The sequence below is a fragment of the Leopardus geoffroyi genome, chromosome E3 (genome assembly GCF_018350155.1).
Source record: "Leopardus geoffroyi isolate Oge1 chromosome E3, O.geoffroyi_Oge1_pat1.0, whole genome shotgun sequence".
NCBI lineage: Eukaryota > Metazoa > Chordata > Mammalia > Carnivora > Felidae > Leopardus > Leopardus geoffroyi.
Window position 1 is genome coordinate 5,739,744 of NC_059340.1, and position 71,334 is coordinate 5,811,077.

The following is a 71,334-nucleotide window of genomic DNA, read 5'->3' on the forward strand; positions in this document are numbered from 1 at the left end:
AAAATATGTACATGAATTTTCATGAATCTGTACACATAAAAACTTGTACACATAGTTCATATATTTATTCATACTAGCTAAATAGTGGAAATAATCCATATGTCCACCAACTGATGAATGGATAAACAAAATATGGTATGTCTATACAGTGGAATATTATTTGGCAATAAAAAAGGGTAAAGTAATGAATACATGCTACAACATGGATTAACTTTGAAGACACAAATGAGAGAAGCCAGTGACAAATGACCACATATTGTGTGAATCCACTCACATGAGATGTTCAGAGTAGAAAAATCTACAAAGATAGAGAATAGACCAGCCTGGGGCCGAGGATGGGGTCAGAAGGGAAGAATGACTGCTGATGGGGACAGGGTTTCTTTCTAGGGTGATAAAGATACTCTAAAATTAGATGTGGTCATGGCTGCACAACTCTGTGAGTATACTAAAACCACTTAACTGTATACTTTATTTTAAGTATATATATAATATATAGAAGTATAATATATATATAACATATTATATATACATTTATTTATTTATTTTGAGGCAGGGAGGAACAGAGAGACAGGAAGAGAGAGAATCCGTGAAATCCAAGCAAGATCCATGCAGAGCTCAACTTGGAGCTCGATCCCACAAACCGCAAGATCATGACCTGAGCTGAAATCAAGAGTTGGCTGCTTAACCGACTAAGCCACCCAGGTGTCCCTCAACTATATACTTTAAATGGATGAATTGTACAGTATATGAATTCTGTCTCCATGAAACTACTGAAAAAATCATTACAGAAACACAAAAAATATTAGATTTATAAAAAGGGAGAACTTTTCTTCCCCCTATTATTTATTTATATCAATGTGGATTCATGGATTCAATAGGTTATAATCCTTTGCCATTACCATTTATTCTGATGCTCAACTTGCCCCCTGTTTTGCCACCAGGAACACCTTCAAGCTGGCTACTGTGTCCTTTTGACGTATATTGATAATTCCTGGAGCATTTATTTACTATTGTTTTCTTTCCTTCTTGGCACACGATAGCCCAGGCTTATCTTACATTTTTCCTTTCCAGACTGGGGCCAGACATTGTTCCAAAGAGCCCTGGTTTCTTGGTGGAGAATAGTACTTAGAAACCAAGATCTGGGCACGAGGTGTGTTCATTGTTGGTGGGGTGTTAGTGCTTCTCTCAGCAAACAGAACTGAGATTTACAGAAATCTGAATCATCATATGTATGTACATACATGCATGCATACACATACATGCCCTCACAATCTATATCCATTTCTATATTTAACTGGACTAAAACCTACAAGTTTACACCAATACCTCCCATTTCAACATAATGCTAGAGGGTCCATTCTATGATTCTCTCTTTCCATATTTGTAACTCCTTTTTCTGATGGTAATAAACCTGATATCCATTATCCACAATAAATGTACTTATTAGCTCAATCCTAGAATATTCAGAAAGTAATTTCAGAATTGCTAGCTCATGCCTCTGAGAAAATGAAGCCTACTAATTAGAGTTCAATATTTATTTAGTGGGTTTTGTTTTTGTTTTTGTTTTTAGCCCAAGAGTATTGAGTCCAAATACTGTGTTCAATAGTTAATTGGGTTAGTTCTTTTTCCTCCATTTCAGTGTGGTCACGTTATTCATTTGAATTATGGTTCAGTTTGTTTTTGTTTGTATTCAGTTTTGAAATTCCTCCCCCATCCTTGTGGATTTTCTTCCTTCCTTCCTTGCTTTCTTCCTTTTTAAATTCTTTCTGTGTGAAATATTAAGGTGGTTCCAAAGCTAGGGATTGAACAAAAAGTTATATTTGAAAAAGTGTCATTCTCCCTCTCATTCCCTCTACCCTTTTCTCTCCATTTCCAATCATATCCTGTAGGTAACCAATCTCGTTAGTTTCTAGTTTATAGTATTTCTCTTTGGTCAAATGAGTAGATAGAAAGATACATATTTCCTAATTTCCTCTCTTCTTTTCACAAAAGACAGCATACTGTAGATGATTTTACATGCTTTACTTTTTTTTCACTTAACCTACATCCTAGAAATCATGCTCAATCAATGATTAGAGATCTTCTTCATTTTTTACAGTTGCATAGTACTCCATTGTGTGACTGTACCAGTTTATTCCATCACTCTGCTGCGTGTGTATAACTAGGTTGTTTCTAGTATTTTCTATCGTTGGAGTGTATCTCCAGAGAAAATCCTCAGAAGTGGAATTGCTGGGTCAAAAGGTAAAAGCATATGTGGTTTTGTTAGCTAGACAAATTCCCTTTATGAGGGTTGTAACGATTTGCACTCACATCAGTAATCTGTAAGAGAGCCTATTTCCCTGCAGTCACACCAACACTGTGTGTTGTAATGCTTCCTAATTTCTGTCAATCCAATGATGAGAAATGGTATCTCTATGTAGTTTTCATTTGCATTTCTCTCATCATGAATAAGGCTGAACATATCTTTATACACATAAGGACCATTTTTGTATCTTTTTCTGTGAATTGTTGATTCATGCTTTTGCCCATTTTTATTTCATGGTTTTTAAATATTCCCCCATTTAAAAATAGTTGTTTATATAATACATATATTAACTCATTACCTGTGATGTATGTTGAAATGATTTTCCAAGGTTGTTAGCTGCCTTTTAACTTTATATATATGAGGAAGTCTTCTTTAAAAATTTTTTTTTCAACGTTTATTTATTTTTTTTGGGACAGAGAGAGACAGAGCATGAACGGGGGAAGGGCAGAGAGAGAGGGAGACACAGAATCGGAAACAGGCTCCAGGCTCTGAGCCATCAGCCCAGAGCCCGACACGGGGCTCGAACTCACGGACCGCGAGATCGTGACCTGGCCGAAGTCGGACGCTTAACCGACTGCGCCACCCAGGCGCCCCAAGGAAGTCTTCTTTAATGTAATTTAATTTATTAATTTTTCTTTTATCGCATTGAGGTTCTGAGTCACAGTTAAAAGCCTTTCCCTACATCCGGGTTCAAGAGGAGTCCATCCATGTTTTTTTTTTAATTTTAATTTTTATAATTTAATACATGTTTATTTATATAATTACTAATTTGCTGGATACTTATGCATGTTTTATTTTAGTCCTTGTAGGATTTTATTTACATAAATTTAGATTTATATAGCTTTTTAATTTTTTTAAAAAATTGAATTTTAATTACAATACAGTTAGCTAACATACAGTGTTGTTAGTTTCAGGTGTACAATATAGTGATTCAGCACTTCTATACATTAGTCAGTGCTCATCATAATAAGTGTACCTTAATCTCCTTCACTCACTCCCCGCCCCCCCCCCCACTTCCCTCTAGTAAACCAGCAGTTTGTTCTTTACAGTCTCTTTCTTGGCTTGTCTCTTTTTTTCTTTGTTCATTCATTTCGTTTCTTAAATTCCACATATGAATGAAATCATATGGTACTTATCTTTCTCTGACTAACTTATTTCACTTAGCATTATATTCTCTAGCTCCATCCATGTTGTTGCAAATGGCAAGATTTCATTCTTTTTTATGGTCAAGTAATATTCCATTATATATATATATCATATAATATAATCATATCATATAATACACATACACACACACACCGCATCTTCTTTACCCATTTGTCAATTGATGGACATTTGGGCTGCTTCCATGATTTGGTTACTGTAAATAATGCTTCAATTCACATAGGGGTGCTTTCAAATTAGTGCTTTTGTAATTTGGGGGGTAAATACCCAGGAGTGGAATTATTGGATCCTATGGTAGTTCTATTTTTAATTTTTTGAGGAATCTCCATACTGTTTTCCACAGTGGCTGCACTGTTTGCATTCCTACCAACAGTGCACAAGGGTTCCTTTTTCTTTCTCTAAATCCTTTCCAACATTTGTTGTTTCTTGAGGTGTAGATAGCTTTTTAGATAGTCAATCCAGTGGGAGTTTATTCTTGCATATGATACGAAGTAGGAGGGATCTACTTTTATTTTTATCTTTAAAAACATTTATTTTTAATATTTTTAAAACATTTATTAATGTTTATCTTGAGAGAGTGAGAGAGAGTGCGCATGGACGCAAGTCTGAGATAGGAAGAGAGAGAGGGAGAGAATCCTAAGCAGGCTCCACGCTATAAGCACAGAGCTCCACTCAGGGCTCGGTCTCACCAACCATGAGATCATGACCTGAGCTGAAATCAAGAGGTGAGATCATGACCTGAGCTGAAATCAAGAGGTGGACGCTCAACTGACTGAGCCACCCAGGCACGCCATCTATTTTTTTAAAACAGGCATGTGAACTGTATCCTTGAGGACACCCGTAACTTGCTTACTCGGGTGCATCCTGCATTTAAGTCCAATGTCAAAGTCCATGCCGGGGGTGGTAGCTGCTCCCTTGCTTCATTAAAGATTCTGTCTCCTCTCCCTCATGTTTTGTTATTCTTGTTTTTTGTGGGTTTTAAGTAAAAAGGGTAGGGTAAAACTTATCTTGTCTCTGCTATCTTTAACTGGAAGTCTGCTAAAATATATTTTTTATTTTTATTTATTAAAAAAATTTTTTTTAATGTTTATTTATTTTTGAGACAGAGAGAGACAGAGCATGAACAGGGGAGGGGCAGAGAGAGAGGGAGACACAGAATCTGAAGCAGGCTTCAGGTTCCAAGCTGTCAGCACAAAGCCCAACGCGGGGCTTGAACTCACGGACCGTGAGATCATGACCTGAGCCAAAGTCGGAGGCTTAACCGACTAAGCCACCCAGGTGCCCCTATTTTTTAAAGATTTTACTTTTTAAAGTAATCTCTATACCCAATGTGGGGCTCGAACCTACAACCGTGAGATCAAGAGTCACATGATCCAACAACTGAGCCAGCCAGGCGCCCCTGTTAAAATGTATTTTTAACTATGACATTTTAGCTTTACTAAAAATAATTAAAAGTACAGTTTGAATTTTTATAAAAAGTAGTTCAGTTGACTGGGAGTGGGAAAGATGCCTCCTGGATTAACAGGGAGAGTGTTAAGTATAAATGAAAGCATTAGGGTTGGGTAAGGCAGCTAAATTTATAGTAAAAACAGGTTTCAGGGAGTTCAAAACCTATGAAAGTATGGAAAATTGTAGGTTTCCTCCTACAATCCTCCAACTGGCTGAGTTAGATTGTGCCATTCTTCTCAGATTTGCAATATAACCAGACGGTGGGGACAGCAAATCGTCACTGAGCAAAGTATGTGCATTTTCTCAAATTACGCTCCGAATTATAGATCATCCTTCCAAAGGCAAACCATACAATTATTACCAAGATTCCTATTATCTAATTGACTCTTTTAATAAAGCCTTTTGTTTTAACAGAAGTAACATAATTAAGTGGCAAAGCATCCTAAACTTTTGCTCGTTATTTGTATACTTCTTATTCAGAAAGTCTGGCCACTGGGACCATCTCTCTAGTTTAAGTGCCATTATTAACCTGCTGCGAGTTACTCAAATTTCAGCTAGGAAACCTAGAAAGAAAGAAATAGCTTCTATGTGTAAATTCTGTCAACCCTAACCCATAGCATGGCCAGTATCAGTCACTAAATCTTAATCTCTAAGACTTTACTGAGGATTATTTTGTCAGATCAGATGTGCGGTGAGGCAGCCAGGTAACTTGGCAGTGGTTGGCACGTGTGGGCTAGGAAGAAGTCACACTGAAAACAAGCAAATCCTTCTTTATAATTTTGCTCAGTGCAGGCCTTCTCCCAATATCCAAAGGGACTGCAATTTGTAACCAAAGAACTGGCCATGCATCTTCTTCAAGAAGGGGTTGCCATGAACATCGGGTCAAGAGTGCAGGTGAACTTGGCTTGTCATCCTGCCTTTACTCTTCAGCTAAAGAAGGAAGTAGGTCAGGGAAGAGCATGTGGAAAAAAAGATCAAGTGTTCTCATTTTTATTTTCAAGTTCAAGCTGTTTTAGGGTCATCATCCAACCTTGGCAGAGTCTTCCCCTAAAGTAGAGAGGCCCTAAATTAGCTGAGCAACTGCAGTTTCCAGATAGAGGAGAGGTCATCACCTGGTAACTGGTCCCATCTCCCAGCCCACTGCATGACCTCATGGACCAGGGGTCCCCTGAGTTGACTCTTTACCACTCACTTGGCAAATGCCTATTGTCTACTCCGTGTACTTTGCAATGTATTAAGTGCCACGAGCCTGTGAAAACAGTTGAGGGGATTTTTGCAGTGTTTCTGTATTAGTCTGCTCTAGCTACCATAACGAAACAGTACAAACTAAGTGGCTTAAATGACAGAAAATTGTTTTCTGACAGTTCCAGAAGCTGAGTCTAAGATCAAGGTGCTTAGTTTCTGGTTAGAGCTAGTTAGAGTTAGCTTAGAGCTAGTTTCTGGTTGAGGCCTTTCCTTCCTTGCTTGTAGACTGTCACCTTCTTCCTGTGTCCCCACATGCCCTATTTTCTGTGCCCATGTGGAAAGAGAAAGATCTATGGTGTCTCTTCCTCTTCTTATAAAGATATCAGTCCCATCAAATGAAGGTCCTACCCTTATGACCTCATTTAACTTTAATTACCTCCCTCAAGGCCCGATCTCCAAATGGTCACATTTGGGGGTTAGGGCTTCAGCAAATGAATTTGGGGGGACACAATTCAATCCCTAACAGTTTATTTCTGGAATTTTTAGATTTTTTTTTTTTTAAGTTTGAATCACAGATACTTTTGGTCTATGGGAGATTTTACCTAACGTATTATATACATTCACCCTTACCTAAAGTATGGGGGTTGACTGGGAAAACTGGATCAAGGACTCTTACTCCCAAATACCTGGGTGTTAACAATGAGATGGAACCACACAGTAATCACATCTACAGGGCCGCTCATAAACTTGTAGGGTGGAGAGTCATCTCAACAGTCCTGCCAGAGATCACCCATATGCTCCTAGCATGGCGCCTTGCACACAGTGGTCACTCCATCCAAACAGGCTGAGTGAATAAATGAACAAATGAGTGAGTGACCCATGATGACTTCCACCGAATCTTGGAAATGCCAAATATATGGGATTTTAATAAAAGGAGGCCTGCTCTTTCCCTTCTGTCTGTCATTCACACCGTTCTGAGTTTGAACCTTGAACATCTTATCTTTAGCTCTGGGTTTACTTCATGTGCTTTAGGAAGGGTAGGGCTCCCTCCAAGTCTTTGTGAAGTGAGCCTTGGATAAACGGTAGAGGTGTGAAAAGCACCTGTCTAAGAAGATCTGTAAGACGTCTCCTGTGGGTCTTTAATCTGTTTCTTCCAGGGAGTGTGGCACTGGCAGTTCACGGAGGTTCAATCAAATGCAGACAGGTGGGAATGGATTTCCTTCTCCACACAGCTGGCTAGATGGTGAGTCTCTTTCTTTTCTTTCCCTTTCCTTTCCTTCCCTTTTCTTTTCCTTTCCTTTCCTTTCTCTTTCCTTTCCTTTTCTCTTTTTCTTTCCTTTCCTTTTCTCTTTTCTTTCCTTTCCTTTTCTTTCCTTTTCTTTTTTCTTTTCTTTTCCTTTTGCTTTGCAGTGCTCACAAACTTATTTTGAGCTCTAAGATGACTGGGACTCCAAAGGATAAGACTAATGCTGTTTGATAATCAAGGGGAAGACTATTTTAAAAATCTTTTTAAGGATTCTGCCAGCTTAACTTTAAACTACGTATGAGCTGCACTGCATAGGGAAAATGTTCAGCCTAGGTCTACTTCACAATGATTATGTTAACGATAAAGTATTTCATAATTTTTTATCTATTTGGGATAAATTAAGCAAATTAAGTCTACCTTGCAAAACCTGAATTGGAATAAAGCTATTAGAGTAGGATTCCTACTCTAGCAAAACTATATAATTAAATGCAGAAGACTTAATAAATATTTGATAAACTCAATTCGACTTAACATCCACTGAGTGCCTACTATATATGTATGAGGCATAATGCTCAATGCTATAAGGTTTGCAAGAAAAAAATAATTTCTCAAGTAGCCTTGGCTTCCTAAGTATTTTATGTCACAATAATGTGACAACATATAGTGTCTTTTTACAAATCAGCTTATGCATTGCATCTTTAAACACTCAGCTTCCCCTATTACACAATTTTAATCCTACTTTACCTCAGAGGAGTTCTGTGAAAATGAACAATTATAAAAAGTTCTGACCTTAAGAATCCCTTGTAAAACGCTACAGCTTAAATAATCCTGTTAAAAACATTAATTTAAACAGAGTATTCTCGCTGAGAGCCAAAACAAAGGAAAGAAATTCATTTACGGACTTCTCTGCCAGGGGTACACAGACACACTGTCATTTGCTGATCTAATTCTCTCTTCGGCTTGCAATGTTTTCCCTAAGCTCACACGAAGAAATCTACCAAGAGAGAAGAGAGTTCTCTCACCTACAAAACTCAATCTGGATTCAAGAGCGACGGATAACACTAGTTCCTCTCAAAAAGGCTCTTATTACTGAATGGATTTTTTTCCCCACCCCCTTCCTGCACTCACCAGAAGGCTCCATAGAAAGTCTCCATAATTTGCTCCTTTGTGTTTCTCATTAGGGCCTGAGAGGAACCCTATTGAGCTTCCCTGACATTATCTCGGTCCACCTGATGCCTGGGTGTTTTGAAATGTCATATTGTTTGAGGGATAATACCAGCCCTGATTGTGTCACTCACAGAGCTGGGCATGGAATAAGTAAGTGAAGGGGGACCACAAGGAAGAAAGTCAAGGTCATTCACACATGTCGAAGGAACTGGGCCCTCCTTACTCTCTGGGACATTTGGGAGCCAAACTGGCACTGGCCGCGCAATCCCAGGGTGAACTCCATGTATGCACCTGGCAGCTGGCTTGTTGGTCCCAGTAAGAAGTAAGTTTGAGCCCCTTCATCACAAAGAGGGGGAATCAGGGGCAGTGAAGCCTTGTAACTATGACAACCACAGACAGCGAAAGAGACCAGTGAGCTGGATCTGTCAAGGTAGACGCTTAGCACAGTCAAGGCTGATCTGCTCCCAGGGGAATAGGTTTGCAGCCACAGGCAAGTCCCACTTGCCCCAGTGTGGGTAACTGCAATGGTAGACCCTGCCAAAAAGTACAGGTCCTTGTTTCTGCTGGCTGCTGATGTTTCCCTCCCCTCACGGGCGTGCCGACCATCCCTCCCAGTCTGTGAATGCAAGCGGAACATGGCACCAGCTTCCTCCTTCCCTGCGAAAACGCATCAGTGCTGCACCCTCCTTGGCTCTGTGGGGTGGGCAGTAGTGGGCAAGGCCAGCCAAGTGTCTATGATCCCAGGGCACTAAGAACACGCAGGGCCAGCAAACCACTCTGGTTGCCTCTCTTACTCTGCCCTCCTAGGCTCTCGAATCTCCTTAGGGAGTTCCTGGGGGGAAATAAACACAATTGGCATGGGCCTCAGAGATAATTTCATCCCAGATCTGCAATCTCAACAGCCTGCTGAGATATGTGCCAGGTGAGTGTGTAAACATGTAAATCAGGCTTAAGACAATAAGGAGTTGTGGGGCCAGTGTCTCAACTGGCCATCTTAAAGGAATGCAAATTTAACACAATGTAAAACCAAATCGAAACGAAACAGAACATGCAGCCTAAATAAAACACATCTGTGGGCTTCAAGGGTCCCACAGGCCACTAATGTGCAATTCCTGATCTGGTCTATGCCCTCTTTTTATGGATGCAGAGACCGACCGAGTCCCAGGGGGGAAAAGTTACTTGTTCCTGGGCAGGGCTAGAACCCAAGTTACCTAAATTTCCACCTATGGCTGGTGACCTCATAGAGCCTGCCTTATTATGTGTTGGGGGCTCAGCAATGGAAATTGCTAGACTTCTAAGTCCCAAAGCTTTGGATGTATGGACACCAAGCCCCACCTGACCAGGACTGCCTGGGGAAGGCTGAGCCGCCCATTGTGGACAGGGTTCCCAGACAGACCTCATGGCCTCTGTGGCTCAGTTTCTATATCTAGAACCTGGAGACGAGCTTCCCAATTTGTCCACCTTTTATCACGAGAGGTTCCTTAACCATTGAGCTTCCTTGTCTGGGGAATGGTGGTTCTACAGAAAAGGCTGCTGTGAGGAAGTAATGAGCTGCTCATGGAAAGCCCTGAGAAGAGCGCCTGATGCAGAGCAATTGCTCTTTAAGCATCTGTTAACATTGTGGGGTTGTTGTATAGGGGTTATTACTGTTTGATGTAGCCTACAACACCGTTGGCAGATGAGTGAATGAAGATGTGGTGTCTCTCTCTCTACACACACACACACACACACACACGCACGCACGCACGCATGCATGCAATGGAATATTATTCAGCCATAAAAAGGAATGAAATCTTGCCATTTGCAACACATGGATGGATCTAGAGAGTACGATGCTGGGTGAAATAAATCAGAGAAAGACAAATACCCTATGATTTTGCTCATATGTGGAATTTAACAAACAAAATAAATGAGCAAAGGAAAAGAGAGAGAGAGAGACCAACCAAGAAATAGACTCTTAACTCTGGAGGACAAACTGGTGGTTACCAGAGGGGAGGTGGGTGAGTGAAATACGTGACGGGGATTAAGTGTATAAGAGGACACTTATCACGATGAGCACTGAGGAATATATAGAATTGTTAAATTGCTATATTGTACACCTGAAACTAATATGACACTGTACGTTAACTATGGTGGAGTTAACATTGAAAAATTTAAAAAAAAATAAAATGCCATTGGTAAAATTAAATGTTACCCAAAAGCCTAACTAATAGGAAATGACTCAACAGAAGTTTAGTATGTGATTCACACAGCACACCAAGGAAAATTACAAGGAGAGAAATTACACAGCCCAGCCAGGAAAATAGAATAATGAAAACCAAGCAGCGATGCTATCCAGGGTAAACCTTTTCACCAGCCAGGAAGATAAGAATTAAGCAAATTTGTTCTCAAGAAAGATATGGCAGAGAGCTTTCTCTGAAAAAGAAAAATGGAACAATCTGCTTACTAAGTTCTCTCAGGAAAGAAAATTTCCTAAGTAAATACTTCGTATTCAGAATGATCATGAGCCACAAAAGGCATTTTCCTCAAGCGAACTGAGATAGAGTTTCTTGTAAATTAAAAACTTTCCAAAAAAAAAAAACAAAAAAAGGGGAGAGTGGAGGCCAATTCATCAGGAGCTATTCAAATGAGCACACCTTCCCAGCCACTTGAAGCTGTTGGCCTTCAGCAGAATTTCTGCGTGCGGGAAGCAAACTGAGGAGTGTCCCCTTCGGAGCCTTTCCTCCTCACCCACCTCAGCCCCGCAGACATTTCTGCCTCACTTGATGTGCAACACTGCTTTCTCCAAGCTTCTGAGATCAACCCTCACGGCACGTTGTCGCCTTTCCCAGGGGTCAATGCAGTGTATGGATATAGAAGCCCTTCCACATCAACAAACTCTCTCATGTGCAACCTTGGGCCCCTCTCCCTGGGTGGTCCAGGGCCCCGGAATCCAGTCCCTATGTACCTTCTCCTGAGGACAGTCACCTTCAGTCATCAGCAGGCCTTGCTCTTCCCCAGCTGGACAGTGTTAAGACTCGACCCCTGGTTTTGGTCTGGTGTAGGGAGGGGAGGCAGGGGCACATCCCGAGAGGGATACACATTCATTGCCTCGAGAGGCAACAACACCTGCATGGTCTTCCAGTCCTCTTCTAACTGGGGGAGGGAGGGCACCACGGCAGGGTCCAGAGGTTTCAAGAGATCTGGGGCTTCAAGGTTCTCAACTGCATCTCCCAGAATGACCCCATCTCCATCCTCAGGGTGCCTCCTTCCCAACGCAGGTCCTGAGTGGGCCCGGCAGACTTGCTGGGGTTGAGAATGCAATGCTTTCTGGGGGACTGGAGGCTTCATGCCCTGCGTGGGGCTCAAACTCATGGCCCTGGGATCAAGACCCGAGCCGAGATCAAGAGTTGGACACTCAACTGACTGAGCCACCCAGGCGCCCCACCCCCCACCACTCTGCTTTTCATAGTCTTTTGCCAAGGTGTCAATGGAACTCATTAAAAAGCATTGGGAACATTCATTTCATTATAATATTAGTTTAGGCCCTTAACCTCTCAAGGGCTGGAGACATTGGCTTTGCCGGGACTCCCCCCCCAATCCCAGCCCCACTCTCCTTCGTGACAGTCTTCCAGTTTTAGCACTCTGTGTGGAGGGATGCAGGAGGAAGGAGCTGAGCCGCAATGTGGTTGAAACAGAGGCCTTGGCATGTTCCACAGGAGCTCTGGAGCCGGACCGCCCTGCCTGAAGACAACAAGGCCTGAACCCTGAAACTGTCCCATTGCCCAATCATTGGATGTGGCTGCCCTGGTGAGCAGTGGGCCATGGACAGTTCCCAGGGAGGGACTCAGCTGAGAACAGGGATGGTCGCCTGCCCAAGCAGCTGAGGGACAAGTGCCCTGGCCCAAGGGGGGCCGAGAGGTGCATACATTGGAGGTACACACGTGGCACACCCTTCTTTTGTTCATGCAGATGACGTTGCCTCATCACCTCCTTCCTCCCTGGGCCCCTCCACCTGCAGCCAGGGATCTCTCCAAAACGCAAATCCAATCACACGATGGCTGACCTGCCTAAAACCCTATTGTGGTCTCCCGATGCCCTGAGAATAACATTCAGTTGCCTTAACATGGCTCATAAAATTTTGCATGGTCTGACCTCTGCTTATCTTTGTGGTCTCATTTTTCAACACTTCTCTTGAATGTCTTGCTTCTGACCACAGGAAGACCATTTAATTTCATTGCCGTGCCAGGCCTGTGCATGTGTGCGTGCATGCCCGGGGTGGGGCAAGTGAGGGGTGTCTGGAAGGTACTCTTTCTGCGCTCGCCTCCTCCCTTCCCGTGACCACTCCCTCAAGCACCTCCGACTTGCTCATTCCTCCTTATCCTTCACTCCTTACCACTCAGCTCCTCTGAGAAGCCTTCCCTGATCCCCCAGTGTAAGGAAGGTGTTTCTCCTCTGTGTTTCTCATACTTCCTGTACTTCTCCTGCAACCATGCTGTTCGTCCTATGTTTTAATTGTTTGCTATTCAGTCTCCCTGAAACAACAATGACCGTGGCTATCTTATTCACTGTTGTATTTCTAGCTCCTTGCAGGGTGCCTGGTGCACGGTCTCCTAAACGAATGAATAAATATATGGTGGCTGGAGAGGGGAGCAGAAAGAGGCGTAGTCTGACCATTCAACAGAAAGAAAAGACGGAAATTAACCACTGAAGGTAATTATTACCACTTTTGGTCAAACAGGCTCAGAAAGAGAACGGAACTAGTTCTTAGTGCAGATTCTCTCTGAGCACAAAAGCCAGTGGGATCTATCAAGCAGGTGAGGAAGGTGAACTCACCCAGTGAAAACGGGATTCAACACTGACCTTTACAGAAGAGCTTGGTGCCATTCTGGATGCAGGAACCCGGGGCGGGAGCGGGAAGGCCAGAGATCTGGAGGGAATCTCAAAGAAAGCCAACTAAGCAGTCAGGGAGTCAAAGTGATTCCTGCAGAAAGACAGAGGCACCGGACAGGTTAGGACCCTGGCTTAGAAGGTTTAGGCCAAACGGCACAGGCTGAAGTCTCCAAAATAATACAGGATATGAACACAGACTAATGTGTGGAGGCTGAAACACTGGAATCAGAGGCATCCTGGTACATGACATCAACATAAGGAATGTAAAAATACTTTCTGTGGCAGGAAGCAGATATACAGACTCCACTTCCAAGAAGTAACAGAGGCAAAAATGGGCATATCCCTCACTTGGAGAAGGCCTGGATAGAGACATCACTGCCTCACTTCTCCAACAAAGTGGGAGGCATGGGCCCGAAGGATCGCCCTTCTCTCACTGGATCTGTTCCTCATGATGCCCCACACAGTCAGGGTTGCATCCACAGTAGGCATCTCACTGGTGGTTGTTAACAAGTCCTTCAGTTATGAAAAAGACATAAATAATTTGGCAAAGCACCTTGGCTTTTAGTAGAAAAAAAAAAAAAAGAAACTCAAAGTACAGTCCTTTAGAGCATAGAACCTCTCCTGAATGTAACACAGCCTCTCTAGACAGCCATTTATCGTTTTGTGCCCCAGTTTCCTTCTCTGTAAAGCTGGATTGTTACAAGGATTAAATAACTGAATATATGTAATAATGCAATCTTGGCTGGCCATTTACCTCTCTGGCTTCTTCATTGGTAAGAAAGAAAATGTAACACCCCACACAGGGTTGTTATGGATATCAGATGACAAAGCACCTAAGAAATCTCTGCATGTGTTCAAAAAAATTTTTTAACGTTCATTTATTTTTGGGGGGTGGGGAGCATGAGTGGGGGAGGGGTAGAGACAGAGGGAGACACAGAATCCGAAGCAGGCTCCAGCCTCTGAGCTGTCAGCACAGAGCCCAGTAAGGGGCTGAAACCCACAAGCCATGAAATTATGACCTGAGCCGAAGTCAGACACTTACCAGACTGAGCCACCCAGGTGTCCCTCTCTGCATATGTTTTAAAGTGCTGCCTGTGAGTTAGAAGGTCAGTGTGTGCGTGTGTGTGTGTGTGTGTGTGTGTGTGTGTGTGTGTGTGCTCCTTTAAGCAGTTTCTGTTGTATGTGTCTTTTAAGAATAATCTCTTATCGCTTCTTGGCCTTTTGGCTAAGATCAAGTGTAGAATAATCTCTTGATGCTGGGAGTGTGCCCGGTATGTTTCCTGAGAGGCCATGAATGGATGGTGGACAAGCCCATGCAAGACCCCAGGGGAAAGCATTTCGCCCCCTCTGTGGAGCAAAGGTACAGAAATCTATCCAAAGGGAGGGATATCACCACTCCTGTCTGTGGCCATTCCCAGCCTCTCAGGCCCTCACTGATCCCCATCCAAGGACAACAGCTACGCCCTGCCACAGCCATCTCAGAATGTGCCTCTGCTCTGGCTGACCTGGAATCCTCTCTTCTTACACCAGGGTGCCAGATGCTAAGCAAACAGAAAACCACATGCTTAGATGCGCTCACTCTTTTTTGGGGTGTTTTTGTTACCTCTTGACGACAGACGTTTGTATCTGAATCGCTTCCACAACATTAACCTGGTATTTTGCCTGAGAGGTTTTCAGTGTTGCGATGCAGTAAAGGACAAACCCCAAAGCCATGAATTGCTATGACTGTATACGGTCATCTCCTAACTCACGCTCCCTCTCTGATCCTCTCTTAATATATATGCCTGCTATCGACAAATCACACCTTGTATAAACTGTGTGCTTGAATCTTTTCCAGACGCCGGAAGTATGATGTTAACAATGAGAAAAAGGGAAGGGAAGGCTTTCAAACCTTGAAGCTGTGTTTCAGAAATAGTTACAGATAGAGATACAAGCTATTAGGCCTTTTCCCAGAAGAACACGAGTAGAATGAAAAATCTATCTCAGTATGGGCGAAAAACACATACAGTTTGTTTTTGTTTTTGTTTGAAAGAGTATCGGTATAATAAGGGGCAAACCGAACTCTGAGCATGTACAGGTCTTTGGCACTTATGTGCTATCAAATCCAAACTGTTCAATTACATCACGTTATTAGACCTGCTCTTTTTATTGCTATCACTACCAATACTAGTCTTACTATTACTACTACTACTAATTAACGAGTATCGCTCTGTACCAGGCACAATGCCCTCTACTTGACAAACAGCATTTCCCCAAAGCCTCACAACAATCCCATAAGCAGATAGCATCAGTCCTATTTTACAGGAGAGGAAATGAAATCTCAGTGGTTAATTAGGTAACTGGCCCCAAGTCACAAGAAGGTAGTGATGCCAACAGGATTTGAACCCAGGCTATTTAATCTAAAGCCGGGTTCTTAAACTCTATGCCACCGCTGGCTGTGGGCTTTCTTTTTTCAGGATCGTGTTCACAATTTAACCCCAGCTATTTTTCACATTACGAGAGGCCCTGGATTCATGGAGATGGAAAACAACAGACCCTCCCTGAGAAGTGGAGGTGGGCCACTGGCTGGTCTCTCCAGCTAGCAGACCAGCAGCGTCTGCACGTCAGCTTCAACGGGAGCATGAGTCACGCTTTTGCCTTAACAAAATGAGATGTATAGCATTATGGACTTTCAGAATAAAGTTTGCGTGTCCTCATTCATTTGGGCATTAGCCAATGGATTTCAACCATTCTTTATCCTTACGCTAGGTCGAGTTCCAAGCTGGTGATGATGTTTTTCTCAGAAATCTGAAGGCGATGCTGTACTGCCTTGTAGAGTTAAGTGTCGCTACTGAGAAATAGGATGCCATTCTAATTCCTGATCCTTTCTTTGTGAATTGTTTCCTCGGGAGCTTTGCTTTTAGGGATTTCTCTTCGTCTCCGGTATTTTGAAAGTACACGATTACGTGCCTTAGTGTGGGTCTATTTTTGCAGTGGGCTCTTGGTTGTCCCCTCAATCTGAGCACTGGGATTTCTGGGGGACATTCAGAAAAACAGCTTTATTGACATATAATCTACATTCCATAAAATTTGCCCACTTAAAGAAAGGAGTCAATTCAATAGTTTTTAGTATATTTACAGAGTTGTGCAGCTATCACCGTAACCTAATTTTGGGACATTTCCATCACCTCCAAGACAAACCTTGTACCCACTCGTCATCATCCCCTATTTGCTCCCACCAACTCTAACTCATCACCCATCTACTTTGGGGGCCATTCTTTTGAATTATTACTTTAATAATCCTCCTCAATTTTCTTGGTTCTCTCTTTCTGGAATGTCTTTTATTCAGGTATTGGGTCCCTCAGACTAATGTTTTAGTTTTCTTACCCTTCCTATTTCCATCTCCCTTTTTCTGTTCTGTGTAAGGGATATTTCCCCCACCAAAGCTCCACACCTCTTATTGAAAGTTGTATTTCCAGCAGAATATTTTTAATTTGCAAGAGGCCCTTTTTCCCCCCTCTGAATATTCTTTTTGTAACATTCTGTTCTTTTTTTCATGAATGTAATGTCTTCTTTTATCTCTGAAGATATCACTTATAGTTTTTTTTGGAGTTTTCTTCTGCTTTTTGCATTACTTATTTCTTCTGAGTTTTTTTTTTTTCTTCTTCTTCTGTTGTTTTGGTCTCTGAGTTTCATAGTAGACCTTCCTCAAACATTTGGTGACTGCCGATTCATACTTAAGAGTGAAGCACTCAAAAGTATTTCTGTGTGTGTAGTTATAAGTTTATTGCGTGGTGATCACCCCTGCTCCTGTGTTTTCATCACATAGGGGCCTTTAAAACCAATACAAATGCCAAAGCCCACCCCTGGAGTATCTGATTTAATTGGTTGGAATCTTGTCATTCATATTAAAAAAAATTTTTTTTAATGTTTATTTATTTTTGAGAGAGAGACAGAGACAGAGCATGAGCGGGGGAGGGGCAGAGAGAAAGGGAGATACAGAATCTGAAGCAGGCTCCAGGCTCTGAGCTGTCAGCACAAAGCCCAACACAGGACTGGAACTCGTGAGATGTGAGATCACGACCTCACTTAACTGACTGAGCCACCCAGGCACCCCCCGCCTTGTCATTCGTATTTTTTAAAACTCCCCAGATGATTCTGTTGTACAGGGGAAGGAATCCCTGTGGGGGCCCGAGGCGGGGGGGTCCTCAACTACCAATATAGGATATATTTTCTCCCCCAGAGTAATCAGATCCCTCAGAAAAGAAACTTTCCATCTCTTACCTTGGCATCTGACTGCTGACATCCTGAGACCCTCCTGGAAGAAGGGGCTGAGGGTCTCCCAGTCAGCACATAGGTACTCACACAACCTGGTGTTCTGCAGAGTGGTTGCACCCTTGACTTTGCCCTGTGTGCGCAGGTCTGGAATCAGAGAGGAAGTCTCTGGTCCAGTGGTTCTCATTGCTTAGTGTCCAGCATCAGCAACACCTAGATTTGTTAGAAGTGCCAATTCCCAGGCCCCATCCTGACTTGCTGCATCAGAAACTCTGGTGGGGGGGGGGGTGGCATCTGGGTGGCTCAGTCAGTTGAGCGTCTGACTTCAGCTCAGGTCATGATCTCACGGTTCAAGGGCTCAAGCCCTGTGTCAGGCTCTGTGCTGACAGCCCAGACCCTAGAGCCTGCCTCTGATTCCCTGTCCTTCTCTCTGCCCCTCTCCCACTCGTGTTCTCGCTCTCTCTCTCTCTCTCTCTCTCAAAAAGAAACCAAAAACAAAACAAAAAAACCTCTGGGAGTGGGGGCCCAGCAACCTCCAGGGAATTCTGATGCCTGCTCACGCTTGGGGACTAGTCCTCTGGGCTTCTGTCGGGGATCAGGGACTGCGTGGGTGTTCAGAGTGTGGGAGGGGACCTGAGGATCCAGGAGCTCTAGAGCAGGACTTCCTCCGGTCTCCAGCATCTCCAGAAGTCCCTGGGCCCCTCTCTCCACAGCCTGAGATTTTGTACTGGAAAGCAGTAATTTGGGGTCTTTCTTCCATCTCGTTTTCGCTCCTCTGGTTTCCTAAGACAGCTTTAGCTCCTCCATTTGCTTTCCAGTCCCTGGATTTTATTGTTCTCTCCTCCTTTGCGGTGCTGTTTCTCCTTGCAGCGCATGTCCTTTTTAGTCCCTTGGCTGCCATTTTAAGTGAGGTTGCAGGAGGGTATTTAATCCACCAGGCTTAACTGAAGTCTCATGATATAGATTAAGTGAATAAAGCACATTGCAGGGTGAAAAAAAAAAAAACAACCCCAAAACTAGATTCTATATTAACAAAGAAAGAAATAAAAAGCACAAAACCACGATATATGATTTCTATATTTGTATGTGCCTGTACGTGTATTTTAATACATGGTATGGATGGATATACTCTCAACTCCTAATGTTACCTCATGGTAATTGTCTTAGGGAGGTGGGGACGGGGGGAGAGGGAGGAACACTATTACTTTTTAAATTTATTTACTCCTGAATTATTTGAATTACTACAAAGAACAAGTATTACTTGTAAAAAATTTTTTAATGTTGAAAATCTATTTGCTTTGCACGAACTGACCTTATTTATTTAACTCATTTAAGTTTATTTATGTATTCTGAGAGAGAGCAACTGGGGTAGGGGCAGAGAGAGAGAGGGGAGAGTGCAAATCCCAAGCAGGTTCCCCACCATCAACGCAAAGCCCCATGTGGGGCTCAAACTCATGAATTGTGAGGTCATGACTTGACCCGAAACCAGGAGCTGGGCGCCCAACCAACCAAGCCACCCGGGCACCCCTATTTATTTATTTTTTAAACATGTTTATTTACTTTTGAGAGACAGAGAAAGAGAGTGCAAGCAGGGGAGGGGCAGAGAGAAAAGGAGACAGAGGGTCTGAAGCAGGCTCTGTGCTGACAGCAGATAGCCTGATGTGGGGCTCAAACTCACCAACCGAAAGATTGTGACCTGAGCCGAAAGTGGGCGCTCAAATGACTGAGCCACCCAGGCCACCCTGAACTGACCTTTTTAAATTTACACAGTGGCCTGTGTGACCCATCCAGGGGTGGGAGGGTCTGGGGTTTCAGGGAAGAAATAGCCCTAAGTCCCAGATGTTGTCTCAGATTTAGGCTGGGCCCAAACAAAGTCAGAAAGATCCAAATATTCAAGTACCCAAAGTACCTGCTTCTAGCCATATATTTGGTATAGAATAAAAGAAGTGTTCTCAGGGCGCCTGGGTGGCTCAGTCGGTTGAGCGTCCGACTTCAGCTCAGGTCATGATCTCGCAGTTCGTGAGTTCAGGCCCCACGTCAGGCTTTGTGCTGACAGCTCAGAGCCTGGAGCCTGCTTTGGATTCTGTGTCTCCCTCTCTCTGTCCCTTCCCTGCTCGTGGTCTGTCTCTCTCTGTCTCTCAAAGATGAATGAACGTTAAAAAAAAAAAAAAAAAAAAAGAAGTGTTCTCATCCCTAGCTGGAGATTAGACTTGCCCTGGAGTACAGAAGAATGTGAACAGCCACAGAAACAACAAAACACCTCACTGCCCCACCCATGGACTAATTAAATCCCAGGCAATTTTAATGTGCAGCAAAGGTTGACACTCATTTATGCAGATGTTATTTTAATCCCTTTAAAAAAATTTTTTTAACATTTATTTGTTTTTTGAGAGACAGAGACAAAGCATGAGCAGGGGAGGGGCAGAGAGAGAAGGAGTCACAGAATCCAAAGCAGGCTCCAGGCTCTGAGCTGTCAGCACAGAGCCCGCCGTGAGCCTTAAACTCATGAAGTGTGAGATCATGACCTGAGCCAAAGTCGGACACTTAACTGACTGAGCCCTTAACTGATTTAATCTCTTTTTAAAATCAGAAAGATCAGTTCTCTGATGTCACTCGGATCTTAAAAACAGATCGCTTTGCTAGATTTTTAAATTCTTCAACTTTCTGACATCACATAGCACAATACTGGGGAAGTTTTTAGTCTGTCTTAAAATACTACCTAGATTTGGCTTTGCAAGAACCACAGTGATCAACTGTGCACTATATCTCATAGCATTTGCAAGCTGAATGCTCTCTCATGGGCCTCAGAGATAATGCGATTCTTCATTTTACAGATGAGGAAATGTCGCCCAGAGGTATTCTCTCACAGATTTACTACACTGTGGGGGGGGGGGGGGGGGGGGGAGAAAGAGTGTGTGTGTATGTGTGTATGTGTGTGTGTGTGTGTGTGTGTGTGTGTGTGTGTGTGTGAGAGAGAGAGAGAGAGAGAGAGAATGAGAGGAAGAGAGAGAGAGAAAGTGAATATTGTAAAAGACTTCTATTACTTTTACAAGTGTATGTAACTGGTTTATTCTATATTATGACAGAAACATTCTCTAAAGATCAGTTTTACTTAACCTTGAAAAAAAAATCAGTCAAGGTCCAAATGAATTGAGAATTGCTCATCTATTCTTCCTTGTGGATTTGTACTAACTCAAGTCCTGGCCTTGGCCTCTTGCAGAAAACAAAGAATAATTTTCTTTAAAAAAAAATTCTGTATCTTTATCCAATGTGCTTCTCTAAGCTTCTTCTTTGCAGCTTTACTGAAAGTATTTTGTTTCAGAGAGAAATCCTCTCGGCTTAACCTGCAATGTCCCAGAACAAATGGTGTGCTGTGTGAGCCAGGCACTAGATTGCCAGCTTCTGTGTCTGAGAGCCACGGACGGCTTGAGGTCAACGTGTTTTCCTTACTGAGGTCAAAGTGAGTAACAAGAGAAGGTAGTTCACAGCAGGAAACAGGTCACTCATGTAATGAGCTAGGACTCTTAAGTTCAGGAGGGAGGAAGGAAATTAATGCTCATTGGGTGAAAATTTATTCTTGGGTTTTCCTCTATTAAAATCACATTACATTTCTAATCTACGCCATTACAAACAACATAACATGTGCTATGTTATCTCAAATGTACATTTATGGCTTCTTAGGCATATCTGTTAACCTACATGTATATTTACATCCCATGCCTGCATTATTTAGATGTACGTATTCCCATATGTACAAAAGTATGTCCTCATGTACATGGTCTCATGTGTACTTTTGTGTTGCATCACGTGTATACTCGATCATTGGCATATTTTTTCCTATTTTTATTAAGATATATTGAGGTAGGGGCGCCTGGGTGGCGCAGTCGGTTAAGCGTCCGACTTCAGCCAGGTCACAATCTCGCGGTCTGCGGGTTCGAGCCCCGCATCAGGCTCTGGGCTGATGGCTCAGAGCCTGGAGCCTGTTTCCGATTCTGTGTCTCCCTCTCTCTCTGCCCCTCCCCCGTTCATGCTCTGTCTCTCTCTGTCCCAAAAATAAATAAACGTTGAAAAAAAAAATTAAAAAAAAAAAAAGATATATTGAGGTATAATTTACATGAAATAAACACATATTTGAACTGTACAATTTATAAGTTTTTATATATGTATACACCCATGAAACCATTACCACAATCAAGATAATGAATACATCCACCTTCCCAAGTTTCTTTTTGGCCATCTGTAATCCTTCTCAGTCCCTCTCCACTCTCCTATTCCCCCTGCTGATCTGTTTTAATTTTGCATTTTGTAGAATTTTATACAAATGGAGTCATGAGTATTACTCTTCTTTCTCTGGCCCCTTTCAGTCAGCATAATTATTTTCAGATTCGTCCATATTGTTACATATATTGGTGGCTCGTTCTATCTTGTTGCTGAGTATTTACCACAATTTATTTATTCATCCACTTATTGATGAACATTTGGATTATTTCCACTTTCTGGCTATTATGAATAAAGCTGCAATAAACATTCATGTACAAGTCTTTGTATGAACACAGCTTCCTTTCTCTTTGGTAAATACCTTGGAAGTAGAGGGGATGGTTCATAAGTTAGGCGTATGTTTAACTTTTTAAGAAACTGTCAAACTTTCCCATAGTAGTTGTACCATTTTCTACTCCTACAGTAGTATATGAGAGATCACCCTGGCCAACACTTGGTGTGGTCAGACTTTTTATTTTAGACATGTTAGTGGGTGTGTAGAGACATCCTGTGGTTTAAATTTGCATTTATTCAATGACTAATGATGTTGTATATCTTTTCATATGCTCATTACCCATCTGTATACCATCTTTGGTGAAGCATCTGTTCAAATCCTTTGCCACTTATTTATTAGGTTGTCTCTTTTCTTATGATTAAGTTTTAAGACTTTTTATGAATTCTGGATACAAGGACTTGGTCAGCCCTGTAATTTGAAAATATTTTCTCCAATTCTATGGCATTTAAAAAAATTTAACAGTGTCTTTCAAAGAGCACAAGTTCCTAATTTTTGTGAAATTCAATGTATTACTCTTAGAAATGGATTGTTCTGTTGGCTAAGAAATCTTTGCCTATTCCGAGGTCACAAAGATTCTCCCCTGTTTCTTTTTTTAATTTTTTAATTTTTTAATGTTTATTCATTTTTCAAGAGACAGAGCGTGAGCAGGGGAGGGGCAGAGAGAGAGGGAGACACAGAATCCAAAGCAGGCTCCAGGCTCTGAGCTGTCAGCACAAAGCCCAACATAGGACTCAAACCCACCAACCGTGAGGTCATGACCCGAGCCGAAGTCGGATGCCTCCCTGACTGAGCCACCCAGGCGTCCCGTCTCCTTTGTTTCTTCTAGAAGTTTTATAGCTTTAGGCTTTATATTTAGATCTATGATCCATTTTGGATTACTTTTTAATATCACGTGAGATATAAGTCAAACTTCATTTGTTTTTGGCATAGATACAAAATATTTTTTACAAGACGTTCCTTGGGGCACCTGGGTGGCTCAGTCGGTAAGCGTCCGACTTCGGCTCAGGTCATTATCTCCTGGTATGTGAGCTCAAGCTCCGCATTGGGCTCTGTGCTGACAGCTCAGAGCCTAGAGCCTGCTTTAGATTCTGCGTTTCCCTCTCTCTGCCTCTCCCCTGCTCACACTGTGTCTCTCTCTCATAACTAAATAAACATTAAAAAAAATTTTTTTTTAATTCTAAAAGATGTTCCTTTCTCCACTGTACTTTTACACCTTTGTCAAAAATCAATTGACGATATATGTGGGGTCTATTTCTGGACTCTCTAATCTGTTCCATTGATCTATTTGCTTATTATTCCTCCAAAACCACATTATCCTCATAATTGCAGCTTTAAAACAAGACTTAAAATCACATAATGTAAATCCTCCAAATTTGTTCTTTTTTTTCAAAAGTGTTTTGGCCATTCTAAGTCCTTTGAATTTCCATATGAAATTTAGAAGTAGACTATCAATTTCTATTAAAATAGCATGGTAGAGTTTTTATTAGGATTGCACCAAATCTATAGGTCAATTTTGGAAGAAGTGACAATGGTGAGTCTTCTAATCCACAAACGCGGCATATCTCTCCATTTATTTACATTTTAATTTTTCTCAGCAGTATTTTGTATTTTTAATGTACTAGTCTTGCACATCTTTTGACATTTATTTCTTTTTTTAAGTTTATTTATTTTTGAGAGAGAAAGAGAGCAAGTGGGGGAAAGGCAGAGAGAGAGGGAGAGAGAGAAAATCCGAAGCAGGCTCCACACTGTCAGCATGGAGCCTGATGCAGGGCTCAAACTCACGAACCTTGAGATTATGACCTGAGCCAAACTTAACCAACTGAGCCACCCAGGTGCCACAATATATATATTTCTAGGCATTTCATAGTTTTGTTGCTATCATATATTTTTAAATTTCAATTTCTAATTGCTGCTAGTATATAAAAATGCCACAGATTTGTGTCTGTTGATCTTGAATCCTGAAATCTTCTTAAACTCACTTATTAGTTCTAGTAGCTTTTTTTTTGCAGATTCCATAGGATTTTCAGGTAGATAATCATAGAGTCTCCATAGTTATTATTTCTGGTGTTTATTAATCCTTCACAGACTTGGACATATTACTACCACTTGGTATAGTTTTTCTTATGCTTGAAAATTACCTTCAATATTTCTCACACCATGGATGTTCTGGTGACAATTTTTCTTTCTTTTCTTTTCTTTTCTTTTCTTTTCTTTTCTTTTCCCCTTTCTTTCTTTCTTTCTTTCTTTCTTTCTTTCTTTCTTTCTTTCTCTTTCCTGTATGTCTGAAATGTCATATTTTGCTTTTGTTTTTGAAAGATATTTTCATTGGGTTATGGAATTCTACATTCACAGATTTTCTTTCAGTAATTTAAAGATGTTCTGACTGCTTGTAAGATTTTTCTCTTTATCAGTGGTTTTAAGAAATTTAATTATGATGTGCCTTAGTGTAGTTTCATTTATGTTTATTGTGCTTGGGGTTCACTGAGCTTCCTAAATCTATGAGTTTACAGTTTTCATCAATTTTGGAAAATTTTAGAACATTATTTCTGCAAGAATTTTTTCTGTTCTCTTTCTCTATCTTCTCCTTCAAACTCCAATGACCTCATTGGCTTATTTTAGATTACCTAAAAAATAAATAGCTGTAGCCCATAGATGGATGGGACACAGAGAAGGTAATACAACTGGTCTTTGATTTATCATAGCAAATGAGATGGAGAAAGAGATAATCAAGGCGAGATGGGTAATGTGCTGGGTGAGAAGTCAGAAGTTCCTTGTTTGAACTGCACCAAAGTTAACTATGCAACTTGACATTTGCCCCTTTATCTTTTTGGATCTCAATATTCTCAACTGTGAGATCTGGGAGTTGTTCTAGGTGACACTTGAAGTTCTCATCAACTTACATAGTTTTTGATGCTGGGTGAATTTTGTTGAGAGGAAAGGGGAAAGAAAGGACTGCATTCATTCTCATATCTTCACATGTGTCTAGTATCCATTCATCTTCTCCCTTCTTAGCGTAACGAATTTGAGCAATCTGAGCTCAACAGAGTTAGGGAACTTGGTTATTTGGACCGATCCTCTCTTTGAAAACAACTAAAAGCTGAATTTTTAAAAATTCCTTAAAAACACCAAAGAGCCTGACAAGGTTGTGTAAAATTACTAGGCAAATCAGGAACTGAGAGAAATAAGCAGAATACTGAAGCCACGCTTGCCTGTCCAGGGAATTGATTTATTATTGGCCTAGATCCCTAAAGATAAGGATGTTCCCAGTGACTGAGAATTTGATGACATAATTTATCTTCATCCAATGGATGGGACAGTGACCTTAAGAACACGGTCCATCTCTACAGTGAATTCCTTATTTAATATTAGTTGTGTTCAAGGATTGGATGTTCTGTCTGGAACAAAAACTGTCATTATGTAAGAGAGCTCAAGCTGAGCTTTTAGATCATTAAACTACTTGACATGACTCTAAGTTCTTATTTCACAGCCAGAAATTCTTAAACCATATTCCTAGGCCTTCCATAGGTTCTGGAAAAGATGTGCAATTTCGCTGGGCAGGACCTCCCCCTCATTCTGCCACTTACTTTCCCAGTTGCTTTCATTTCTCCCAACTGTCAGGCATGTTGTGAAATTGAGTTTCAGTATCATTCTATTCCAATCCATCAGCTCAGATACTAATCATGAAACAGGTCAATGTGTTAGCTCCCAACAAAGCATTTCTGTTTTAGATTTGCCAAAATAGACTTCCAAAGGCATGTGCTTATAAGGATGATTGATGAGTCAACAAAACTTCAGTGGGGTCACTTTTAATTTGGACCTGGGAAAACTAACAAGCCCTTTGTATCTCCCAGTTGTCAACAGTGGCCCACATGAGTAGGAGGCATCACAGAAATAACTCCTGTTCAATCCAGGCCAACTCAAAGATTCCCCAGGTGTCGTGCTTATAGCTTGAGAATTATGGCAACCAGGATATAAGCAGTGCTGGAGGTAAATGTTCTCATTCTTTTGCTTTGTATTTCCAAAGTTCCCTTCACAACGTCCGTTACACGTGTGTCTGTGTGGCTTGGATGGTGACTGAGGCTCCATAAGGAGTGTTAATTGCAATGATGTAGAGAGAATAGTTGAGGCTTATGTATCCTAGTGGAAAAGCCTTTTCAGGCCTGTTCTCTGTTTTCTGCTCCTTCTCCTCAAAGGATTCCCTTTTAAGGTTTTTATTCTCTGGAGTGAGGCTGTTATTCCATTCTCTAATTCCCCAAGAGGCAGTCAAAATTAGGAGGGCTTCTGTCTCTATTGCTTTTCCTGGACTTACACATCTCCAATGTATAATTACAACTGCAACATAGTAGTAGTCTTTCCTGTAGTTTTCAGAAGCAAATTAAGCTATCAATAAACCTTCTAGATCAAGACGTTAGGAATGCATCTTTTACCCTAAATCAGTATACCTCCTATTCATGGGAATGATGTTTTGGGAAGCATACAGCCCCTCTATCACAACACACCTTTCACAACGAATATTGAGCTTTTACAACGTGCCAGGCACTATTCGAAGCCAGAGACACAGAAGTTAATAAAAACAAAGTATTTATCCCTTATCATTATCCAGCTGAGATAATACTCCCTGGCCAGTTTACTCTGTGAGCATGATCTTCGGCAAGACTCAAAGCACTGTGAATTACATTTATGTAGTAATTGGAGGATTTACATTGATTTCAACTGCAAAGGAAATGGCAATGTCCCTACCTTACTACCCACCCGCCATGACACCTAGCAAACACATACATTCTTTATACTACGTGGCTTAGGTGCTTTTCAAACCAGGACTCATGATACTGCTTATTTGTTTAAAAATAAACACTAAACATCAAAACATTAGCCGCAGTTTCAAGTAGCATACTCAATGCATATTTATTTTGTTACAGCGTTTGGAAAGTGAGAGAATTCTTTTTTGTGCCAAAATAGCAAAGAAAAATATGAAACACAATAAAGAGACTGGAGTCTAAGCTTTGACCTAAAGTGCTACACATTGACTCTGATTCTTTTTGCTTTCATATGCCACGAGAGGTTCTTTTTTTTTTTTTTTTTCTTTTCCTTTTGGCATTAAATTGACCTTATCTGTCAAACCCAAAGACTCAAGGCTGCAATACAGCATTATGCCTTTGTTCTCATAACCCTTTTACTATCTTATGTAGTTTTCAGGAAGCTAGACTTAAAAAACCAATCATAACACAGTGTCTCTTTCCACCAAAGATTTTTTCCTTCATTTTAAGAGTTTTTAAATATTTTGTAATGAATTCCAGCTGGGATGCACGTGGGTTGGGCAGTGGAACAAGGATCATTTAACTGGCTCTTGCTGAAGAGGAAGGAAAATCTTAATAGGAGAACGTATTTATTTAGGTTGCTTGCATTTAAGAGAAATGTCCTTTCCCCCCTTCCACTCAGATGGGCTGTTCATTAGCTAGGCTGAATCACAAAGCAGAAGCAGAAAGAGTCTGCTTGGAAGCTGCCACCTCTTCAACAAAAGCAGCCACGTACGTGAAGGGTTTAATTCGCTTCATGTGGTCCAGGGCTGAGTGGAGAAGGCAACGGGACATCTGGAACATAGATGAACATATTCCCTGATGGAGGCTGGGAGCAGTGCAATTCCTCTCTGATTAGCAATCTAAAACATGCACTCTCTTTGCACCGTTCATTCAGCCAGAGAGAGGCTGTTCCAGGTATGAACATCAAGATTCCACGGGGAATAAATAATTCAGCTGAGATGAAGGAGCCAATAAGAATTTCAGCTCAGAGCTCAAGGAAACTCCGAACCTAATATGTTGAGAATAAACATCTCCTATGATGGAGAACTTGTTTTGGCTCTAACCCTCTATTACCAACTGCTCTGAGGGCTCGGAACCTCTGATAGTGCTGGGAGAGAGGTTCATTCTTTTAAATTTCACCTTAACCCCTGCCAAGTGGTGTTATAGAACAAGCAGGAAAAAATGCTAACCCTTCCTCCACCATTTCTGTAACACTTCCATCTGGGTATCCATCTGGGAGAATTTCAGAAAGTCTGGAATGTGTAGACATTTCAGACACAAATTCCCACTTTCCTTTGCTCAATTAAAACTGAACATTGTTACTACTTACACTTTGTTCATTCTTGCAAGTAGCTTACTATGGTCACCTGGCCAAAATAATGACCCTGTCTTTCCTTACGCAGACTAGGCGAGTGACATCTACTGGAAATGAGATAAATTTATCCTAAGGTATCCTTGGAAACAACAGATTTGGAACAGAGGACTAAAAGTCAGAGATTGCTAACTGCATATCTTGTTTTCCTCCAAGGGCTTCAACTTTTTCTTCTCTTGCCTGCTCCTTCGGATACCCAACATTCCTATCAAGTATACCTTCCACTATCTTTTTAAAGGGCTAATTCCCAACTTTTCCATGAAAAAGTCCCTTGCCAATCTAACATAGTGACTTTCCTCCTGCCAAACCACCGAACAAATCATACATCGAACAAAATCTTCTTTGTTTCTCTCTCAAAGTACTATCACTATTGTGCACATCCAACGAGATATTTATTGAAAGGAGAATGTACATCAGACCTAGATGTTGCCCTTAAGGAGCTTGTAGTCCAGTGGAGAAGATAGCTATATTACAAGCTGAAAGTAGTAAGGAAAATAAAGAATGCAAATAAACTACTGTCCTTTACAGTGTCACTTTGGAGTGAGCAAAATCAGGGTAAACTTTGGGAAGAAGGTAAGGTGTGTGGAGAGCTGTGACGGATGAATGGCTTATGTGGCTCTAGAATTGGCAGAAAGGTCATTCCAGACATAGGAAACAACGCGGGCTCCAAATCTGAAGGAAGGAAAGTATGGATCATGTGTGAAAAGCATCAAATAGTTTCCTTTGATTACAGGGAGGTGATCAAGGAATATTTTATAAAATGGGGTTAAATAGGAAACGGGGGGGGGCACAAAATGGAGACCAAAGAGTTTACAAATTTGCATTGGGAAACACGGGAGGTTTCTGAGAAATTATATGCTTTCAGGAAACTGACCTGGGAACAGCATGTATGCTGAAATGGAGACGGTGGAGTTAGAGAATCCAGTTAGGAAGCAGTTGTATAGCTTAGAACAGAAGTAATGAGGTTGTGGCAGTGAATGGAGAGTTGACAGATTGTAAAAGTACAACTGGAACTCAGAAACTGATGAGAATTTGAACGAACCTGGAGGGCGGGAGAGGAGACACTGATAACTCCAAAGTGTTCAATTTGGAGGACTTGGAAAGCATTCACACATCGCAGTAGGGAATACAGGAGGAAGGAAAGAGAAAGGAAGAAAAGAACAATGAATTTCGTTGAGAACATGTTGAGTTAGAAGCGGAGGTGGTACATCATTGACATGTCCAGCATGCAATTGGTTTATGATGTTCCCGAACTCTGTGTAGATCAGGGGCAGAGTCACTAATGTAGAGATCATTGCTAGGGGCGCCTGGGTGGCGCAGTCGGTTAGGCGTCCGACTTCAGCCAGGTCACGATCTCGCGGTCTGTGAGTTCGAGCCCCGCGTCAGGCTCTGGGCTGATGGCTCAGAGCCTGGAGCCTGTTTCCGATTCTGTGTCTCCCTCTCTCTCTGCCCCTCCCCCGTTCATGCTCTGTCTCTCTCTGTCCCAAAAATAAATAAACGTTGAGATCATTGCTAAAAGCATAAAACTTGTTAAGGTAGAGAGCACTGTGAGAGAAAGGAGAGAGATAAGACAACTCAACTTTGGACACATTTACTGAAGGGGTAGGCTATGAAAAAAGACCCAGGGAACAAACAGAAAAAAAAAAAAATGCTCTGAAAGCAAGGAAGAAAGCCAGAAGAATACGCTATTATAGAAACTAACAATGGAAAAGTTTTGTTTGTTTGCTTGCTTGTTGTGGAAAAGTTTTAATAATAATAATAATAAAAAAAGACTTAGCTAACAATGTTGAATGCTGTAATGAGTTCTAGGAGAATTACAAAAAGTGGTCTTTGGATCTGGTGTGGCAAATTACTGACTTTTTAAGAAAGCCGTTTTTGAAGAAGCCAAGCATTTTAAAGGGTTAATGAGTAAGTTAGGGAGTGGGACAGAGAAAAGAGCCCTTGACTGGGAACCAGAGACCCTGAGTTCCAGCTTGGCCTTGCTGTTAAGCTGCTGTATGACCTCTTAACCTCTCTCGAGCTGTTTCTCAGTCTTCAAAATTCTATAAAATCTCTCCTGACTATCATTTCCAAAGATTCAAGTAAGCTAACTATGGACCTAAACTCTACAGAGATCCTGAGCTACCGATTTTTATCGGGTATATGCCAATTTCAATACTTGTAACTTGTGTAAAAGTGAGGCTCTAAGTGTTTCCTAATACAAAATAATTCAGACCATATTCTTCAAGTATCTGCTTCAAGGAAACCTTCCTCCAGCCTCCTCCCATCCCCAGTCCTTTACTTTTAAAAACTAAGCTAAGATAGTGTCTCTAGTTTATCCAGCAACTTGTCCTATTGCCTAAAATCAGGGGGTGCCCCCCAAAAGCCTTTTTTGTTTGTTGAAGTCTATTGGGTAGTATTAACAATCAATCCCCAAATCATGGCTTTCCAGCCACGTGTGATCATATACTTGTACAAGGGCATTTTCTGAAACTCAATGTCTCATATCACAAAATCAAACCAGAAATATGTTATTCAAGAAGAACCCAGATGCACTGAAGAAAGAACATTTGCTTTATCTGGGGGCTTTTAATCTATCAGGATCCTATAGCAATACAAACTCAGAATCACTGAAATGTTAAGTACTATAAAGCTTTTAGTGGGTTCAAGCACATAGTTTCGTAATATATTCGAAGTTAGTGTAGGTGTGAAGTAGTTCGATTGAATCTTGCAATTAAAGTTAAAAAACAATGCTTTGTTTTAACACACACACACACACACACACACACACACACACACGCACACGTGCGCGCGAGGATAGGATAACTTTCTCTTGTTGAGACACCAGTAAATTTTCCTGGAGTTCTCATCCCTTGCCTTTCTTTCCTCCAGAGAGGTTGGCCTGTTCTTTCTCAAGAATTCTTGTTTTAATTCCAAATGGATATTATAGAAAATAAAGGGGAAAAAATATAAGTTTGTTTTTGAAAGAACATATAACTCAGCTCCAAATTCGGTGGAGAAAAGGAGGAAAAAAAAGGACAGTTAGCATCTTTTGTGCACCTGTTATATGCCCAACATGTTCATGTACATTATCTTGCTCAAGCCTGACAATGAGACTTTGCAGTAAATTTAGCTTTGGTGTTAGAGATAAGAAAAATGAGGCTCAGGGAGGGTTAAGCTATCCTCTCAAGGTCAAATGGCAAGTTATAAAACTAGGATCGAAACAAGAGCTGAAACAAGACTCCAAAGCTCAAGCATGTTCTACTTTACCATGCAGTTCAGCCTAGTGAAAAATTCACTCTTGAAAAGGTCTTAGCATTTGAGGCATAAAAGAGTATTTGTTACAATTCACTGGAACCTCCAAATTCTGTTGTATCTGCACTGAGTCCGATCGAAAAAAAAAAATTAAACAAAACAAAAACATCCCAAAACATCACACACACTCTTAGTTCCCCTCCCAACTGAAATTCAGTAGGGAGGACAGTTCCTGAGTCATGTTCACAGAAAGCTGTCCTTGGATTCTGTTATTGAGCTCACACCCCCATTCCTGACTTCCCAAGTGGCACCGAGAAAGAGAAGAGGAAATGTAAGAAAAGTATAAGATGGGATCCTCTGACACCGTGGTGGAAATTAGCACATTTCCCAGAAGACCAAGATAAAAATGCATGTGAGAAGAACAAGGGAAGCAAACAGATGGGGCAATAAAATGGAGGCGGAATGAGCTCATCAGGATTTCCAGCACACGGTTTAAGTCCATACTGGGCTCTCAGCTGACCTGGGAGCCAGGAGACATAGTGAATGAGTGGGTGGTTACTATGCTGCAGCATCAGTTACACGAAGAGATTAGGTGGAGCTGATTCACTGCAGCAGGATCGGCACGACTTTTCAAGTGGAGGAAAATCTGTGGGCCCTGGTCTCAGCCACTCGCATAACCATCCTTATGGACAGCATGAGTCACACGTGTGGGATCCTGCAGGTAGACAGTATTGTGCCGTGAGTAAACCAAGGGCAAGCTTTCACGTTGCCAAGAGCAGGTCTCAACCACAGCCACGGCACATCTTTGTGTGAAGGTTTATCCACCGGATACGCAAACACCCCGCCTTCCCATACTCCTCCTGGGCTACAGGTGGTTCGTAACACAAACAGAAAGGACAAGGCTCCGGAACGTTCGTCACACCGAACAGTGATTCTTTTCCAAACTATCAGACCCCAGAAGGGTCTTTGGAAGAGTCTAGTCTAAGCTCCTTACCTGATACACAGCAAACTGAGGTCCAGGGAAGAGGAATGACTTGCCCCAAACCACTCAGCTAGTGACAGAGTGGGCATGAGGACTCAGTTCCCCCGTTCCTAAGCCAGCAGACTCTCTGCTGCACCAGCAAGCCAAAGTCAAACCCTAAATAGCATATACCCTGTGAACTAAGCCCTCTAATTATACTGCCTCCAAAGGAAATAACATCTTAAATGCCTGGGTCTCTCTCCCCAGGCTTTGGCAATTTCACTGACAATTTCCCGTACTGGAATCTCTTTTGAGAACTTTAAGAGTAATTATTTTCGGATATATGCTTTGTTATTTTTATGCCTTCTTACACACTGCTTTCTTTGTTCATGAGAAAATTAGGATTCTGGAAATACACTTGACTTTATTTAATTATTAAAGGAACAAGCATCCATTTCAAGTAGTTGCGAACGTAAATGTCATCGGTGTGCGTCAAGAATAGATGTATGGGAACAATATAGGCTATATTACTCTATTTTGACATCCAATTAAGATCCACTTTGGTCTCAGGAAAAATCATCAAACCTATGGAGTGAAAACTGAAGAGCGAAATCCTTACCTGGATCATTCTGAACATGTCTGGATTTGGTGCCTTTATGGAATCATCTAAAACGTAACATTTTTTAACATGTTTTGCAACCTGACTGCCTTCATTATTGCAGCCCGTGTATATGTGGGCTCCATGGAACTTTGGGGGTTTTCAAGGAGCTGATGTAAGGATGTAGAAGGAATGAGCCCGTTCAAGGTCATGCTTACTAGGTGAAGCTGATGCCTCCTGGTGACCCCTACCAGCAGCAGCATAAGCCCATTACCCAGTCTCCCTCCTCCCCACCTCATACCTTTTTTACAAACTTATATTCTTACCTGAGCCATCATCACTTCCATTGTCCTCTGCTTTGGGTGTTGTGGAGAACAGATTTTCTGGCTCTGATGTTTATCCATGAAGAGATTTCCACGAATAGAACTTTCCTCGTAATTTAGTAACATTGTCCTTGAAAACCCCGCGACTATTTACATAACAGAAGCTATTGTTTGAAGTGCAAAGCAGGTCAAAATTTGGTTTCTGGAGATTAATCACTGCGGTCTGTTTTATATTATCATAATAATTTCATTTATTTTGATACAATTTGTTTTCAGCATCAACCTCAGCTTCTGTGCACAAGTGACAAATCCATTTGTTTCTGGTATAATGGATAATGTGATTAATGACCTTGCAACAGGATTTCTTAAAAACACGGAGGAAAAAAAAAGTTTCCATTTATAATGTGCAGTAAACCAGCTCAGTCTGTAGCTGTGCCTCAAAAATCCCTCTGAACTTGTTTGCACGCCACAGCCAAGATTTTCAAACAAATTTGCTCCTGCCTTTTGGGGTTTCTGTCCAAAGCTGTGCTCTCCAAGAACGAGCGGACAGCGGCGTCAAATTGGGAAAGTGGATCTACGGGCAGCCCGCTCGCAAGGGTGGGGCCCCGGTATACTACGCGGTGCCATCTCCGTGGCCGCGCTCCGACGATGCCAAGGAGCCCAGGCCTCACTGAGTAAGGTCACACCACCTGCTGGGCTGTCGCCAGGCCCGCACGCGACGGCTCTGCGGGCGGCCTCGTGACTCCGGCCCCCGCGCCGGGCCCCCCTGTGGGGGCCGCGCGCGCGCGAGGGTGTGCGGGCGCCCCCTCCGCGCAGTCGGCATCCGGCGCGCGTTTCCGGTGCCCGCGGACCTGAGAAGTCTTCCGCAGGCGGCGGGTGGGAGTGGGGACCGGGAGGGTGGACGTGTACGGGGGCGACCGTCATGCGTCTCCTTCCCGCCTTCGCGTGACGCGGGCGCGGGCGCGGCGGCCCGCACCGGGAAGCCCACGAGGCCCGCGGGGGAGGAGGGGTCTCTCGACGGCAGCCTTGGGTTCGAGTTCCTCCTTGGGCTCCTCCTCACTGTCCTCACTTGGGAGGCGGGGGTCCCTCCCCACGGGGGGCGGCGGTGGCCGCTGAGCGAGGCCTCGCGCCGCGCCGGAAGCCCAGAAGGCGCCCCGGGGAAGCTCCCGGCTTCTCTTCAGCCCGCGACGCCTGCGTCCTCGGGTGGGTCCTCGGGGCGCCTGGACACGCCGGCCAAGGCTCGCGAAGGCACTCAAGTGTTTTTCCCCCCTTTTCCCTCAGTTCTTCCTTGCTGGGGGCCCCGGGACCCCGCGCTCGCGCCCCCGGCTCGGCCCCACAGGCCCGCCCGCCAGCCGCGAGAAGGCGCCCCCGCCCCGCCCCCTCGCTGACGTGCGCCCAGCCGGGCCAATCAGAGCTCGCGGCGCTGCGCCCCACGCGCCAGGGCCTTCTCCCCCTCCCTCCCCCCCCCAGCTTAAGAAAGGGCGCGCGGGCCGGGTAAGAGCAGAACGCTGCGCCGGGCGGAGCGAGCGCGTTGTGTTAGGCGGACGGTTCCACCGGCTCCCGCGCTCTAGCTGCCCTCGAGCGGCGTGCCCGGCTGCAGCCCGCCGCGGAGACGCCTCCGCCGCGCGCCCCGACGGCGCCCTCCCGCTCGCCCGCAGATGCTGGAGTGAGCGTTGCGGCGGCGGGATGCTGGCGCTGCTGGCCGCCGGCGTGGCGCTCGCCGTGGCCGCCGGCGCCCAGGACGGCCCGGCGCCCGGCAGCCGATTCGTGTGCACCGCGCTGCCCCCGGAGGCGGCGCGCGCCGGCTGCCCGCTGCCCGCGATGCCCATGCAGGGCGGCGCGCTGAGCCCCGAGGAGGAGCTGCGGACCGCGGTGCTGCAGCTGCGCGAGACCGTCGTGCAGCAGAAGGAGACGCTGGGCGCGCAGCGCGAGGCCATCCGCGAGCTCACGGGCAAGCTGGCGCGCTGCGAGGGGCTGGCGGGCGGCAAGGCGCCGGGCCGGACGGCCGCGGGCAAGGACACCATGGGCGATCTACCGCGGGACCCCGGCCACGTCGTGGAGCAGCTCAGCCGCTCGCTGCAGACCCTCAAGGACCGCCTGGAGAGCCTCGAGGTAGCCGGGTGCGGGGGTTCTGGTGGGGGGAGGATCCGAGGAGAGGGGCAGAGGCTGGGCGCAGGGTCCTGCCTGCCAGCCTGGGCGGGCCCGGACGCGGGGCGAGCTGCGGTTGGAGTCAGGGGAGGGCTTCTCGGTCCTGCTCGCCAACTTACTTGGGTGGCTCGCAGTCCGCCCCCACCCCGCTTCCTGTTGGAAGGAAGGGGTTAACTCCCTCCCCGCGTGCCGGGACTGTCCGCCGGGTGGTCAGTCACTTCCCGAGGTTCCAGCGAGCGAACCTCTAACCTCTTGTAGATCTCCGAGTCCTTCGGAGCCGGACGCGCTCCCAGAAGCTGTGCCCGGTGATATGAGGTTGCCGCGTGAGGTCAGCTGCCCTGGGCGTCCCGTGTTCTCCTTTTATAAATCAGCTCGTGCTGGACCCGAGCGGGCGGAGACCTGAGGGTCTTGCCGGGGGCGATCGCGGGCGGGTCACGGGCCACACCAGTTCGCGCCTTGGAGGAACCCCGTTAACTTCAAAGACACTGTCCACAAATTGCGACCTTCTGAGGTGCCCTTCCAAAGGAGAAGGAACCTTACTCCGTGCTTTCTTGGAAGGCGTATGCAGTTTGGAACTTTGAAAGAAATTCTCATGTAACTTCATTTTCACTTTCAAATCCTATTTAAGAAGCGTGGATGTTTCTGTTGGAAACGTTTACCAGAATACTTATTAGGGAAACTAGGTTTCAATTACAGGTGGTAATTATTGCAAAATTATTTGAGGATTTCCCGCGGCATGATGGCTAAATGTAGTATTTTCAGCATCTGTATATTCCCTGATTCATGATGATTAACAACAGCGAACGTTTCTAGTCACTAAATATGCACCAGTCGTGCTAATTTTAACCCTTACAACAGTCCTTTGAGGCAGATCCTACTGACTGTATTTTACAATTCGGAATGCTTTAGAGAGAGGGTACATAGCTTGCCAAGGATTCATGGCTAGGCAGTGGCAGTGTGCCTCCAGAGCCAACATGATGGTAGAGGAGTAAAATAAAGAGGAAGTGAGGATTTAGAAACAGCATTAAAAGCAGAGATTCCTGGAATTCAGAAGTGTCATGTTTTAGAGCTCTCATTTTCCAGTAACATCTCTGGCAAGCATGGTTATTCACCTTTTTGCCACATGGGAATTTGGAAGCTGTTTTCATTTCTAGATGAAGGCTCATCAGCTTTGAGTACCATTTGATAAGCAATTTTTTTTTAGTCGTAGCTCTGTTGCAGTCTTAACCCAAGAATGGTGGATAGTGATTAAAATTTTGACTTTTTAGCAAGAGGAGAAAACCAGCTTTCTGAGAGAGAAAAATGAAATTCCTAAGTTTCAGATATTGCAGCAAGGTAATTCTTGTTTGACTTTGAAATCCTTTCCATACAAAAGAAGAAAAAAAGCATCAGTGAAGTGCGCCCCTTGGCACGGTTTAACACTCCCGTTTGGGAAGCTTCTCCCTGTGTGGTTGGGCTTTTAGAGCTGCGTTTCACAATTTCTGTCTAAATGGCCTTAATACTTCTTCACGCGTCCCTCTCCCCAACTGGAAGCACCAGCTCCGAGCGAACGTGTCCACCGCGGTGCTGCCCGGCGACTTCCGAGAGGTCCTCCAGCGGCGACTGGGGGAGCTGGAGAGTCAGCTGCTGCGCAAGGTGGCCGAGCTGGAGGACGAGAAGTCCCTGCTTCACAATGAGACCTCCGCTCACCGGCAGAAGACTGAGAGCGCGCTGAACGCTCTGCTGCTGAGGGTGACTGAGCTGGAGCGAGGTGAGTTCTTGGCCGGCTCCTCTGTCGCCCTCTGGCTGACGTCCCTCCCAGCCCTCCACCCCACTGCCTTGGTGTTTGGCTGCAGGGTAAGGGCGGCTGGGCTCCAAGCGGGGCAGAGAGGCTAGCCCCGCAGCGGTCTTCCTTCCCCATTTACACATCAGGCCACTAGGGCCCTTGAGGGAGTGGTGGCTTCCAGACCCCTCTGCCTGCTGACTCTTTTTGCGCTTGGTTCTGCGGCTGCTCCTCCCACATCGTCCCCGAACCTGCCCGTCCTATGTGCGGAAAACCGCGGGATTCTTTACCATTCCAGCAGCGCTCCACTTTGCCTTCTCCGTTTCTCAAATGAGACGGGGTCTCTTTCAACTTGAGGCGTCTCTCCTGGTGCACAGGGGTTTAGGGTTTCTGCCTGAAGGTTGCCCGGCTTCACAGCCTTGTTGACACGTCTTCGACTTGGTGGAGACTGAAGGCGCCGATGGCTCCTGGGAGCGGCCTGGTTTCCATCCCTTGCAGTTGGACCCAGAGTGTCTGCAGTGATGGGGCACTGCGTGGGGATGGCCTGTGGCTGGCTGAGCAAATAATAAGTGTGATTGAGGATGGTCCTGCCAGGAATCAGCCCCAACCCTGGCCCACTGGCGTTATGCACGGATACGCTGTGTAGCTTGCCAGGCACGGTGGCCAAGTTGCTACAAGGATGTAGGTCGATAGAAGGCTGCCGAGTTAGTGTGGAGTAGTGCCAGGCAGTGTGCTGGACACGTCACACCGGTGAGACAGGACTTCTCTTACACCCGTGACACCAGTGAGAAAAATGCTCCAAAGCTTTCAGCCAGAGGTGTGTTGTGGGGGGGGGGGGGGGCCCGAGGTGGGGCCTGGGCCTTGGCCACACGGGAGCTGCCGCTTTGTCACCGTCCCTCCCATCCCCAGCCTCGTTCCAGCACCCACACTCTCAGTACGTAAGTTCTGCAGAAGCCCTCGGAGCTCTTCTGGCACAGAAAGGAGGGCCATGTCCTAGCTGGAGCCCAGTTCTGCAGGCCAGGGCCCCTGACTGGCCTTCCTGTAGGGCCCCCAGGACCTTGACTCTAGAATTCTTCTGTGTGCTCCACCCCGTTCGGGCATGAGTCTTTCGAGGAAAGTGGTCATTTGCTGACCAGTTTGTCTCCTGGGTAACTTTGAGTTTGTATCTGTCCTGTTTGTGATCAGTCTAAAGGGGTAGATAAACTCCCAGTCCCCAGATAGACCGTGAGTGGAAAATATAACGTGTTCTTCAGAGCATCCTGCTGAGCCCCGAGGAAATGGACCTCAAGCATGTGCAAAGTGGGGGCTTAAGGGGTCTCTGGCCCTCGGTCCATCATCTCCTGCCCATTAAGTGCCTGTTCTGGGCCAGACACTAGGCTGTGACTTCCACATTCTGTGACCCTTGCAACAACCCTATGAGGTAGGTATTAGTGATGGATGAGGGACCGAATCAGATGCTTGCATCCACGTGTCCAGCAGATTGCAGAGCTGGGGTTGAACTTGGTGGTGACCCCCGCAGATGAGAGGCTTGGAGGCTGTAGCCTAGAGTAGTGTGTGGGCTCTAGCCCTGTTGAGCAGCAGGCTCCCCAGAGCCCAGTGGTGAGCATCCAACCCTGAGTGCCCCCTGGACCCACGGATGCTCATTTTCTTTGTTGTGGGACCTGCTCGTCTGCAGGGGCCTCCAGAGTGGGGGCCAGCCAGCCAGGCACAGCCCGTCTCAGAGTCTGAGTAAACCTTGCCACTGGGAAGAACACTTCTCTCTTTGGCCCCCACTGCCCCCACCCGTTTTCACTTGTCTGCCACCTGCAGCCTCTGATTTATTGGTCAGGCCTTTTAATGCCTTAATTGGTTTTAACTAAGTTTCCTCTGAACCTCCAAGCTGTTTGATATAAATAGAGGGCACCAGCTTTCAGGGTGTGGGCCCCCTCCTCTGCCCCTCGGCTCTCCCAGGTCTAATTAAACCTATCTGTTGTCACCTAGCTAACGATATTACCGACACTGAGCCTTATTAAATCAGCAAGCCTGCCCACCTGCCGGGATAGAAGCTATTTCTCTTTATTAGATAACCATGCCTTCATGAAGAACACGGCCGTTTGCAGACTAAATACTAGGGGCTGCACGTAGTTAAGGGAGGACTGCCACTCCCTGCTCTGTCATTCATTAGCTGTGTGACTGAGGGGTAAGTCACCTCGCTCCTCTGAGCTTCGGTGTCTCGGCTGCACAACCTGCAAAATCAGGAGTTGGGGCTTTGTAGTCTCTTGATTTTGCTTCAGCCTAACACGGGGTGAGCCCCGGCCTATGCCCTGCCGGGGGCCCCCTCGCCTTCCCCGGGTGACCAGGTCTTGCCAGCCCTCACCAGGTGCTTAGCAGCCCCGAGGCCTGGGAGGTCAGGACAGATGAGGCAAGAGTACACAATCAGCCGATCCGAGTAAATAGTACCCATGAGACCCAGAGTCTAGTGTTTCTCTGCCGCCTGTTCCAGAGAGGTTGAAAGGGCGATGCTGAGCCCTATTGCCTTTCTGTTTAGGTCTTCCTTGGTTCTATAGTTCACACCATGGCATCAAAGAGCTTCTTATGCGTTATATACTATGAACACAAATGAATTGGGGGCATTGTAGTGGAGAAGGGCTCATCCATTCTGGCTTGCGTTCTACAGAAGGGGCTGATTCATCCACCAGAGACACAGGCAGTTTGGCTCCGTCGGTTTTGGGTCCAGAGAGCCTGGCTGTTTCTCATGGTGACGGAGTCCTTCTGACCCCTCGCGGATGTCTAATAAATACTTGTCAAATGAGCGAAGGGTGTTCGGGCTTCTTCCCTGGCAGCTTCTAATGCCCAAATAAGAGGGAAGCTTTTGCCCTGACAACTCACAGGGTTGGGTGGTACCCCACAAACTTCAGAATCTGTGATAACCAGAGACCGGATCTTGCCTTCCATGTATTTATTTTTGTTGTTAATTTTGGGATTAAATCAAAACTATTGGAAATTACTTAGACCCCGTGAAGAGTACCAGTTGCTTTCAAAGATTTTGGAAACCCCATTTACATGGGGACAGTCAGGGGGTCCTCATCAGTCCCAGGTGGACCCCAAAGGCTCCAGGCTCTGGCGAGGTGTGCCTAACCTCAGCGGGGAGGTAAACCTCTGTATTTCTCTGCCTCCCACTGGTTCCAAACCGCAGGAAATGGTCAACAGATGCAGTCTTCTCTTGAGAAAAGGGCAAATCATGAGCAAGGTGGTCCGTGTCAGGGATTTAGTCCAAAAAGCCACTTCTCAATTAAGTTGTAGTGTCCAAACATGGCCGTGGACTCCTTTGCCTGGGTGGCAGTGATTCTTTAGGGTGAGAAGTGACAGGGACTTGACAAGTGTTTACTGAGTGCCCAGGTCCCTGTTAAGACTTCCTGCCTCCAAGTCCATCAGGGTTCCAACCCCGCCCTTGCTGAAGGAGCCAGGATTTCAAGAAAATAGCCGAGGAAGGGTTTTCCGGCTTAATTTAACCAGAAAATTATTTTTGTTAAATGTTTGTTTTTGAAAGAGAGACAAAGATAGAGCATGCGCGGGGGAGGGGCAGAGAGAGTGGGAGACAGAATCTGAAGGAGGCTCCAGGCTCCGAGCTCTCAGCACAGAGCCCGATGTGGGGTTTGAACCCATGAACTGTGAGATCATGACCTGGGCCAAAGTCTGACGCTCAACCAAGTGAGCCACCCAGACGCCTCTAACCAGAAAATTAAATCCAGCTTTCCTCCTTCCTCCAGCTTTTAGGAGCAGGGAGGTTCTTGTTTACTCCTGGGTTGTAGAACTTTGAACAGCGGCTTCCCAGTAGCAGGTGCTCTGGGGCTCAAGGGACCACCAGTCTGGGGGAAGTGGGGGCCCAGGAGAGCAGTCGCTCTGGGCTGCACCAGCGGGGAGCAGGCTAACGCCTCGCGGCCTCTCTTCTCCACCCCCCCCAGGCAACAGTGCGTTCAAGTCTCCTGATGCGTTCAAAGTGTCCCTCCCCCTCCGCACAAACTACCTGTACGGCAAGATCAAGAAGACGCTGCCTGAACTGTATGCCTTCACCATCTGCCTGTGGCTGCGATCTAGCGCCTTGCCGGGCATCGGCACCCCGTTTTCTTACGCGGTGCCTGGGCAGGCCAATGAGATTGTGCTGATAGAGTGGGGTAACAACCCCATTGAGCTGCTCATCAACGACAAGGTGAGGCCTGCTTAGACTGCCACCTTCCCCCATCACGGCAACAGTCAGGGTGCTGCAGAGTCTGACAGCCAGCTGCTGTAGGGCTGTCCTTCTTGGAATGGTGACAGACTCAGCCCGGCCTAGGGCAGGAGGGGTGGGCGGCTATGGCTGGTGGAGATCCAAGGTGGGAGTCTGGCCTAGAAGCATCTCAGGGTCCAGGCCAGAGGTCATCGAAGGAACAGAGCTGAGGTCTCTCTGGGCCAGCCTGAATCGTCACTGGCCCTTGGGCCAGTCAGTGAGGGCTGTTCTCCAGGGCCATGCTGATTAGGGGAGGGGGAGTGTGTGTGTGTCTTTCTCTGTGGAGGATACTTCTCAGCATATCTTTTGGAGGTGGTTTATTGAGATATAATTTACATACAGTAAGACCGAGAGTTTTTAGCATACAGTTCGACCACTTTCGACAAATGCATGCAGTGTGTGACCGCAAGTAAAATATGAAAGCGTTCCATCACTCCCCCCTCTCCACACACAATTTCCTCATTCCCCTGCGTAGTTAGCTTCTGCCCCTACCCCAGCCCATGGCAACCACTGATCTGTTCTCTGCCCCTATAGTATTGCCTTTTGTAGAGTAAATATCCTTTTTTAATAGACGGGCTGGTTTCATCGTTCAAGAGCATGATCTCCTCGAGAACTTGGCTCTGGGCATCTGTGAGACCTCTAGGAGCCCCACTTAAACTTCCATTCTGAAGGCAGACTCAACATAGCCAAAAATGTGTCCTCACATCCTTGCTGGAGCTGAGCACTTGAATGGCCTCTCTGGCTCCCTGCTGCCTCTACCCTGGCCCCTTACCCTGCTTTTATTACTGAACTGCCCTGGGTGGGGTTTGTGTAAGTGGGAAATGGCGTGGAATCTCCCTGCCAGGCTCTGTCTCATGGTGACCATGTTCCTGAGCCAGGGATTAATTGTTCTAAATAACTCTCTTGGACACAGGAGGGCCCAGAACCTTGTTTTCCTTTTGGGTTCGGTGGCATGTAAACAGCCAATTCCCAGGAGGAAGCGCCAGGTTGCTAGGATACCAGCAGTAACAACAGGACAGTTCCTGGTTGGGCTGGTCTGTGGTGCTCACAGGATGCTTGCAGGCGACCATGTGGGTCAGAAATGCCCTTCCCCTGGTTCTGTATGGGGGTCTGAATGTGCAGCCTCCCCCTCCCCCCCACCCCAGCACACACTCCCACGTAATTGTAGGCCTTTGGTTTTCTGCACAGGAGGACACACACAGTCCCCAAGTGCCGTGGTAGAATTTGAGATCCTGCCTCGAGTGTAGACGCCTAGTCTGATTGTTTTCCAAAGATTCCTTCAGGTTCTTCAGCACGAGGCATTCGGGCCGAGTGTGGCCAGGCGGGGGCTGATTCTTCACATCTGCTTGGTCTGCGCAGTGTCCCAGATTCTCAGCCAAGCCGGGGACTGAGGGTGTCCAGTTGCAAGCCGGGCCACCGTGGGGTTAGGGGCATGTCCCCAGGCTGTCTCTTTCCTCTTGAGTGTCTGTGTTTCGCACACACACAGACCGAGGCCCTGTTTCCCACATAGCAGAGAAGGGGTAACCAGCTGGGAGCAGCACGATCTCTGGTCCCTGTGCGCATCAGACTCCTGGGAACCCCATGGGGGGGGCCTCACCTGCATGTTGCTGCCTACAGGTTGCACAGCTGCCCCTGTTCGTCAGTGACGGCAAGTGGCACCACATCTGTATCACTTGGACAACACGGGATGGCATGTGGGAAGCTTTCCAGGATGGAGAGAAACTCGGCACGGGGGAGAACCTGGCCCCCTGGCACCCTATCAAGCCAGGTGGGGTGCTGATCCTTGGGCAAGAACAGGTAGGTGCAGGGGATGCAGGATGGGGTGTGCTGGCCAGCCACGCATCACGAGGCCGCGCCTGCAGGCTACCCCCTACCCCCACAGCCCTCCCAGCTGTCAGCCTGCCACACCTGGCCACTGTGGTGTGATGGCCACCTGGGTCCATTCTGTCTTATGACCTGAGGGGCCAGGGGCGGGGGGACCCAGTTGTGGTATGGTGGGTCCAGATAGATTCCAGAATGGAGTCCACCATAGGTGGGTAGGAGTGTCCCTGAGCTCATGCTGCCATGGAGTGACCATGGGTTCTCTCTCTAGGCATTTGACCTCTGCTGGGCACAGCACTGATTCAGGGTGCCCGGGGCTGATATGGCATCTTCTGGGAGCTGCTGGCTCAGTGTCGTGGGGCATGCCTGTGTGATGCTCAGCCCCTCGGGGGAGCTAGGGGTGGGAACGTGACCGCAGAGGCTGTCCTCACTCCCTGAGACAGAGGAAATCTAAGTTGCTTGTCTGCTCTTGGACAGATAAAAGTTGATGTTTGGGTCTGTGTTTGAGGTTTGCTGAAAGCCAGGGAGTAGAGACCATTTCCTTTGAGAGCTTTGAGTCTGGGCCCATCCTTGGCCCACTCCCTGCCTCACTACCCTGTGACTTCCCCGCTGGGAAGGGCTGGGAGTCTGGAGACCCGGGTCTAGTGTTAGCTTTGGGACTTTGGGCCAGTGTCTTTCCACTGTAGCCTCGGGGTAGTTTGGCATGTCCTAGAAGTCTGGTATGTGCAGGAATCGGGTCAGGGAGGGAGTGAGGTCAGAGTTGGGGGGAGTCGGGAAAATGCTTCAGTCTCCCCCTCCCCCTCCTCACTCTGCACCCCTTCCCAAGGCCATTACATCCCTGGAGATTTAGCGGGCACGTTTGCTTTCTGAACCTGTGCCGATGTGGTTCTGTTCCCCCCCTTCCCAGGACACTGTTGGGGGCAGGTTCGACGCCACACAGGCATTTGTGGGGGAGCTCAGCCAGTTCAACATATGGGACCGCGTCCTTCGCGCACAAGAAATTGTCAACATCGCCAACTGCTCCACAAACATGCCAGGCAACATCATACCCTGGGTGGACAACAACGTTGATGTGTTTGGAGGGGCTTCAAAGTGGCCCGTGGAGACCTGTGAGGAGCGTCTCCTTGACTTGTAGCTACCTTCTTCTCTGTCTAGGGACCTGGGGCTGGTGTCTCCTGTCGGAAGTGCAAGGCCACCTGCTCCCCCAATTAAACTGTGTATAGAGCCCCTGCCACAGTGGCCTGGGGCCCCCAAAGCTTGTTCCCAGGGAATCTCTAAGACTGAGGCTCTGTGGCAGCACCTGTCACTGGATTCTTTGTTCCTTCCCAAGATTTTGTTGTGTCGAGTAGGGAAGAGGCCCTGAGTTGCAGGTGGGAAGATACCTGACTTCCTGCTGGGGGTGGGGGGGATCAAGGTCTTCGGGGCCCTGTTCAGAGCCCCTACAGTTGCTAGTGAATCACAGCCTTGCCTACCCTCCCGGATCCTTGGTGTCTCACGTGCGCCTTCTGTCTGTCCCCTTTCGAGGCCATGTGGCCATCCCACCCGAGTATCTGTGTCCCTTATGTATCGAGTGTATCCTGCTGTCCGCTGATCACGCAGCAAAGCAGCCCCCACCACCCGCGGAAGGGCTTTCTCTTGGTGTTCTTTCCGCTGTAAGGAACCCTTGAGCTTGAGGAAGGCAGGCTGCCCAGACAATGCCCTGCCTTCTCCAAGGTGGAGGGGGCGTCACTGCCTCTAGAGGGGGCTGGGAGCTGGAACTCAGAAGGGCGTTCTGGAGAAGGGCCGCGGCAGCCTTCCATGCCCCTCTGTCACCTCTCCCTCCGACCGATGCTTTGATAGGATCATCGCTGGGAATGGCTTCTCTGAAAAGCCTCTTCACTCCTCTGGTGCCAAACGTTCAGTTGCAGCTTCTACAACCATCCGGTGTGGTTAGGGGGATTTCATTTTTTTTCCTAACAGAAAAGAACAGCCATTATTAGCAGGCTCCCATTTTTGATGTTTCGCCCCACTGTGAGGAATGTGCTAGTTTTCATTCACGTTGATTGCTATAAGCTGTGGACTGTCTCAAGGATTTCCCCCAGAACTTCTTCAGGAAAAGGAAGTCATTCGGCCGATAGTTGCTTAGTGACTCCAGGCTGCTTAATTTATTGGACAGAGGATAGTAATTTATTTTAAGGACAAAGTGGTAAAGTGGGGGAAATTTATAAAGTTAAATATTATATATTTTATTTTTCATACATGTTTCAAGTGCGAATTGTGGAAATTCCATTTGTAGGACCAAGCTGACATGCCCATCCCAACATTGTATGCTATGAGAACTCTTCGGATGATGGAATTCTGATTAAAGTGCACTGGAAGATGCCTCCGTGTCTGTTTGCTCCAGGTCTGGGGCTGAGGGTGGGGGTGGGGCTTTGCCACAGTCGGCACGTCCGGGGCCTGTGTGTCTGTCGGGCCTGGGGGCGCCGAGGCGCAGCACTGACCCCTTCCCTCCTCGGTGCCAGGTGCGGACTGCGGACGCCCCACGGGCTCTGCCCTGCCTCCCCGCCTCCAGCCGGCCCCCCGTTCTCTCAACCAGGAATCGAGCTTACCTAGAGGTCACTGAGCAACCCGTCCCAGGCATGACCCCTGCTCACCACCCACTCTGTGTGTGTTCATCAGATGTCTCACTTACCCCTCCTAACAACCCCCTGAAAGTGAATCCCGATCGTAGGTGACTATATGGAACAGTTGAACGGTGACTTGGGTCACACGGCTGGTTAAGGGCAGAGCTGGGGGTCAAGCAGTCCTGAGACCCTGGAGGCCCTGCCCCTGCCGTGATTACCCTCGCGATGGCGTGGTTGACCGGGAGCCGTGGCTCGCCCAGCCACCCAGCATCACGAGTATTGTGTACTGCTTATCGCTCGCCCAGGAAGAATCAAATATCAAAACTCGAAACCGTTTCTACTGAACGTGTGTTGCTTTCATGCCATTGTGAAGTCAAAAACTTGTGAGTCAGGGACCATCTGTACACTGAAAAACTACAGAACACGATTATTTTTTTTTCTTTTTTTTTTTGATAGAAAATTATAGAGGGAAATCAAAGAGAATCTAAATACATGAAAACGTATCTGTGTTTATAGATCAGAAGAACTAATATTGTCGAGATTGCCATTGTGGACACGTGGTGGGAAAAATTTGGTTCAGATGTCAAGTCCGATGACACTCACATACTCCTGAGAGGGCACGAAAAGGTTTATTAGATCATGAGACTAATAACCGAATGGGGGAGATCATGGTGGTACCCACATGGGTCCGAAAATGGCTTGAGAGAACAGAGAAAAAACTGGCTTGGTTTTTTTATGGTGGTTAGTGGGTAGGGCCAGAGCAATGATTCTTCCGTGTAGTTCACACACCTTACTGGTGTCAAAGGAAGAGGAATTTAGGCTCTCCTGTTACTTGTCCAGATGTGGGGAAAGAGGGAGAAGTGAGGCTTAAGCGTTGTCAGCAGTCAAACATCAAAAAGTGTAGACAGACACATGATTACAGCGCACCTCAGATGTTCGATGCCTGAACTGCACCATGTTGCATTTAATTAGATTTGAACTTGTGTAAGTCGTTGTGAGGTCTGTAGCTTGAGGCTGGTAAGAATTCTGGAGGTAAGAGTCCTGTCGAATGCCTGTTCGGGGGCCCAGAATTGTGTATCTTGAGAGGTACGGTGAGTATCTCGACCCCTGTCAATAATATCTAGAACTGTGTAGGAGAGCAGTATCTTGGTGAGGTCTTGCATTGTGGCTTTCATAAGTAGAGAGACTCGTGTGATCTTGATTTATATTTTGGGTATCTGTGGGACAGGACATTCCCAGAGTTCTTTACCCCCAAAGGGGCAACCTGGCTCAAGAATCTAAAGACGTACAGATGGGTCAGTTGTTGGCCAGGGCCGCTAGTGCTAAGATTACTCTCTGAAGTTTGGCCAGTTGTGCTGACCCTTGGGTCCTACTATCCTTCAGGAACATCCTGGGTGAGGGATAAAAAACATTAACTCCCCGAGGAACACTAGCAGGTGTCATGGTGGTAATGCCATCTGAAAAATGTGAGGACTCCCTTTGCTGTTTCCTTAGCTGACGGCAAGGGGCTCCTCAGGTGGCCAAGGGGTCTGGGAGCAGGGTGACGTCCTCCAGCACCAGGACATCTGGCAGGGGACTGAGGACAAGGAAGGCCACCCTCTGCCGCAGATGAGCTATGCCAGAGGGTCCAAGATTCGCTCTGTTATGTAGCAAAAAGGCCTTGGTGACTGTGCTGAGCTTGTTGCTGGGATGTTGGCTTTCATGGCCCAAGACATATGGACAGCTGGGCATGGGAGGCCTCAGGCCAGGGCCTGTGACAGTGACTGTTTCCGGAATCACATAGTATGCAACTAGCAATTGCTGCTCTAATGGCATGTAGCATGAGGCCAAGGAGTCTCTTGTATTAGAAGCCCATGAGTAACTTAGAGTGGTCCACAGGCTCTGGGAGGCGTGAGAGGGGATTGCTGAAGCCTCTGTAGTGAAGCACCCTCTGGGGGCACTGTTGGGAATGCTCGTGGCATTGCAATCTGGACAGATTCTAGAGCCTTTTATTGTGGGGGCCCCACTTGAGGTGGGCGATTTGCAAGTAACAGCACAAGTGAGCTTAATAAAGTCTGTAAATGCAGATTGCACTGCTTCCAGAACCCAAGAAAGTCCTAGAAGAGGTTAGGCTTGTTTTAATGTTGAGGATATGGAGAGACAATAGCCATTTTTTGGCAATGTCCGAGATGGGATGGCCTTCAGTTTACCAAACAGTTATTGGGAATTTAACCGAGGTTTAGGGGTCTTGCAGTGAGAGCAGGACAATGATCTGCTATAATTGCATCAAGATACAGGATTCAGTCTGCGACACACAGATAAGTGTGGGCCAAGGCATATGACCCAGGGCCACTTTAAGGAGAGAACCAACCCCACGTTCCTGTCTAAAATGCCACTTACCTAAACTTCTGATGCAAGTCAGTTAAATCCGTAACAGTGACTCCCAAGCTGGTGTGCAGTTGGCTTGAGGACAGGGAAAGGACACTGGCTTGGTGTTTTTACAGTGGTTAGAGGGTGGGACTGGGGTGAGGTGTCCATGTATAGTTTGAACTTCTCACCTGCACCAAGGGAGAGAGCACCTGGGCTCTCTCATCAGTTTGCCCAGGTGTGGGGCAGAGAGGAAGAGGGAGGGAAAGGCAGACATCAAAAAATGGAGTCAGAGGATTTCCTTGCAGTGACAGTACCCGCCAACTGGATCTACAGATTTAACACCACCCCTATTAAAAACCAACTTGACTTTTTCCAGAAATTGGCAGGCCAATCCCAATCCCAGGTGGCTCAGTCAGTAAAGCGTCCGACTTCTACTCAGATGATCTCACGGTTTGTGAGTTTGAGCCCCGAGTCGGGCTTGGGCTCTGTGCTGACAGCTCAGAGCCTGGAGCCTGCTTCTGACTCTGTGTCTCCCTGTCTCTCTCTCTGCCCCCGCTCACTCTCTCTCTCTCTCTCTCTCGATCTCTCTCAAAAATACATAAACGTTAAAAAAATGCAAGAGACCCAGAATAGCCAAAACAATATTGAAAAGAAAGAACAAAAGTTGGAAGACTCCTACTTGATTTCAAAACTGACTACAAAGCTATAGTAACAAGATTGTATGGTCCTGGCTTAGGGACAGATGTATGGTTTAATGGAAGGGTTTCAGAGTCCAGAAATAAACCTATACTTTTATGGTCAGTTGATTTTTGACAGAAATGCCACGACCAGTCAGTGGGGGAAGAAGAGTCTTTTCAACAAATCCTGCTGGGATAGCTAGATATCCACATGGGGGGAAAAATGAAGCTGGATTTCTGCCTCACGCCATAATATAAAAATTAATTCAAAATAGATGAAAGACCCTACATTTAAGAATTAGAACTATAGGGGTGCCTGGGTGGCTCAGTTGGTTGGGCGTCCACCTTTGGCTCAGGTCATGATCTGGTGGTTTGTGAGTTAGAGCCCCACGTCGGGCTCTGTGCTGACAGCTCAGAGCCTGGGGTCTGCTTCAGATTCTGTGTCTTATACGCTCTCTGCCCCTCCCCCTCTTGTGCTCTCTCAAAAATAAGTGTGAAAAGAGAAGATTTAGAACTATAAGCTCACAGAAGAAAACATAGGTGTAAATATTTGTGACCTTGGATTAGGTACTGATTTCTTAGATGTGATACCAAAAACACAAGCAACCAAAGGAAAAATTAATAAATTGAATTTCATCAAAAGTAAAATTTTTTGTTTCAAAGAACACTGTTAATGTGAAAAGGCTACCCAGAGAATGATAGAAAATATTTGCAGCTATATATCTGATTTTAAAAAGCCTAGTATCCAGAATATGTAAAAAACTCTTAACAACCCAGTAACAAAAATGGACAAATAATACATATAAAAGTGAGCAAAAGATTTGACTAGGTCCTGCTCCAAACAAGATATACAAATGACCAATACCACATGCAAAAATACTTAATATCATCAGTCATCAGGGAAATGCAAATTGAAACCACAATGAGATACTATGTCACATCCGCTGGGGACAGCTGCAAATAAAAAATAAGTAAATAACACATCTTGGAGAAAATGCAGAGAAACTGGAACCTTTGTACATTGCTGGTGGGAATGTAAAATGGTGCATACACCTTTGGAGAAAGCGTTTTGTCAGTTCCTCAAAAAATTAAAGTTACCGTATGACCCAACAATTCCACTCCTAACTATATACCCAGGAGAACTGAGAACATATACCCACACAAAACGAGTACACAAATGTTCACCGCAGTGTTATTCATAATAGCCAAAAAGTAGAAACAACCCAAATGCCTAGCTACTGATGAATGGATTAAAAAATTGTGATACATACATACGATGGAATACTATTCTTTAATACAAAGGAATGATATAGTGATATACACTCTAATATGGATAAACCTTGAAGACACTATGCTGTGAGTGAAAGAAACCAGTCCCAAAGGACCACGTCTTATGTCATTGATATAAAATTTCCAGACCAGGCAAATTTATAGAGACAGAAAGTAGATTAGTGGTTGACGGGGCCTGGGTGTAGGTGTGGGGATAGAGGGAAATGGGAAGTGACTGCTAACGGGTATAGAGTTTCTTTCCAGGGTGATAAAAATGTTCCCAAATTGGGGCGCCTGGATGGCTCTGTTGGTTGAACATCTGACTCTAGATTTTGGTTCAGCTCATGATCTCATGCTTCATGAGATTGAGCCCCGCATTGGGCTCTGCACTGACAGTGTGGAGCCTGCTTGGGATTCTCGCTCCCTCCCTGTCTGCCCCTCCCCCACTTATTCACATGGGTGCTCTCTCTCAAAATAAATAAACTTAAAATGTTCCCAAATTGATTGTGGTGATGGTTGCAAACGTCTGAATATTTTAATATCTACTGAATTGTACATTTTATGAGTGAATTTTATGGCGTGCAAATTAGATCTCAATTTTAAAAAGGAAAACGTGAGGTTTTGGACCTGGACAGGTGGTAGATGCCATTTCTTGAGATGGGGAGATGGGGGAGAGCAAAAAAGCAGGTTTGAGAGGGAGGAGACTCAAGAGTTCTGGTTTTGAACATAGATTTGAGATGCCTTCAACTCATTTCGGTGGAGCTGTCCAGTGGGCAATTGGGTTTTGCAAGAGGTCCGATGTGGAGATTAAAATTGGGGTTAAAAACATGGCTCCTACCAGGGTGATTGCCCACCCTCTGCACTTTTTGAGAGTAAATGTAAAGAAGCATTTGAGCTTATCCTTCAGTGGACGACAGGCTCCTCCACCCTGGTAGGAGCCGTACTCATGCACAAGCCAGTCTAATTCGACATGCATTTGTGGGTCCTATTTGGGACAGTATTTAGAAGGTTGGACCTCCTCTCACAGTCTGTTGTGAGACACAGTCAAACCGATTAAGCCAAGTAAGCAAATCATCGTCTCTGAAAGCTTATAGATGGCCAATGCTGGGGTATGGGCAGTTTCCATAGGGACTTGTCTGTTAATGACCCCTTGCTCCATATTCAGCGGCAAGCTGAACCCTCTCAACCACTGACCTTGACCTCAATGGCTCATAGAGCAGCCAGTTGACTCTGCCTGGGGTTGGCTTTGGGCAGTCATACAGAAGCCACTTGAGTGTTACTAGGGATTTCAGTAGGATAGGGAAGCTTGTCAAGGCCAGGATTATGTGTGTTTGGTTACGGGACTTTGGCCTTGACAGGCTGCTGGCCTATTGTTTTCTCAGGGAAGCACCGGGCAAATTTACCAGGTGGTTTTACTTCTCTCTACAAAGCAGTCCTGCTCTCTGCAGTTGTCAGTGCAAATATCCACGAGCACATTTTAAAACCCTGTTCAAGCAGAAATAAAACACAGAAGACTGCAGCTTGTGGATAGATTCACATTTCTTTGTCACTCATTATCATGCCCCAGAGAGCGTGTCCTGAGGGAATAATGCAGTCATATCCTGGCTTTCTGTGCTCAAGGGAATGGCATAGATCATGAAGGGTCTATATCTCCACTTGAGATTCAGGTCTTGCAAGAAATACCACGTCTATTTTCTTCCAAGACTATTTTGAGACATCCTATATACAACAGACTAGGTGTAATATATGTGTGCAGTTTAAAAATAATCCTAAGTGAACATTAGTGTACCAGCCACTCGGTTTAAGGAATATTTGTTCAGGGTCTGCTTTGTGCCGGATACTCTTCTAGATACTTGATAGATGCCAATGAATGAAAGAGAAAAAAAAATCCTGCCCTTGTGGATCTAACATTCTGGAGAGAGGAAATCAACAGTAACTCCTAGATGCTTGCATGAACAGATTATAGAATTTGTTAGGGGTTGGTGAGTGCTCTGGGAAAAGAACTAGTAGAGTGGAGTGGGGTGAATAGGAGTGTGGTTGTGGGGATTTCTCAGCAAGGTAGATTGATGGGGGACACCTGGGTGGCTCAGTCGGTTAAGCATCTGACTCTTGATTTTGGCTCAGGTCATGATCTCTCTGTTTATGGGTTCAAGCCCTGCATCAGGCTCCATGCTGACAACATGGAGCCTGCTTGGGATTCTCTCTCTCTCTCTCTCTCTCTCTCTCTCTCTCTCTCTCTCTCTCTCTCTTCTCTTCCCCCCCCCCCCCATAAATAAATAAACATTTTTTAAAAGGTAGGTCAATTAAGTAGGCTTTATTGAGAAGATGGTGTTTGAGCAAAGATTTGAAGGAGGTGGGAGTTTTGACCACACAGATCTTTTCTGCATGATCAGACTATGGGCTCATCTATGACGTGATTTTTTTTTTTTTAAATAATATGACACTTTTGCTATTTCTCCAGGATGGTGTGCGTAGCTGTAATTTATTAAATTTCACCACTGTGTAGTCTTTCTTGAATGTCCAAACCTCATTCATCTATTTGTTCCTTAGCCGATGAACTTTCTTGGATGGCAGATATCTACTGGTGCAACCTGCAAGAATTTTCCCCAGGGCTAATGCCTAGGAGTGCAGTTGCTGGGCTGAAAGGTAGGAACGTCTTCACATTTAACCAAATGTTATGGTTGGAAATGCATCTCCCCACCAAAATATGTCGAAGCCCTAACCCCCAGGATCTGTGAGTATGACCTGATCTGGAAATAGGGTCTTTGCAGAAGATGGAGTTGAAATGAGGTCATTGGGATGGGCCCCAATCCAATATGACTGGTATCCTCATCAAGAGAGGAAACTTGGGTGCAGAGACAGACAAGCACAGGGGGAAGACAACGTGAGGACACAGAGAGAAGGCCATCTGTAAGCCAGGGAGCACCTGAAGCTACCAGAAGCGAGGTGACAGGCCTAAAACACACACCAATCACAAATCCCATGTTGTCAACTGTACTTCTGGCCGCCTGGCTGTAAATTGGGTTCCCATGACCTGCTCCTTGGGTTTGGTAATTTGCCAGGATGGCTCCAAGAATGCAGGGAAATACTTCCATGTATTGGTTTATTATAAAGGAAATAGTAAAGAATAACAGATAAACTTCCAGGTGGAGAGACACACAGGGGAAGAGTCCCAAGTTTAGGAATTTCTGTCCCACGGAGTTGGATCGATGACCTTCCCGACACGTGGATGTGTTCATCTCCAAACCTCACACTTTGGGGATTTTTATGGAGTATTCATCACATAGGCATGACTATTAACTCCATTTCCAGCCCATCTCCCCTCTCCAGGGTAGAGCGATGAAATTTCCAAGCATCTAATCATGGCTTGGTCTTTCTGTGACCAGTTCCATCCAGGAACCCACCAAGAATTGCCTCATTAAAATAAAAGATGCTCTATCACCCAGGAAATTGACAAAGTATTTAGGAGTTCAGTTTCAGGAACTGGGGTCAGAAACCAATGTGTATGTATTTTATTATTTCATAATGCCTCATGTAACTTTTTGGGCATACAAAGCAGAAAAACTTTTTAAGTTTATTTTTGAGAGAGAGAGAGAGAGAGAGAGTGCACGCTTGTGTGTGTGTGTGTGTGTGTGTGTGTATGCTCGTGAGTGCAGGGGAGGGGCAGAGAGAGGGAGAGTATTGCAAGCAGGCTCTGCGCTCAGTGCAGAGCCCTCCTTGGGACTCACAAACTGTGAGTTCATGACCTGACCCCAAATCAGGAGTCTGACCCTTAACCCACTGAGCCACCCAGGCACCCCAGAAAAAAATTTAAACATATCGAATGAACACTTACAATAATTGTCTTAATGTCCTTGTCTCTTTATTTTAACATCTCTGTCAATTCTGGGCCTGGCTTCCAGGAGCCCTGCCCCACAAGTGCTCAGTAGTCTGGGGAGGAGTGTGGTCTGTCTGCCGTCTCTGACGTTGTCTGCCCCTCTGTCCAGACACAGTGGGATGACTGAGTTGTCTGCCCCGGGAGGGTGGCAGGCCTGACTGGGAAGGGCCTTCTAATGACCTTCTTTTGGGCACATGCTCATGAGGCCCAGCAGCCCCAGCCTGTCATGAGCTGGCCGGTGTCGCTGGGAGATGTGGCCACGCCCATGCCCTTCCCCGCGGGGAGCTGTTCTGCAGGACCAGAACCGAGGACTGGGTCTTCATTGTCACCCAGGGCAAGACTTCAACTGGTTCCCAAGCAGCCCATTAGAAGCGGGGCCTCTGGCAGAGCGGAGGAATCCAGGTGTGGCAGATAGAGTCTGTGCCCAGGAGGATCACACCATCCTGATCCCGGCCCTTGTCTGTGCTGTATGTGTGTGTGGGGGGGGGGGGGGGGGGGCGGGGGGGGTGGAGGGCTGAGCTCAGGTATCCCCACCCAGCTGCCTCTTGGCCCTCAGAGAGGAACTTCTGCCTGGGACCTCTCCTTACAGCCCACCTCCTGTTCTATTTTAAGAGTCTCCGGTGCAAGAAATAGGAAAAAAGGAATAAATACATATATTTGTGTTCCGGCAGAGAGAGGAGGCAGAGTGTAGATGGCTGCAAGGAGACTTTGAGAACAGTGTCTCCTGAGTAGAATCAGACTCACTCCCAGGTGGGCGAGGGTAGGGGCCGTTTACCTGTGGGGAAACTGAGGCAACAGACTTCCAGAAAAGCCAAGACTCAATCTCAGGCCTCTTAGTAGTATACCCTGCATGCTTGGTCTACACGTATTATTCTCTTGGTAATAGGATGTAATCTTTTTTACTCCCTAGGATATAATTTAAAAATAGATGCAGCCTTTGGCAGACTTACAAATCAAGGTGTGTACCTGGACCCGTTAACCTGCAACCCAAGGTGACAGAGACGGCGCGCAGGGAGGGCCCCGGGTCCCTTCTTCAGGTTTCTGCAGGAACACTGAGCCCCTCCCTGGCAGTGCAGGGCCACGGGCTCTGCTTCCCTGGCTCTCTCTGCTGAGACATACTTGGCAGAAACTGTCCACGTGCCTGGCACACCCCGAGCCCTGACCCAGAATGTGGCTAAGCCCTGAGCGCATCCACAGGGCAGCACACTGATGCCATCATTCACAGCCACTCAGCTGGTGACAGTTGGTCAGGGGGGCCTCATGCCCTGAGATGACAGCAGGGCTGGGTGGCTGGGTTCTGGGCTCTGCTGCACTTGCTGTGTGGCCTTGAGTAAGCCACTTCCCCTCTCTGGGCTATCTGGAATGTGGCCCAGAGATCGCGACATCCCTTTGTCCTGGAACCCAGCTGGAGGGGATATTTACAATAATCCCTCATGGGGATGTTCCAGGGGGCTGGAATTCATTTAAGCCACGTGGCATCCCTGAAAAGGCAGGCAGGTTTGTTGTTCCCATTTCACAGATGAGGAAAATGAGACCCAAGCAAAAGAAGGGGCTTACTGACACAGACGACGCCCACCCAGGATCTGGCCTTGGACATGCTGTCCTGCAGGCATATTTCACCCAGAGACTCGGGGAATAGGGGCATGAGGTGGGGCACGTACCCCTGGGTATTACTAGAGGCATCTGAGTGCCCCCTCCCCCTGGGGACCTGGGGACAGCCCCCAGCCAGCTGCGGGCACCCACAGCAAAGCCTCGTTCCCATATCCTCAGGTCCCTTCTCCTTCCTACCTGGCTCTTTCTCTCTCCTTCAGCAAATATTTGCTATTGCTCGGCGAGGTGCTGCCATGGTTACAGGCATCCCAGGAGCTAAGGGTCCAAGTCGGACTTTAAACCTCTTTAAAATTCAAGACCCAGAGTAAATAGCTGCTTCTCGAGAGCTCAGTCCTGCAGATGACAGTGCTCCCATCACTCCAGACTGCAAGGCCCTTGCCGGCGGAGGGGCTGAGAGCGGTGGAGGCGGGGCTCCAGGGTCGCATCAGGGCCCCACAGCCCCGGGTGGGGGAAGAAGAGCTTGAGGTCACGCAGGCCCCCTTATGGGGACACCCGGGCGTGGTTTCTGCTCTAAAGAGGTGCCTCCTCTGGGCAGCGGGGACCCAGCTTCCAGTGACGCCAGGGGACTGCGGACCGGGGCCTGAGTTCTGATCGGGCACCCTCCATCCCAGGTGTGAGCCCGGGGAAAATCTCGATTCTCTGAGCCTTTAGTTTGCTCATCTATAAAAGGTCAATTTAGCCCTCCAGGGCTTATTTGGAGGAGTGAAGCCTTCAGAGGAGGACATGTTTTCTGAGTAGGAAAGCGTGGTTGTCAGCGGATGGGAGGCCCAGAGGTCTGGTTCTAATAGATGCGAACGCCCAAGTTTCTCTGCACAACCTCTCCCCTGGGTGACTTGGGGCCGGGGACTCCTCCTCTCCGAGTTGCAGTTTCCTGCCTGTGTGATGGAAGAGAAACAATGCACAGCACTGGGTTGTTCCAAGAACTGAAGGAGCTAAAAATGCGTGTATCACTTATCTGTTACTGTGTAACGAATTACTCCGAAGTGGAAGGAAGGTCTGAAGCCAGGCAGACCTTTATTGTCTCCCCAGTTCTGTGGGCCTGGAATCCAGGAGTGGCTTAGCTGGGTGGTTCTGGCTCAGAATCTTGAGCTTGTGATTAAGACGCTGGCTGGGGCTGTGGTCTCTGAAGACTTGACTGGGCCGCAGGGGCCACTTCAAGATGGCTGTTGGCAGACCCCAGGTCCTCACCATGTGGGCCTCTCCAAAGGGCTGCTCGCGATGAAGCAGATCTGACCGCAGTGGTGTCTGTCGTAACCTAATCTCGGGGGACGTGCCATCACTTCTGCTGTGTGCTACACGGCTCCGAAAGCCCTGATGTGATACAGGGGCAGGTGGGGCTACTCAAGGCTGTGTGTTCAGGAGGTGGAGATCATGGGGCGCCATCTTGGAGGTAGGCTACCACCCCTGGAAAGGGCCCACCCAGTGCCCCAGTGTACGGGAGGAGATACAGTTGTTATGCAGCACTTACAATGACTTAGGTTGGAGAAGGGAATGCGGGAAAGATAACAGGCTGAGAACTAAGGCTCCAGGTGCCAGCTGAGACACGTTCCCTGGGCCAGGCAAAGAGACTCGGTGACCAGACTTACAGCGCCAGCAGGAGGGGCAGGAGGGGATCCCTCAAGGGGAGACTGGCGGGGGCCAGGCACAGATAGGGCCGGGACAGCCTCCGTCACTTACGGCCAGATCCAGGTGACACGCCACGGAGCAGACAGGCAGGCTGCGGTGGCGTGGACACCCTGGGCACTCTTGTCCTTGGAGCTTCCCTCTAAAGCTGCTTGTCCCATGCACACTGTGTCCACATGCACTGTGAAGTCTTGGGAGCAGCTCTGCTTGGCTTCTTAGGGTTTCTTCTGATATGAGTCTATTCCAGGCACCAGTCACTTTCGTGCGTTCTCCTGAGCAACTTGCTACTCACCTGTATTCCCGAAGCCTCATTCACCCTTCTTGGGATGAATTCAACAATCGCCCAAGTGCTTGGAAGATGCAGTCTGGAATGAGATTCTCTCCACATGCCGCCTCCCTCCCATCGCCCAGGAACCTACTCAAATGACACGGCCCCCAGAGAAGCCCCCGTCTCCAGGGCCCCATCTCTCCTTCCCTGACCCCTACCCTGCTTTGCCTTCTGCAGGGCACAGATGGTGCTGTGCCCATTACCTTGCATTTAGGATGGCTTGTTCACCTGCCGTCTCCCATAGGGCCGAGGGCTCCAGGAGAAGCTGGACTGTGTCTCCCCGCCTGGTTCTGTATCCCCTGAGCCCAACCCCGTGCCAGCACCCTGTAGGTTCTCACGAAAGTTTCTGTAGGAAAGTGAATGAAGGAGGAGAGAGGAAGCTGCCACTTTCTGGTGGGGAGCCCCTGCCATGCCCAATGGAATAGCCATTATATTTTGAGACACAGATGAGACCATGGAGCCTCCTGGCTCTGCAGGGACAGGCTGTGGGAACCCAGGGAGAAGGCAAGGAGAATGGGGAGCCTGTCTAGCAATTCAAGACAGAAATGGCGGTGGCTGAGCCAAGGGTGGTGGCAGGGGAATTGTCGAGAAGGGCTTAGCTTCCAGACTGACTCCCAAGGTAGGGCCGCCAGTGTTTCCCTGCAGGTTGGCTGTGAGGATGAGGGTTTGGGGCAGAGCCCGGGGTGTGCTGGTGCTGTGTGCTGACCCTGAGAATAGGGGCAGTGGATTTGGGGACGTGGCGTGGCCGGTGTGGGCGCTGGAGCTGGAGGGGTCTGTAGGCATCCAGTGGGGACAGGCGTCAGAGTCCAGAGACCAAGAGTCAGGCTGGGGATGGGAATGTGGGAGCTGAGGCGCAGAGATCAACATGAAGCCATACAGCACCCAGGTGCCCGAGGGGGCGCTGGGTCCTGAACACCCCAGGTTAAGAGGTCAGGAGAGCAGAGGAACTGAGTAGGAGCAGCTGGGGACAGGACGAAAATGCACAGTGTGGCATCCAGCACGCTTTGGGAAGGAGGGAGACAGGCGACCACCTGCCGAGTGTGCTGGGTTGAAGACCTACCGCCCCAAATTCATGTCCACGTGGCCCCTCAGTGTGACCTCAGTTATAGGGGCTTCGCAGTTAAGATGAAGTCATACTGGATTCGGGTGGGCCCTGCGTTCAGTGACCGGTGTCCTCATAAGGGGGAGACACAGAGACACAGAGGAAGGGGTGATGTGGTCACCGAAGTAGGGATGCAGTTACTAGCCAAGGAGTGCCACCTGTGAGCTGGCAGGGGTGAGGACAGGTCCTCTTCTGGAGCCTGCAGAGAGAGCATGGCCCTTCAGATACCTGATTTTGCAGAACTGGGAGAGAATAAATTTCTGTTGTTTGAAGCTGCACGGTTTCGAGGCGCTTTGCCCCAAGAAACGAACACAGATCCCTCTCTGTTTCCAGCCCACCCCAGGGGACATCCAGAGGGTTGTCCAGAGGGTTGCACCTTGACCCACTCTGCTTTGTCCCCTCTGTCCTCCTCCTACCCTGACACACCGCAGCCGAGACATATAGTGACTCTCTGTGGGGAGCCTCTAGATGAGACCTCTGTGTCCGGGGGGCCGGGGTTCGAGTCCTGCTCTGCTACTTTTTAGCCTTGCTTTGTCCTCACCTGACAAATGGGAGCAACAGCATCATGAAGGCCTGAATTCGCCCACAGAGGTCTGCCTGGAGGGCCCGGCACAGAGTAGGCTCTTAGAAATAGCAGCTTCCGGGGCGCCTGGGTGGCGCAGTCGGTTAAGCGTCCGACTTCAGCCAGGTCACGATCTCGCGGTCCGTGAGTTCGAGCCCCACGTCGGGCTCTGGGCTGATGGCTCAGAGCCTGGAGCCTGTTTCTGATTCTGTGTCTCCCTCTCTCTCTGCCCCTCCCCCGTTCATGCTCTGTCTCTCTCTGTCCCAAAAATAAATAAAAAAAAAAAACGTTGAAAAAAAAAATTAAAAAAAAAAAAAAAAAAAAAAAAGAAATAGCAGCTTCCGCTCCCCACCGTGCCCAGGTGGGGACATGATCTGTGGAATTCACCAGGGAGGATGAGCCCCGCCCCCTGCATCACAGGATGTCGTGGATGGAAAGAAGGAATGACAGGAAGACTGTTGTAGGTCTTGCTGCAGAGGAGAATCTTTGCGCCGGCCAGCTTTGGGGGTGGAGGTATGTCTGGGCTACAGTCTACCTTTTGGCACCAGGGGAGCACAACACGCCATACTCTTAGGGTTAACAGTTAAATACGGGATGCCCAGTAAAATCAGAATTTCAGATAAACGGCAAATAATTTGGTAGTATAAGTATATCCCAAATACTGCATGGGATATACTTAATGATACCAAGTTATTTGCCGTTTATCTGAAATTAAGCGTGGTGGGGTGTTTTGTGTTTTTATTTGCTAAGTCTGGCAACCTTTCATTTGCTAAAGCTTGCTTCCCTCCACCAGGATTTACGGCCAGGTCTTGTGAAGAGGCCATCCACCGACCTCTTGGCTAGAGAAACACAGAGTCATCCCCTCACCCACCTCAGCCTCTCTCCACCTCCCACAATTTGGCTCCTTGTCCGCCATGGGCAGAACACTCTTTCCCGTTACACCTACGCCCCCAAATATGAGGAATCAATGACAATTTTAGGAAGAATTGTTTTAGGTGTCGTGGGAGAAAGACGGAGCGAATTCAGAGTTCATTAGGCAAGCTAATCAAGTTGTCCAGCCGTGCCTTGCTGCTTCTTGGAGCCATCTGGCCCTCCTGGATAAACGCTGGGCCCAGTGGGAGGTGTTTTTCAGTGGAGGAGGAGCACAGAGATGCCCGCAGGTAACAGGACGGGAGACCCCGGCAGAGCCCGGAGGCCCTCGGAGTTCATCACCTCACGCAGGGCAGCAAGCTCAGTCAGGACCTCCCGCCAACTCCCATGCTCCTTTTCTCTTGAGCTTCCTGCGCAGGAGAAAGAGGAGCAAAGGGCTGCCATTGGCCGAAGAGCGTCTGCTCTCCCACCGATGTGTCGTGGGCTCCCGCCACCCTTCTGGGCGGTGAGTCGGCCAGACCACATTCCTGTGCTCCCAGAGCTGATAGTCCAGACTGGGTGAGGCAGTCAGCACAGTAGCAAGGACTTTCAGAAGGACTGGCTTCCCGAGCTGCAGGACTGCTATGGCCCCCACCCAGTTCCCTGGCAGGCCCGACCCCCTCAACCACAGGGGCCAGCGATCTGTTGTCTTGGTGGGCACCAGCACCAGACAAATTTATCCTTTGCTTGGCTGGCACGTCAGACCCCAGGGTCAGAGAGCAGGCTCGCTTGCCCACCAGAGCCCAGCCGCTCTGGATTCTCAGCATTTCCCTCCCACCACCTCCCTTCTCCCTGCAGAGCATACTGTCTGGGCCGAGGTGCCAAATGGCCACCCAGAAGCTGCAAAAGCTCTTCTGTCCCTGTCCTGTATGTGTCTTAGCTTTGGTTCCCCAGGAGCAGACCCGGAACAAGGACTCAGGTGCAGGTGGTGACTGGGGAGGTGCGCCAGGTAGGCACGGATTGAGGAGCAGGGAGAGCAAGGCGGACAGGGAATCAGTGAGGGGCGTGTTAATGAGCGGGCTCCCGTGGGAACTGGGACTCACGATTGTCCCACCAAGAGACGATTTAGCTACTTCTCAATCATGTTCCTTTCCTCCACAGCTGATGCTGATTCCCAGGGTGTTAAGTCCCCGGATTGCCTGGGCTTCTCTGACCACGGGCTCGGCTCCTTCCCAGGCACCAGAGGCAAAGCTGCCAGTGTGTCCAGGGGCTGCCCGTGGGGGCGGGTGAACCCAGAGTCATCTTCCCAAACTGAAGCTCTGTCCCCATTAAACGCGAACTCCCCAGCCCCCTCCTCCAGCCCCTGGCAACTACCATTCTACTTCCTCTAAACATTCCACCATCTGACTCTCCTAGGTCCCTCCTATAAGTGGAATGATACAGTGTATGCATGTTTGTGCCTGGCTTATTTCATAACATAATGTCCTCAAGGTTCATCCATGTGGTAGCATGTGTCAGAATTTTCTTCCTTTTTTTTTTTTTTTTTAAAAATGTTTATTTAATTTTGAGATAGGGAGCACCAGCGGGGGAGGCACAGGGAGAGAGGAGGGCAGAGGATCCAAAGCGGGCTCTGGGCTGACAGCAGAGAGCCCGATGCGGGGCTCAAACTCATGAATCGTGAGACCATGACCTGAGCCAAAGTCGGACACTCAACCAACTGAGCCATCCAGGCACCCCTAGAATTTTCTTCCTTTTTAAAGGCTGCATAATATTCGATGGTAAGTATAGACCGCATTTTGTTTATCCATTCACCTGTCGATGGATACCCGGCTTGTGTCTACATTTTAGCTCTTATGGATAATGTGATGAACACGGGTTTACTCACCAGGGATTTCTGAAGAGACTTGAATGAAGGGTCTGTTGACAGAGTTATGGGCAAAATGGAAGAACCAACAAAAAATAATGATACACCCAGAGACTCCCAAGAGTAGAAAGTCATTACCACCTCCAAGGCCTGATGGGCAAGGTCAAGGAGAGGAGGTAGCAGAGTCCAGGGAGTATTTGGGGTTGTTCAGCAGGAACTGTAGCTTCTAGAACCACAAGGAAGCAGAGGGGTGGCAGGCCCATTGGTGATGGGGCAGTGATACCCTGACATCCTTCCTCCAGCTATCTGATCTGGTGAGGCCTTCCAACAGAGCCTGGGTGTGCACTGGTCAGCTATTGTCATTATCATGCTGGTAACGTGACATTCAGTGGCTTCAAACAACAATCACTTATTCTCACATTCAAGGATAGTCCGATCAATGGGGCAGCTCTGCTCCGTCTATCTCATATCTCGTCCTGTGGCCCAGCCGGTACCCAGGGCGTGTCCTTGTCGTGGCCGAATAGAAGCACAGGAAGGCGAGCGCATTTTAGCCTGAGTTCCTCACGTCCCTTGGCTTCCTGTTGGCCAGGTCAGTGGGTGGGGAGGACCACTCTGCCTGCCACCAAGCCACGGCAAGGGCATGGGGGTGTATTTCTGTTATTGGGGAGTGAGGAATCAGGAGCGGTGATCCATCAACTAGGGAAGGGGGCGGATAGTCTTCAGAGTCAGGTTCCGGAAGCCCAGGGAGGTGGGGGTAGTTGGATGGGCAAACAGAGTGGGGAGTAGGCCCCTTCCCTCTGCAGGCTCATCCCACCCCCTCTCCACGTGAGTCTGCATAGTCCCCCCTCCCTGCCACCAGCACACATGCCCTGCAGAGACTTAGCATGTGGTGCTCTCGGCCGCCCTGGTCAGAGGCCGGAAGGGTTAACTGGAGAAGAGTGCACCGAATCACAGAGACTTTTTCAAAGACTTGATAAATAAATCACCACTCATGTTTAATTCAAAGCCCCCGCTGCCTACAGAGAACACAGGGAAGAAGCGATCTTTCAATTAAAACAGCTCTGAGGGGCTTCTCCTGCTCTCCTGGGGCTTTCTGGCCTCTCCCTCTGGCTGGCGGAGGCCCCGGCAGGGAAGGCCAGCGTGATCCTGCAGTGATCCCAGGACAGCTTGGAACAGAAGGCAGACCCCTCATGTGGGCTGTCCGGGGTCCCGGCCTCGGCTCACGGGCCACCCTCCTCCCCGATCTCACTCTCCCAGATTGCCCCTTCCGGGTTCCTCTCAGAACCCAGTTTTCTCTTCGCCATAGCTCACGTCCTTATGCGAAGTTTTTCTGTAGGTTTTCCTTGTTTCTGTATCGTCTGTCTCCCCGGCTAGAGTGTCATCTCCATCAGAGCGGAAACTGGGTTCATCTCGCTCCCTGCTGAATCCCTAGCATCCAGGAGAGCACTTAGTAACACAGTAGGTGCTCAATAGCTGTGTGTCTATGTTTGCGCCTTCCCACTTCTAGGCTAAACACCCCCAGCTCCTCCGTTTTCGAGCACGAAGCAGGACCTGGAGCATCTCCTTTGCTCCCTGGGTTCCCCGAGCGTAGGTCTGAGCAAGAAGGCCGGAGAAATGTGGGGCCCCATGTGGCAACAGGCCGGCACCATGCTGAGCACTTTGCACGGATGGACCAGCCCGGCACCACCAGAGCCCATTTTACAGATGAGCCAACCAAGGCACATTGAGATAAAGTCACTTTGGCCAGGTGGCACCATTAGTAAGTGTGGTGGAGGCAGGAAGTGAACCCGGGCCCAGGGCGTCCAGAACAGGAACCCTGAGTCACTCTTCTCAAAGGTGAGAGCTTTTTATAACCAGCGGGTGCTGTGAGGGTTGGGTTACCACACACCTCAGGAAACCCCAAGTGGCAAAGTCAGGACTGGAGACTAAAGAGAGACCGACTATTCTTGTAGGCTGGGATCAAAATAAACTCTCAATCAATAGTTTGGACTTAAAACCTAGTCTTTCATGTTTGTCAAAAATATACCCTGTTCCCAGGATAGCTCTCTCTTTTAGGAGTGATCTAGGTGCCAGCATTCAGCACACCTTAGGTGATTTATCTCAGCAATATCATGCAATTGATATCTTTTAAAAAGATTTTATTTTTAGAGAGAGAGAGAGAGAGGAAGCGTGTGAGCAGGGGAGGGGCAGAGAGAGGGAGAGAGAGAATCCCACGCAAAATCCATACTCAGCACAGAGCCCGACTTGGGGCTGGACCTTACCAACCGTGAGATCGTGACCTGAGCTGAAACCAAGACTTGGATGCTCAGCTGACTGAGCCACTCAGGTGACCCCATGCAATTGATACTTTAAATCTCCATTTTCTCTGTAAGAAAACTGAAGTCCCCCGAAAGTTGAATAACCCAGTCATCCCCCTTGGGAGTGTCAGAGTTCGGACCCCAGAATCATGTTCTTTCTACAGCAATCCCATAGTAATTACGCTGTTTGTTGTAATCATCCTCACCAACATTCAACGGATACTTACTGGATGCCGGACCGTGTGTTCAGCAATTAGAGTTGTTAACTCATTTGATCCTAATTACAACCCTAGGAGGCAAATACTATTTTTATCTCCACTAATTACAACCCTACAATAAAAAAAAAAAAAAAAAAATTTATCTCCATTTTATTTTTTTTAAACATTTTTTATTAGTTTATTTATTTTGACAGAAAGAAGGAGCTGGGGAGGGGCAGAGAAAGAGGGGGACACAGGGTCCGAAGCAGGCTCTGTGCTGACAGCAGCGAGCCCAGTCCAAGGCTTGAACTCATGAACCATGAGATCATGACCTGAGTCAAAGTCAGTAGGTTGAGCGTCTGACTTATGATTTTGGCTCAGGTCATGACCTCACGGTTTGTGACATTGAGCCCCCCTGTCGGGCTCCGTGCTAGGATTCTCTCTCTCCCTCTCTCTCTCTCTCTCTCTCTCTGCCCCTCTCCTGCTCGCACTTACTTTTCTCTTTCTCTCTCACACAAAATAAGTAAATTAAAAAAAAAATAAAGATGAGGAAATTAAAGTCCAGATGGTTAAGGAACTTTTTAAAAATGTAGGTTGTACATTAGCATTCAGGGGTGTTGAGGCCACCAGATCAGGAGACAATTGCCATTGAAAAGATAGGTTGTTGGGGCACCCGGGTGGCTCAGTCGGTTGAGCGTCCAACTTCAGCTCAGGTCACGATCTCCTGGTTTGTGGATTCGAGCCCCGTGTCAGGTTCTGTGCTGACAGCTCAGAGCCTGGAGCCTGCTTCGGATTCTGTGTCTCCCTCCCTTTCTGCTTCTTCCCTGCTCACATTCTCTCTCTCTCTTTCAAAAATAAATAAACGTTAAAAAAATTAAAAAAAGGAAAGATAGTTTGTTTCTCATAGTTCCCAAGAGGCCACGCCACACCATGCCAAGCTATGCAGGTTACACAGGAAATCACTATCATTGGTCAGAAGGCAGAGGCAGTTAGGGAGAAACATGGGCAAGAGACTTTATTGTGGCTTCCAGGGGAAGGCGGGCTTAGGACTGGCTAGTGTGAATAAGTTCAGAAGGCTCCGGGGCGTAGGGCTATTGCTAGTTGTCTGGTACCTGGCTGTGGGGTAATGAGGGCAGGGGGTAGTGGCCCACAAAGTAAGAGCCTGATAGACAAGGGGGTTGAGGGTATGAGCTCCAGACTGGTTGGTATGCATGTAAAAGACACAAGGTGAGCACTTGAGAGGCCCCAGGAATTGGCTTAGCCCTGGGATGGGCCAGTGTCTCCAGGGTCAGCAGGCTCCAGATGTCAAAACGTCAGCAGCACATGGTCCCCCGAGGTCACCCAACACAGGACCAGAAACCTAGGTGGGCTGGCTTCAGAGCCCATGCTCTTAGCCCGTCTACAGTGAGATTTCCTCTCTGCGGCAGAGATCCGCTAATGCAGCTTGGGGGGAGCTCAGGGGAAGTGACCGCAAACACTGATGTCTGAACAGAGATGAGCCGGGGGAGGCTGCAGGTGGGAACGGGGGGAACAGGAGCCAGGAAGGCTGTTTGGGGCTTTCTTCGGGCAGACAAAGAGTCCCCGAGAGGCTGGTTAGGAGCCAGCATTGCTGTTGTTCATACTATCATTTCAATTTGGGAGAAAACCAGCCACACCTGACGGCAACGTGAATCCCACCCCCATCGCGAAACAGCCCAAACTGGATCCAACAGACCCCACTGCCTGGCTGGGCCGCATCCTGATTGTGTTCTGACACGGGAGCGTCACCACCGAGTTTCCAGATTATTTGGATAATATGCCTTATTTGGGATAGGCAGCTGGAAGAGAGGAACAGCCTGCACTGAAATAGCAACATCTGTTGAAACCTCCCAGGAGAAAAATTCTCCTTTTGTTGTATATTAAGTCATTAAAACACAAAAAAGGAAAAGGGACATTAATTTCCCCACCATATGCAGACAATATTTTAATGCAAAGGTACCAAGGGAAGTGTCGCCTGCCTTCTGCCGACAGTCTGTGGAAGGAGTGTCAGGCAAGCAGGGGAGCGGGGTGGGGGGGAGGGTGACCCTCCACAGGAACCAATTTGTCCCCTGCAGACAGGGGACCAAGGAGCCTGGACTGGCTCTGCTCAATCCCATATTCTGAGTTTCTTTCTGCTTCCTGGGTCTGAGCTTGGCTCGGAGCTCTGGGGTCTGCACCGGGGTCTCGGGCTCGTGCTTAAATCATTGTCCCAGGTCCTTTTCTTATTTTATTTTTTTAACATAATTTATTGTCAGATTGGCTAACATACAGGGTGTAAAGGGTGCCCTTGCTTTTTGGGGGTAGATTCCCGTGGTTCATCGCTTACATACAACACCCAGTGCTCATCCCAACAAGTTCCAGATCCTTTTAGAGGCCACGGTCTCCCCGAACCTGGGTTCCCTCACCTTCTGACGGCTGATTAATGACACTCGTTCTTCCTGTCCCATCGTGCTCATCCGGATCACCGCACGCAGAGTGGGCAGTGGCTTTGTCCAAGCTGGCTCATGAAAGGTTCTCTTGTCATGCGACCCCTTGTTGCAGGGGCTTTTTGGCCCACTGCCTCTAATACCCTCTGCCAGGGTATTAGCCCCTGCACTCTGCCTGGTGAGAGTGCAGCAAATGCACAGAGCCACTGCCTGTTTCTGTGTTGAGGGAGCAAATTACCCACGGGCCCGTGCCTCTGTCCTCTGCCTTCCCTGACTTCCTTGGTCCAGACAGAACATCCTTTCTGCTCCATCCCCTGGGCACAGGGGCCCCATCTCTGCCCTGAGCTGGACATCCGCCCAAACAGCTTCCCCAGGCAGTGCCTTCCAGGCCAGGCCAGCCCTTAGCAAAGCCTGTTTGCATCTTGAGTATCAGCCCTCACACAGCCACTGCCTTTTTATTTTTATTTTTTTAAGAGAGAGAGAGAGAGAGAGGCAGAGGGCGGGGGACAGGGGGAGAGAGAGAGAGGCTCCCAAGCAGGCTCCAGTGCAGAACCCCCATGGGGCTCGATCTCACGAACTGTGAGATCATGACCTGAGCTGAAATCAAGAGTTGGATGTTTAACCAACTGAGCCACCCAGGCGCCCCAGAGCCACTGCCTTTTGTGTGCCTGGGACAGCCCTCATGAGTGGATAAAAGCCAACGTCTTCCTTCCAGAATGCCCTTGATGCTCCCTCTTGGGGAAACATGGTATTCGTTTTCTACCCTAGGAACAAAAAGCCTAGAACAGAGTGTCGTTTGCAATGGTAGCAATCACCCCAGCAAGGATCCTGGACCTTGTTACCAGTTTACTGAGTAGTTTACCTGGAAGAGCATATTAGTCAGGTTAAGCGAGGCTCTATGGCAGTAATAAACGCTCCCAAATCTCATGGCTTTAACCCAGTTGATGTTAATTTCTTGCTCACATAAGTTCCGTGGCTGGTCCGGTGACTCCCCAGACAACCTTCCTCTATATGTTGTCCTGACGGATACAAGCTCTGTGGTCTTCAGTCTCCCCGTCAGCACGACCTTCCCAGGGAAAAGGGGTCCTGGAGAGTCACACTAGCTTTCACAGGGTTTCACATGGAAGGTCACATGACCCTGCTGCTCCCATTTCATTGGCCAAGGCAAATGACACATCCATGCCTGGTTCCAGAGGAGGGCAGGAAGGTGCAAGCATCCTCGGGGTCAGAAGGAGAGGAGAGGTGGAGGGTGGGGGGCAGTAGTAATGTCCCCCACAGCCAGCCCCTCGCAGCGCTCACCGTGATCCAGCTGCTGTGTGTGAACCCATTGAATCCTCATGGTGATCTACTCTCATCCCCTTTCTACAGATGAGAAAACTGAGGCTCAGGTGAATGAAGTGACCTGTCCAAGGCCTGCACAGCCATCCAGTGGGTGCCCCCTCCAGATGAATAGCACTGATAGGGACACAGAAAGCAGATCCCGAGCTTCTTGGATTCCCCCAGAGCTGGCTGGGGCTGGACTCCAGTCTCCTCGGAGTGGGAGGGGGCAGTGGTGGCAGCGGCCCAGCAGGGTATAAACTGAGATCAACACCAGATTCCCAGACCTCCTGCGGGGAGCAGCTTCTCTGCAGGGACCTCAAAATCTTTGTCCCAGTCATGACGCAGTTGAGCCACTGAAAAAATGGAAATTTCTACCCCTAAAACTCTCTGGACACTCTGGTGGTGTTTTAAAGTCAGAATTCTTGGCTTTTGACAAATTGAAGTTCATTCTAATGCTGTTTTCCAGGGCCCAGCCCAATGCCCCCTTGATGAGCAGCCTCAAAAGTGTGCAACACCATGGACTGTGGAGGCCAGGGGCCAATTATTTTTATTTGCTCATAAGAAGCTACAAATCCAATAAATGGTAGATGAAATAAGTAAGAAATGTCTTTGCATCATGAAACAAGGAGCCTGGGGAGGGCTACCCATGGATGTCATCAGAAATCCAGATTATTTCTACACTCCTACTCTGCCATCCTTGGCATGGGGATTTGACCTCATGGTTACAAGATGGCTGCTACGCCTCCAGGTATCATGCCTGGACTCCAGACAGAATTAAAGGGCAAAATTTGAAAGGCTGAATTTGCTCCAAGAGCTTCTTCCTGGTTCTTTTCGCTTACACGTCGGTGGCCAAAACTGGTCACTTGGTCACTTCTGGCTGCAAGGAAGTCTGACGAGATGAGTGTTTTAGCTTTCCATTCTCTTTGGAAGAGAAAGAAAGCAGGTCGGGAATGGCTCTGGGCACCGGATGTTCTCTGGCTGCCAGAGACAGGCAGATCTGGCAACATCACTTACAATGACCTTGCACAAAGTATTCCTTTGAACTTCTATTTATTCACTTGGAAAATGAGGACAATTACAGCGCCTCCCTCCCAGAGTCGCGATGCCTGGAATACAGAAAATATCGAATACATGGTAAATATTATTTTAATTATTACAATGGGAAAACAACATTTATGTAAAAGGCAGGCAGCAGACCCAGTTAATATATTTCTGGAAAATTACCCAACTATCCCAAATCACACAGAAATGTATTCCAAAAGTCCCTGTAGAGGTAGCTTAGAGTTCTGCTTGAAGAGGCCTGAGGGTGAGGTGGAAACCCCTAATCTGCTTCCCTCCGCAGCCTGTAGGGGAGCAGAGCAGGGAGGAAACAGAAGGAGAGTGTGACCGGGGTGGGGCGCTCCCAGGGCCATAGCTCTGAGCCTGCCTGGCCCCTGCAGGACTCATGACCGGATGAGACAGCAGAGTGACAGAGCCGCAGGAACCCAGCCGCCTGCCTGGCCCACCCTTACCACCCCACCCCCCACCTCCCCGCAGAGCTGGGACCCTCCCCACCCCCACTCACTATGATGCATTTTTTTCTTGGAACAAACAGATGAAAGATGAAAGAAAGCTGGGGGCGGCTGGTCGGGCCACTGGAAACATCTCCGAGCAGGAAGCAGCAGCTGAACTGACTGCCCTTTGGAGCCGCGGGCTGCAGCCCTGGTTGCCCTGGGGTTCCTGGGGTCCCGTGAGGATGAGAACCGGAGAATGAGAAGAGCAGGCAGGCTGAACTCCTGGGGAGGAAAGTTCCAGTCTTTGCTCCTCTGGCCCAGGGAGCCCCAAGGGGTCAAGAGTGGGAGAATGGACGGATCGACCATTGGGCGCCCCCAAGACCATTCTGGTTGGAGCTTGTCTCCTAGGAGCCCTGTCACCGCTGATCCTAAGGAAGGGACGTGGAAGTGTCCTGGGGTCGTGTAGAGGCAGCAGCCACAATCCGTGTGGGCCGAGTGGGTAGACGCAGTATCCGGGATATTGTAGGTGCTCCAGAAATCCGGGCTGGGGTGGCAGATGTCAGGTGCCGCTCCAGGAAATGCACACAGCCACTACTGAATTGGCTGGATGCCTGGCCTGACTCCCTCTGATGAGCGACCTCTGTCCTGCCACCTCCCCAGCTGGCCCGCCTCCTCTAGTGTGCCTTTGCAGCAGGAGAGCCAAAGGGGGACTAGAAACAGAGCATCCTGACTGGTCAGGTCACGCACGCCTAGTGAGCATACATTGAGCACCATCTGTGTGCACGGCCCTGGGCCAGAAGGGGTCAGCGCCCAGCGTTGGAGGCTGCCAAAGGTCTGTATGCAGCTCGCGATTTTCATTTAAAATCTGCTGTTTTTCATCTCCGGCACGTTCTTCTTAGAGACGACTCATGGAGTTAGTCACTCAGAGAGACACAAAGGAGAAATTAAATTAGGAGTATTCCTGTCCTAATGGCAAATCCAAACAGACACCAAGCAGCTGGCTCTCTTGGGGAATCAGCCTCCCCACGTGAGGTTGGATTTGGGAAAGAAACCAGAGGCTGTTAACTGACACATAGGGCCTCCTTCTGGGGCCTGTGGGCTAAGCTGGGACGGGGGAATAGCGTCCATCCGTCCATCCCTCCCCCCACCAGCCCCCACCCATCCCCAGAGCCTGACCTATAAGCAGGTTTGACTCATTTATTTGAGCTTCTCATTAACCTCCAAGGTCATTCATGCCTCAGGCCCTTTGCACTTGCTCGGCCCTCAGCCAGGGAACGGGTTCTCCCGCAGGTCTTCACAAGGCCCTTTCTCAGGCTTTAGCTGTCAGCACAAATGTCATGACGTCCTAAGAGAGGTCACTCAACCCCTGTGTCCTTTCTCCTGTTTTATTCTTTACTAACACTTGCCTTGA

General features: G+C 47.5%; 1 protein-coding gene and 1 long non-coding RNA gene across 2 annotated transcripts; one reads left to right on the forward strand and one right to left on the reverse strand.

Annotated features, from left to right (window-relative positions):
• Positions 1 to 538: 538 nt before the first annotated feature.
• Positions 539 to 34,115, reverse strand: LOC123589149. Its single transcript, XR_006708190.1, has 3 exons — positions 33,485 to 34,115; positions 13,359 to 13,479; positions 539 to 1,795 (listed from the first exon to the last, which is right to left on the reverse strand). It is a non-coding gene; the product is annotated as an uncharacterized LOC123589149 (long non-coding RNA).
• Positions 34,116 to 34,959: 844 nt separating this feature from the next.
• On the forward strand, positions 34,960 to 45,819 carry NPTX2 (neuronal pentraxin 2). Its single transcript, XM_045460407.1, has 5 exons — positions 34,960 to 35,593; positions 37,163 to 37,379; positions 41,336 to 41,580; positions 43,255 to 43,434; positions 44,366 to 45,819. Exons 1-5 carry the CDS (start codon positions 35,168 to 35,170, stop codon positions 44,591 to 44,593), a joined length of 1,296 nt encoding a protein of 431 aa, XP_045316363.1. The 5' UTR covers positions 34,960 to 35,167; the 3' UTR covers positions 44,594 to 45,819.
• The last annotated feature ends 25,515 nt before the right edge of the window (positions 45,820 to 71,334 follow it).

Coding starts and splice junctions, on each gene's coding strand:
- NPTX2 (XM_045460407.1), top strand. CDS start 35,168: ATGCTGGCGCTGCTGGCCGCCGGCGTGGCGCTCGCCGTGGCCGCCGGC. Junction 35,594..37,162: donor ACCGCCTGGAGAGCCTCGAG/GTAGCCGGGTGC, acceptor CCCAACTGGAAG/CACCAGCTCCGAGCGAACGT. Junction 41,581..43,254: donor AGCTGCTCATCAACGACAAG/GTGAGGCCTGCT, acceptor TGCTGCCTACAG/GTTGCACAGCTGCCCCTGTT.